Genomic DNA, 62,739 nt, shown 5'->3' with positions numbered 1-62,739 from the left:
TTCCCTTCCTACTATCTTCTTTTTTTTTTTTTTTTAACATATATTGTATTATTTGTTTCAGAGGTACAGGTTTGTGATTCAACAGTCTTGCCCCCTACTTTGAACCTGGGGGTTCAAAGCCCATCTTAGACTTGGACTTGGTGTCCACCACTCTTTCTATAGTAGACAAATTTGGGGCATTTACTCATCAGTTAGTTGTCAATATTACACTTATGTCTCAGAATTGCACCTAGCCACAGAGGATGGCTCTGGGAAGCCATGCTTATTCTCTTTGAATTTGTCTCCTGGACCACATTTGACTGGACCAGGGTAGACACCAAACCCAAACTGCTACCTCCTGGGAACAGAATTTGGGCCTTAGGCTGGGGCCAGAGGGAAGGTATAAACTCGAAATATCTAGGTGGTTCTCAGGGTCAATGGAGGTGAAATTGAGGGGAAGCCAGTGGAAATAAATGGAACCGATGGTCTGGACAGGGCCTGAGGCCTGAATGCAAATCCAGGGTAAAGAGTTTTAGCTGGGGGAGGGGAGCAAGTACTTTCACCTTGATGCATACTTGGTGGGTCTGTGGTTACCTGTACGGGTGGGTGAGAGCCAGTGTGAGGGATGGGGGGTTGGGGGTAAGTGAAGTACTGGAAAAGTGAGGGATGGGTGTGGAGAATTGAGAAAGAGCATAAAGAGGCAGAGATAAGGGAGGGACAGAAAAATGGTCCAATTTGGTAGTTTCCAATGAGATACCTAGGTCTCTCTCTGATAAGTTTCCTTTTTGATTAAGTAGGTTTTGGTCATTTTCAGGTAAAAAGACATGTCTATAAATTTTATAACCTCCACAGTGATTACATTTTTAAATAATAGAAAATTTAGAGGAATATCTAAATAGAAAGCAAGATCCAAAATTATGTTAACAAACTGAAATTATGTTAACAGACTGTAGGTAATAAAACATACACGGAATTTAATAAAACTAAATATAAACATTAACCTTTACATTAAAAAATTATATAATACAGAATTGGGGTGACCTGGTTTAGCAGCATTTTATTAAAAAGAAACCTGGAGTTTTGGTTAACCACATGCTTAATAAGAGGTAATAGTAAAGAGTAGGGGCTAAAAGACACAAACATAGTTTCAAAGACCTGATACTAAATTAAAATTAAGAATCTTCTAGGGTAGGGGCGCCTGGGTGGCTCAGTCGTTAAATGTTTGCCTTCGGCTCAGGTCATGATCCCAGGGTCCCGGGATGGAGCCCCGCATTGGGCTCCCTGCTCAGCGGGAAGCCTGCTCCTCCCTCTCCCACTCTCCCTGCTTGTGTTCCCTCTCTCACTGTGTCTCTTTCTGTCAAATAAATAAATAAATAAATAAAATTAAAAAAAAAAAAAGAACCTTCTAGGGTACCCAGAAGCCAATCAGGGTCACCTGGATTTAATCTCAAGGAATCCTGGCTGGATTAGGTTTTTTTTAAGAGGGCCCAAACTTAGTCAATTAGAGTATATTGTATTATGTTTAATGAATAAGCCTGAAACACAGAACTAAATAAGCTAATGTAACGAAACACACCCAGAGAAAAACAATTCTTAAGAAATAATTTTTACCTGTTGCAAATATTTTTGAAGTAATAAGAATAATACATGCTTATTTTAACACATTCAAAAATTATAGATGGGTATACAGAAAAAGTGAAATCTACTTCCCCTATTCTAGCCTCACTTCCTAAAAGCAATCATTGTTTACAGATTGGTGGTGCATTTCCAGATTTGTTTATGCTTATTTATATATATCAGCATATATATAAATATATATATATAAATAATTTAAAAAATAGAAGTGGAGTCCTACTACACCTATACATGTGCATGCATGCACTCATTCATGTGTGAACATTTATAGTTCCCATTTTTAAAATAAATGTGCAGAAGACTACTGCACTGTAAGAATTTGTCCACTCCTTTTTAAAAAAAGATTTTATTTATTTGAGAAAGAGAGTGTGCATGGCGAGGGGGAGGGGCAGAGGGAGACACAGACTCCCGCTGAGCAGGGGCTAAACTTGCCTTGGGGCTTGATCCCAGGAGCCTGGGATCATGACCTGAGCCCAAGGCAGACACTTAGTGGACTGAACCACCCAGGTGCCCCTGTCTACTTTCTTGATAGACCTATAGCTTATTTCCATTTTTAAAAATTAAAAACAATGCTGTGAAGAACGTCCTTATATATGTATCCTTATACATGTCTTCTAACTTTTTTGTAGGCTACGTTTCTAGTTGTGAGAGTGGGTCATAGCATAAGGGTGTTTAAAATTTTGAGGGATTTTTCCAGATTGCCTTCCAAAAATTCTGCATCCGTTGACACTCTCACTAATAGGATATGAGGGGCTTATTCCCCACACCCTAGGCAATATTGATTATTAATTTTTTTGCCAAAATTATACTGCTTGGCTTTTGGGCTCTGAGCCAAGAATCTTGATCATATTAGATATTACGGAGCTCCTTGCCCAGAAACCTTACAATCCATGAAGGGGAGGACAGCTGAGACCTCGTTTTGGAATATAAACTCTATAATCTGTACGCAACAGTTGAATACACACCACACCTGTGAGTCCTAGAGGCCGCCCCTGCCAGGGCAAGCCGAAGCCTAAGTCAGGCAGTCTGTCCTGGTCTGGGTTCCTCTTCTCTCAGGTTCTGGGAAGTCACGGATGAGGACTCTACACTGTTGGCATGTAGATGCCCACTTACTTTCAATTTTAAAATTCTGTTTCTGCCCTGTCTCAAAGGGCAGGCAATTAATGTCAATGGAAGACTTTATTTATTGCATGCTTGGCTACCCATCTGCCTGGCTAATAGGGAGGGCTGAGTGGTGCTGCCTTTGTTTCTCCAACCTCAGAGTTCTGGAGATCTACCCTCACAAAGATGCTAGCAAGTTTCATTTCTGTTGAATCCTAAGCAATGCTTCTCAGTCTTTAATGTGATAGGAATTAGGGCCTTGTTAAAATGCAGATTCTGATTGCATGGCTCTGAGGTGGGGCCTGAGAGACTGAGTTTCTAGGGGGCCCCCTTGAAACCCCGGTTGTTGGCGCCAGGGCACACTTCGGAATTAGAGCAAAAAGTTCATTTTAGGAGAGCAGATGTTCCTGACCCAGAGGCACTAGCATTATGAGGAGCTCAGGTCTCTCACCAGACTGTTTAAATATGATTCTCCAGGGCCAAGGCATAGGTATTTAAAAACACCCCTGATGATGATAATATGTGGCTGGGGCTTGGAAGGAGTGAGGTGGTTCTCAGATTGTCTTCAGACAGCAGCAGCATGGGGCGGGCAGGGGGGACGGGGAATGTATTAGACATGCAAATTCTCAGGCCCACCCTGCTTCCTAAATCAGAACCTTTCAGAGAGAGCGCAGCAATCCTTGTTTTAACAAGCTCTCCAGGGCCTCTGACCTTCGCTAAAGTTTGAGAACGAGTCTTGACAGAGCCATCCTCCAAGATTTGGACTCATGGTTCTTTTTTTTTAAGTTTTTTTTTTAATTTATTTTTTTATTATGTTCTGTTAATCACCATACATTACATCATTAGTTTTTGATGTAGTGTTCCATGATTCATTGTTTGCGTATAACACCCAGTGCTCCATGCAAATGTGCCCTCTTTAATACCCATCACCAGATAACCCATCCCCCACCCCTCTCCCCTCTAGAACCCTCAGTTTGTTTCTCAGAGTCCATCGTCTCTCATGGCTCGTCTCCCCCTCCGATTTCCCCCCCTTCATTTTTTCCTTCCTGCTATCTTCTTTTTTTTTTTAACATATAATGTATTATTTGTTTCAGAGGTATAGACCTGTGATTCAACAGTCTTACACAATTCACAGCACTCACCATAGCACATACCCTCCCCAATGTCTATCACCCAGGCACCCCATCCCTCCCAACCCCACCACTCCAGCAACCCTCAATTTGTCATGGTTCTAAACCCTGATTGCACATCAGACCTGCTAAGTAAGCAGCCTGATAAAGCCTGGGCTGCACCCCCATTTTTTTCTGATTCCAAAGATCTGGAGTGGTTCCTAGGAGTGCGTGGCTTTGAAAGCATCCGGGGGATGTGGATTTAGTGGCTGAGCAGAGCGGTGGTAGCCCTTCAACATAGAATGGTGGTCTATGGCCCCTGGCTTGGGCAGTATAGTGTTCTCCCGTTCATCCCACATTAATCGAACGCCATCATGTGCCAACACTATGTCAAAGATATCACTGTGGAACACCTATTAGGTACCAGGCATTTTTTTTTTAAAGATTTTATTTATTTGACAGAGAGATACATAGCGAGAGGGGAACACAAGCAGTGGGAGTGGGAGAGGGAGAAGCAGGCTTCCCGCCGAGCAGGGAGCCCAATGTGGGACTCGATCCCAGGACCCTGGGATCATGACTGAGCCGAAGACAGACGCTTAACGACTGAGCCACCCAGGTGCCCCAGGTACCAGGCATTTTATACATTAGTCCTACAACAGTCTGGCAAGGTGGACGTACCACCACTTTACAGAAGAGAGACTCTAAGCCAGGTCAGTTATGACTCCAAAACCTGGACTCCTTGCCACCCCCCAAATCTAATCTGTGCAGACGTGGGGGGCCTCTGTGTTCAATCTTCAGTGGTTTATTTTGTGAAATTGGAGATACATTCCCAATTTTAGCAGATGTAACATTCACCTTTCAGTTCCTCTGAGGGGGCGAGAGATGGTTTCAATCTTTAACTTAGGCAAATTGATGTTCTCTGTGTGTGAAAAAGACTCTCCTCGTCAGGGGGCAGGTGCTTGGAGGGTAGGGTGATCAGATGAAATACAGGTTACCCAGTTACATTTTAATTTAAGATAAATAACAAATAGTTTTTCTAGTCTAGTCTAAGTATTGGTTTTCTAGCATAAGGTATGTGCCCCATTCATCACACAGGGTATACTTACATGAAAAATGATTTATTGTTTACTGGAATTCAAATCTAACTGGGCATCCTATATTTTTATTTGCTGAATCAGGCAAGCCTATTGCAGTGGGTTTTCTGGCCCAGGTGATGAACATGCTCCATCTCCTTGTGATCAGCGATGCTCCTGTTTTAAAAGCTCACAGCTAAGACTGGAGGAGGGGCAGAAGACAAATTCACCTGGTCTTACTAGGTTCTGCAGTAATCGAGATAATCAGACACAGGCTTAGTCTAATAATACTTTAAAAAAATAGCACTTACGGGCGCCTGGGTGGCTCAGTCGGTTAAGCCACTGCCTTCGGCTCAGGTCATGATCCTGGAGTCCCGGGATCGAGTCCCGCATCGGGCTCCCCGCTCGACGGGGAGCCTGCTTCTCCCTCTGACCCTCCCCCCTCTCATGCTCTCTGTCTCTCATTCTCTCTCTCGCAAATAAATAAAATCTTTAAAAAAAAAATTAAAAAAATAGCACTTACGGGCGCCTGGGTGGCTCAGTCGGTTAAGCGACTGCCTTCAGCTCAGGTCATGATCCTGGAGTCCCTGGATCGAGTCCCGCATGGGGCTCCCCGCTCGGCAGGGAGCCTGCTTCTGCCTCTGACCCTCCCCCCTCTCATGTGCTCTCTCTGTCTCATTCTCTCTCTCACAAATAAATAAATAAAATCTTAAAAAAAAATTTAAAAAATAGCACTTACTATGCCAAGCACTACGCCGTGAGCCTTTTGCTCACTTTTTATCTATTATCACAAACCCTGTAAGTAGGCCCAGTGCCAGTATCACCATTTAACAGATGAGAAAACTGAGGCCCAAAGCAACACGGTGACTGGTCTAAGACAGGGCTTCTCAACAGTGCCATTGTCAAAATCTGGGACCAGATAGTTTTTTGTTGTGGGGACCGTCTGTCCTGTGCATTGAGGAATGTTTACTGGCATCCCCGGCCTTTACTCATTAGCTGCCAGGAGTATTCCCACAGTTGTAACAATCAAACTTGTCTCCACACGTTACCAAATGTCCCCTGGGGGGCAAATTCACCTCTGGTTGGGAACCAGTGATCTAGGACTTGATAGCTGTTAAGATGTTGAGCCAGCATCAGGACCCAGGCAGCCTGCCCCAAAGCTTATGCTCTTAGACAAGGCAACAGTTTCATCCAGAAAAAAAGTTCAGAAATCAAGAGGAATCTATCGTATCACATTTATTTGGAAGAAAATCATTTGAAAAATGACATGCAGAGCTTTTGCATGACCTATTATTATTGCATCTGGATTTCCGCTTTGGGTGTTATCACAGAGCTCTGTAAGGTTCAGAGTGGATCATGCCCGGACCTTGTGGGCATTTAATATGGTTGTTGAAATATGGCATGAATGAGAAGATCCTGCTTGTTACGGGGAAGGTTCTCCCTGCCTTGAAAAGAGAATGGGCTTGGGGCGCCTGGGTGGCTCAGTTGTTAAGCGTCTGCCTTCGGCTCAGGTCATGATCCCGGGGTCCTGGGATCGAGCCCCTCATCGGGCTCCCTGCTCGGCGGGAAGCCTGCTTCTTTCTCTCCCACTCTCCCTGCTTGTGTTCCCTCTCTCGCTGTGTCTCTGTCAAAAAAATAAATAAAATCTTTAAAAGAAAAAAAAAAAGAGAATGGGCTTTACCATGGTTCTCAGGCCATCCTCCTATAGCCTGAGGAATGCATAACACCCCTCACTCCCCTCTCCGTACTGAGGGCAACAAAACCCTGACCCTGCCAGACCTCACCATTCCATCACTGTCCATTCATTCATATTTGGGTTTTTTTGCTCTTTTTTTTATTGAAGTAAAATTCACATAACATGAAATTAACCATTTTAAGGCATACATTTCCGTGCCACTTGGTGTATTCACAGTGGTTGTGCTACCATCGCTCCTATGAGCACTACCTAGTTGCCAAATATTTCCTCACCCCAGAAGGAAACCTTGTACCCATCAATCATTCCCCATTCCCCCTTCTGCCAGCCTCCAGCAATGACTGGTCTGCATTCTATCTCTACAGATTGATGTATTCTGATATTTCATATAAATGAAATCATACAATTGTGAACTTTTGTGTCTGGCTTCTTTCATTTAGCCTAATATTTTTGAAGTCCATCCATATTTCATTCATTTAGTTTTCCGACAGCTACTTAGTGAACACCTACTATGCACCAAGCACCGGGGATGATGAAGTGTAAACTCACAGAGCTTACATCCTATTGAAAGAGACAGATGATAACCAGATGCTACAGTCTGAATGTTTGTACCACCAAAATTCATATCTTAAAATCCTAGTGCCCAATGTGGTGGTATAAGGAGGTGGGGTCTTTGGGAGGTGCTTAAGTCACAAAGGTGTAGTCCTCAAGAGTGGGATGAATGTTCTTATAAAAGAGACCCCACAGAGCTCCTTAACCCCTTCCAGCACATAAAGACACAGTGAGAAGGAGGCACCAGCTATGGACCAGGAAGATTCGCCAGAACGCAGACAGCTGGTGCCTTGATCTTGGCTTTTCCAGTCTCCAGAACTGTGAGAAATAAATTTCTGTTGTTCATTATTTTTATTTTTAATTTTTTTTATGAGAGACTCTTTACAAAAGATTTTATTTATTTATTTGAGAGAGAGACAGTGCCCGTGCATGTGTGTGCGCGCAGGAGTGGGGGGGAGGGGCAGAGGGAAAAGAAGAGAATCTCAAACAGGCTCTAGGCCCAGTGCAGGGCTCAATCTCACAACCCTGAGATCATGACATGAGCCAAAACCAACAGTCGGATGCTTAGCCAACTGAGCCACCCAGGCTCCCCTCTCTTGTTTATAAGCCACCCAGTTTGTGACATCTCATTATAGCAACCCGAATGGACTAAGATACCAGAATAAATCAGTAAAATATTTGCAGTTTTAAAAGGGGTGGCCAGGGAAGACCTTCACCCCCCAAAAATGGTCTTGAATAGCCAGAGGGGCATGAGGAAGTTAGCCTGCAAATAACTGAGGGAAGAACATCTTAGGCAAGGGAACAGCAAGTGCAAATATCCTGAGACAGAAGTTTGTCTACTTGTTTGCAGAATATTCTGGAGTCACTGGAATAGAGTGGACAAGGAGAGGGTAGGAGATGAGGCCCAAGAGGCAGCAGGAAGTTACATGAAGGGCCTTATAGGTAGGGTGACTATGTAACTTATAATCCAAACTAGACTGCTTTTGAGGGGGAAAGCAATTGCTACTAAATTATTCTGGGCAATCAGGTATAAACTGGGATTGTTCTAGGCATGCTGGATCATAGCAAGGATTTAGCTTTTACTCTGAGTGAGATGGGAAGTCACTGGTGGGCTTTGAGCAGCGCTGGGCCATGATCTGGCTTGAGACCTTCACTCTGGTTACTGTGTTGAGAGGGTGAGAAAGTGTGGCAAGGGCAGCAGCAGGGCGAGGCAGTGAGAGACCCTTGTAGGACCACAGGTGAGAGGTGATGGGGGCTTGGATCAGGGTGACAGTGGAAGGGGAGGTGAGAACTGGTCACATTCTGGATGTAATTTAAGGTAAAACCAATAGGATTGCTGACCAACAGGCTGTGGGTGTGAGAGAAAGAGAGGAGTTAAAGATGGCCCCAGGAGAAGGCTGGAAAAGGAAGCGATTTGGGGGGCATATCATGTTGCAGGTTCAGTTCCCAAGAAGCTGACTCTGAGATGAAATCTGCAGGGAGCAAGTTTGCTGGCCACTGCTTGTAAGATCAGCACCTGGGGGCGAAGTGAAGGAAGTGGGATCAGGCAGAGGAAGTTGCTGGGATGCCATGTAGTCCCAACGAGGAACTCAGCCAACCCCAGGAAGGAACTTGGAGGCTGGGCAGTCTTCAGATTTACCCAAACTGAGTCAAGGTAGTCAGTCTGGTCTCCTACTTGACGTCCTACTTGAGTGGCCCCAGCTGGAGGCCACCTTGGGAAGGGTGTGATCTTGGGCGGGTTGGTTCTCCCCAGTGGAGCAAGCTCTAGTGCGAAGTCAGCGCTGAGCTGCCAGCCAGCAACACTCAGCCGCGGGGGAGGAGAATCTGGGCAGGAGCTCAACTTCAGACCTGAAGTTTGAGATGTGAGGGAGACAGTGAATGACTCCTGTTCCTTTTCTGATACCAGGGGACTGTACAGTCTCTCAGTTCCTTCAAGGTGGCTCTCGACCCATACTGTTCCCATGCTTACCCTGAACCACTGGAGCGGCACTGTCCCATAGAGATATAATTCTAGCCACATATCTAGTTTAAAATATTGTAGTAGCCACACTCAAAAAGTTCAAAGAAATAAGTGACATTAACTTTAATAGTATCTGCTATTTAGGGGCGCCTGGATGGCTCAGTTGTTAAGCGTCTGCCTTTGGCTCAGGTCGTGATCTCAGGGTCCTGGGATTGAGTCCCACATCGGGCTCCCTGCTCGGCGGGAAGCCTGCTTCCCCTCTCCCACTCCCCCTTCTTGTGTTCCCTCTCTCGCTGTGTCTCTCTCTGTCAAAAAAAAAAAAAAAAGAATATCTGCTATTTAACCTAAAAGATCCAAAATATTATCACTTTAATAGATAAGCAATATAAAAATCCTAATGAGATATTTGACTTATTTATGCTAAGTCTTCAAAATCTGGTATGTACTTTACATTTACATTACAGCCCATTTCAATTTGGACTGGTCCCATTTCAAGGGCTTCATAGCCATGTGTGGCTAGTGGTCACCATAACGGACAGCACAGTTCTAGGGGTTCTCCAACCTGCCAAATCTCCATTGGCTCTTGGCCTTTGCACTTGACATTCTCACTTTCAGCATCACTTCTACTGGCAGATTCCCAAGGCAGGTCAGGGGGGTCATATTCCACTGTAGCACCACACTGAGGAGTGATTGTTTGTTTATTTGTCTGCCTGCTCAACAAAAGCCATGTGCCCTATTCATTGTGGTAACCCCAGTGCCCAGCACCGTGTTGGGCACAGAGTACATACTCAGTGATTTTACCGTGAGTAAATTATAGCAACACTCTATTTGTATATAATTTGGGAGTCAGGAGGCTAATAGAGGCACAGGTTTTTCTCCCTTTTTCCTCTTCCGGCCTTGCAACAATACCAGGATTGATGGGGACATACCTAGACCTTCCTCTGGGAATCCAGCTGAACTTGAGACAGTGTGCTCTGAGTGGCATTAAGAGGCTTTATCTAACAGAAATGGATTGAACAGTCCTTTGAACAGGGCACTATCCCTTTCCTTTTGTTGTTTTCCTTTCCCTTTGTTCTTTCATTTTCCATTTCTTTGACAACAGCCCCCAAATTAAAGCACCCAGGACTGAACATCCATGAAAAGAAGCCACAAAATGCAGAAGTGATGGTGACAAGAGGTAACTCACTGCAGTGGAAAATCAGAAGTGTGAGGAGTGGGGAGACTGTTGAGACTTCCCAAACACCATAATCTCCTGGCATTAGGGCTTGGGCGGCAAGTGATGTGGGTTCCTGAAAACCCACAGTGCGTGTTGCTTGATCTCCCTCTGGAATGTGTTGCTTTCCTCTTTGGTGACGATGGCTTACTTGCCTTGTTACATGCTTGAACTGTTGTGTGAGCATAGCTTCTTTCTTTTTCTTTAAGAGAGAATTTGGCAAAAAATGTTCATGCTAAACAATGGAAACTCCCATTTTCCAGTTATCTTCAAATTAAAAAACTTTTTCATTATGAATAATTTTAAACATACAAAAGATAGTATAAGGAACTCTCAAGTTCCCATCACCAAGCTTTAACAATGATCAACTCATGGCCAATCTTTTTTCATCTATATCTCTGCCCACTCCCCCCACCCATTGTATTTTAAAACCAATTCCAGATAGCACAGATCTGAGATATCATCTACAAAATTTAAGCATGCTTCTGAAAGAGGTGTGTTTTGTTGTTGTTGTTGTTGTTGTTATTTTTAGCTTAGAAAAATGACTTTGGCTTCCCTTGCTACCTCTGGTTTTTTGGTGAGATGAGAATTGCAAATCAGGTCTCTATGCTCAACGTTATGGTACATTCTTCGGTATTTAAGCGGCTGGCGAGTTAATGACATGAGCAACCAGAGTTGCTATTAGCTCTTGATTTATGAAGCCACATGTTCAGCTTGTATGACGGATGTCATTAAGATCAGGCATGGCGGGCGCATTCATCCGTCTCTGCCCAGCGCTCTTCAGTCATGAACGCACTCAACAGATGGAAAATTTCATGGCCACAAATGGAATTGTTTATCCTCTCATTGTTCCCGTGTCAGCAATCAAACTAAATCCATTACCCACCAATAAAAAGATCAGCCTGCTGCCAATTCAGCCATGGAAGGAACCGAAGCTATGTTGAAGGGATTTAGAGTTTTAGAGGGGATAAAAAAGTAATAAGCCACATAAAAGTTAAGACTCGAGAGAAGAGTTTGAGTCTCTCATTTTAAAGCTGAAGGTTTTAAGGGATTTAAAAGGGAAGGCCTAGAAATTCAATCTTTTCTGTAACATAAAATACACTCTAGAGACCTTTAATTATAAATATTGCATAGCTTTTATTGTGTGTTGATGGCTTTATTTCATTTAAAAAATCAAAAGCACTCAAATTGGGCTTTGAAGAAAAAGGAAATGTCAGATTCATAATGGAAAAGCTGCTAAGATGTTAATGTTGTTACTAATGGTAGGAAGATTTTCTTTTGTGTAGATAAATAGTTGTCTCTTCTTTACAAAGTTATCCCTCATTGGCCTAGATAGGGGGTTCTCTGTGCATTGATCTGTAAGAGGGGGCTCCTAAATTCTGTGGACCCCCCAGGTTGCCCTCCCAACGTTCTTAGTGGACCAGGACTTTAAAAGGCATATCTTAGAATACTTTTTGCTTTTTGCCAGGTTGTTTTTATATCAGGATATAATGGGCAAGAGATATTTGTTCTCCTGCTCTTTAGTTGTAGCTGAGGATCTGGGGCATGTAGGCTTTGCATTTATTAAGTTGAAAAGTTTGAGACTTTGGCCAATGAAAAATCAGATTGTCTGAGTAGGAAAAAATCAGACCAGTTGTTTCATTCTCTCCTTCCCATTCTTTGTTGCCAAGTTATTGATAACTTACTGCTGTATGTGCGAGCTGTCATACTAGGTGATAAGGATCTAGAGATGATTAAGACAAAGTCTTTTACCCTTGGTTAACAGATTAGAGGGGGAGCTTGACAAGGCAATAAATGATTGCACAAAGAATAAGACGTATTTACACCACAAGGGTGATCTGCATTCTCTGCATGTAGAGAATGTCATGGGCAGAGGAGACCTCAACAAGGGTTCCTTGATGCCCCTAGGGAGGACGGTGAGGCTGCAGTGAAGGGTCCATGTGGGGACAGGAGGATGGTCAGGGAGGCAGGGGCAAGATCCTGACAGCCTTGCCTTCTGCTATGGGCTGTGTGCCTTCTCTTGAAGGATTTTAAAGGAAAGACATGGTCAGACAATTTGGGTTTTATAAAAACCATCCTGGGGCCAGCGTGGAGAATGGATTGCTGCGGGTTAAGAAATGGAGGCAGGGAAGCCATTAAGAAGGTGACTGCAGTGATCCAGGTGGGGGGTGGTGGGCCTGAACCAAGGAGGCTGTGTATGTGTTTGGGAAAGAGGAAGGTGTAATAATGACTCATAAGGTTGTTGAAATGACAACACTGAAAAATATGTAAAATGTTTAGAATAGAACTTGTAAAATCCACACTTGGTTAATGTTAACTCGTATTTCTTGTTCTTCTTTGGGAATGAGTACTTCCCAGTGGTCATAACATGGCACAGAGGAAGAACAGGGAGAGGGATAGGAGGAGAAGGGAGAATTGGAAGAGAGAAAGGACACTGTAGCAAGAAGAGAGTGTTTTGCTCAGTATCTCCTGGAGTCTCCCCTACAGGACACTTTACCTGCGGATGAGACTCTATGAAGGAGAGGTGAGCTTGGTGTTGGAGGTGTTGGAGGTCTTGTGAGGTGGTGGGAGTTTGGGGAACGCTGAGGTCAAAGTTACTCAGACAGGGGGGCGCCTGGGTGGCTCAGTCGTTACGCGTCTGCCTTCGGCTCAGGTCATGATCTCAGGGTCCTGGGATCGAGCCCCGCATCGGGCTCTTTGCTCAGCGGGAAGCCTGCTTCCCCTCTCCCACTCCCCCTGCTTGTGTTCCCTCTCTCGCTGTGTCTCTCTCTGTCAAATAAATAAAATCTTAAAAAAAAAAAAAAAGTTACTCAGACAGGAAAGCCTACCCTCCTTGGGAAGCCGTTGTGGCTGAACCGGTCTATTCCATAAAGCTGTGTGTGAAGGATTTGCTCTTTTTTCTGGATGACCAGCTCCTGCCATTTTTTTCTGTTCTGATATTCCATGATATTTATATTTGATAGTTTTTAGTCACTGTTACCAGTACAATTGTGCAAAGACTAGGCTGGCTGAAGCATGTAGATGATTTGGTTTAAGGAACTCTTTCTACTTCTGGAAAGTAGAAAGTACTTTCTACTAGAAGCTTCTGTATAAGATACAAACAATGTTAGATTTGTCCAAGAAACCAGAATGATGACTACCTTCCTCCTTCCCTCCCTCCTTTCTTCCTTTTCTTTCCTTCCTTTCTTCCTTCTTTCCTTCCATTTAGCCATTCAATCAACAAATATTATTGAGCTGCTCTAACACTATTAAGATAATTTACCAACTGGGGCTGTGGCTTCTTCAGGAACCAAGCTGCAAATATGCTGATCTGTTTCCCCTGCTGGATTATGGGCTCCTTTGGAGGCAGAGGGCTCTCTTCTATCCATCTTTGTGTCCCCAGGACCTGACACAGGATTTCGTACTAAGTGGTTGTTAAGAGGGAGATCTGTGTCTATGTTCAAATTACCTGCTACCACTTGCTAGCAGTGTGAACTTGGTCAATTATACAACTCTCTGAGGCTTGATATTATCATCTGTAAAATGGGGATAATAGCAATATCCACCTCATTAGGCTGTTTGGAGCAATTAAATGACATAACACACCTAAAGCACTTATATGCCTGGCTCATAAGGGTTCAACCATGCTATCAGTATTAGGTTTACAGTAAATGTTATTGAACTGATTCCCTAGGACTTAGTGTAAGTCTATCACTTTGCATGTAACTTTAGGCAAGACAATTTACCTCTTGCAGTCTCTATTTTTAAAAGGTTTATCTGAAAACTGGAAATTATAATACCTGCACAGTTACCTTAACAGGATTATAATGAAAATGGAAAAGATTGCTTTGTCATTAATTATAAAAATAACTGAACTCCAGTAAATTATCTAAGCATAAACATCAGAGAAAAATAAAAGCTACTATGTTATTGTATTATTTTTAAAAGATGACACAGATTCTTTTAGTTCATAAAGAGCACCTATAAAACTCTACAGCTAACCTTATAGTTATAGTCTGGATGCTCTTCCCCTAGGATCAGGAACAAGGCAAGGATATCTGCTCTCAATGCTCTTATTCAACATAGTACTGGAAGTTCTAGCCAGTGTGATAAATCAAGAAAAGCAAATAAAAGGTGTACATATTAGAAATGAGGAAATCAAACTATCCCTATTTGCAGATGACATAATTGCCTATGTAGAAAATCTCAAGGAATCAGCAATGTTGCAGGATATAAGATACACATGCAACAATCAATCACAGTTCTGTATACTAACAATGAACATGTGGAAACAGAAATTTTAAAAAATACCATTTATAATTGCTGTAAAGCAAATGAAATACTTAGGTATAAAAGTAACAAAATATGCCTATGAACTGTGTCCTAAAAATTACAAATGCTGATGAAATGAAATGCTGATCTAAATAAGTGGAGGGGCACCTGGATGGCTCAATTGGTTAAGTGTCCGACTTTTTTTTTTTAAAGATTTATTTATTTGACAGAGAGACACACAGCGAGAGAGGGAACACAAGCAGGGGGAGTGGGAGAGGGAGAAGCAGGCTTCCTGCAGAGCAGGGAGCCCGATGCAGGACTCGATCCCAGGACCCTGGGATCACGACCTGAGCCAAAGGCAGAAGCTTAACCGACTGAGCCACCCAGGCGCCCCTGAGTGTCCGACTCTTGATTTCAGCTTAGGTCATGATTTCAGGGTCGTGAGATCAACTGCATTAGGCTCTGTGCTGGGCTTGGAGCCTGATTAAGATTCTCTCTCTCCCTCTCCCTCTGCCCCCAACCCCGCTCATGTGCACTCTCTCTCTCAAAAAAAAATTAACTCAAAATGGATCATGGACTTAAATGTAAAACTAAAACTTTTAGGAAAAAAATTTAGGATAGAATCATAGAGCTCTATGGCTAATCAGAGTTCTTAGATTTGACACCAAAAGCATGATGCATAAAAGGAAAAAAATGATACATTGGACCTCATCAAATTAAAACTTTTTGCTCTGTGAAAAAGCACCCTGAAAGAAGATGAAAAGACAAGGAGTGGACTGGGAGAAAGTATTTGCAAGCCCCATATTTGTCAAAGGACTTATATAAAGAATTTTCAAAACTCGACAGTAAAAAAATAATCCAGTTAGAAAATAGGCAAGGACATGAACAGACATTTAGCAAAGAGGATACACAGATGGCAAATCAGCACTAGAAAAGATGTTCAACATCATTAGCCATTAGAGAAATGCAAATGAAAACGGCAACAAGAGCTCACTACATGCCTCCCAGGGTGGCTAAAATAAAAAACAGTGGTAACAGCGAATGCTGGTGGGATGTGGAGAAACTCACACGTTCCTGGTGGGAATGTAAAATTGTGCAGCCCCCTGAAACAGTTTGGCAGTTTCTTACATAACTAAACAAGTGCTTACCATATGGCATTCTTAGACATTTAACCCAGAGAAACGAAAACTTATGTTCATCCAGAAACCTGTACACAATCTTTCATAGCAGCCTTATTTGTAATAGCCCCAAGCTGGAATCAGTCAAAATGTCCTTCGGTGGCTGAATGGTTTAACTGCGGCACATTCACACCATGGAATACGACTTAGTAATAAAGAAGGAACTATTGGTACACAGAATAGCCTAGATGAATCTCCGGAGAATTATGCTGAGTGGAAAAAAAGCCAATCTCAAAAGGTTTCATGCTTAAAATGTACAAAGTTATAGAAATAGGAAATAGATTAGCAGTCGCCAGGGACTGGGGAGGGAGAGAAGGGGTTATGGCGCTAAAAGGGTAGCATCCTTGTGACGGAACTGTTCTGTATTTGGGCCGTGGTGGTGGTCACATGAATCTGTGCATGTGACAAAATGTGATAGAACTGAGTACACACACAAATGAGCTCACGTGAAACTGGTGAAACTGAATGAGGTGGAAGCAGCGTATCAGTGTCAGTTTCCTGGTTGTGATATTACAGTTGTGCAAGGTGTTACCATGGGGGAAACTGCGTGAAGGTATACGGGATCTCTCTCTCTGTTCTTTCGTTCAATTGCATTTGAATCTACAGTTATTTCCAAATAAAAATTTTAAAAAATACAGAGAAAGATGAAAGAAATATTAGCTTATTTATAATGACCTTTTTTTGTTATTCTATAATTGTTACCAGGACACTTCTTGTCCAAGTGACCCATCTATACTACACTTCTGTCTCTGGCACCTCGGCTCATCCCTGATGGTTTCAGCACCTTTCTGGGTACATTCCAAGTTCCAAAAAGGCACCAGGATTGGGCCACATTTACTTCTCTAGCCTCAACTTGCCACCTCTTGACACTCATCTGACACCCCTGCAACACTGAACTGTGGAAAATTCTCTGCACTCTCCGTTTTTACTCTGTGTTACCGTTCCTGCTGTTCATGGTCCCTGGAATGTCCTACCTCCCATCTAACTCCGTCTTTCCTTCTCGGTTCAACACAGGAGTCACCTCCTTCATGAAGCCTTTCCGATTTGGTTTTTTATCACTGCACTTGCTATACTGATTTAAAATTATAACATTAACTCCCCATAGTTTGAATCAGGCTTGGTTTGGTGTTGCATTTTTCAAAAGCATCACAGCTAAAGTCTGACCTGCAGAAATAATTTTGAAACAATCTATGTCATTATTGCCATTTCCTAAGAAACTCCAGAGGGGATTCCATTCATAATACAGAGTCAAGCTTTAAAGTTTTTATTCATTTGAGACAGAGAGATAGAGAGAGAGAGAGCATGAGCAGGGGGAGAGACAGAGAGAGAGGGAGAAGCAGATTCCCTGCTGAGCTGGGAGCCCGAAGACAATGATGCAGGGCTCAATCCCAGGACCCAGAGATCATGACCTGAGCCAATGACAGACGCTTAACCATCTGAGCCACCCAGGCGCCCCGCAGAGCCAAACTTTAAGAACTAAACCAAACCACTCTCTCACTATTTATCTTCCATTGCCCTGCTTGTTGGCTGCTTCTAACCTCTCCCTCTCTGCTCACCTCCCCTAAGACTCTACACTCAGCTTGCTGCTTCAAGCCTTTCCTTCTTTCTTGCCTCTGGATTTACTACTTTCTTTTCTGCTAGTGGCTCTTAGCCCTTTCTGATGTAAATCCTTCAAGATTGTCATTTGCCAGCAAATCCTAGGTTACTAGGGTTACCATAACAAAATCCACAGACTGGGCAGCTTAAACAACAGAATTTTATTTCCTCACAGTTCTGGAGGCTAGGAGTCCAAGATCAGGTGTCGCAGGTTTGGTTTCTCCTGAGGCCTCTCTCCTTGGCCCACCTTCTCACTGTGTCCTCACGTGGTCTTTCTTCTGTGTGCATGCATCTTTGTGTTTCTTTTGTGTCCAAATTTCCTCTTCTTAGAAGGACCCCAGTCAGATTGGATTAAGGTCCACACATATGACCCCTTTTAACCTGATACCTTTTTATAGGCCCTACCTTCAAATACAGACATGTGGAGGGAGTTAGGGACCTAATATATGAATTTTGGGGAAACAATTCAGTCCATCATACTGGGTAACTCTGGTCCACCCAAGAAAGGTGGGGGAATCCAAGCTAACAAAGATAATATTCCTCCTATTGGCCAGACTGGGGCATAGGGGACAACCAATGAAAGTTTGGGAGGTGCTCCATCTCTCTCCCTTCACAAAATTAGGGAATATCTTTTTCTACTCAATGTTAAGTCAAACTTTTAAATCTATAGATTTTGGTGTTTCAGTAGCATGACAGGGGACCAGCCCTCCCAGCCTGTGCTCATTTCTGGTGAGATCATCCAAAACCCTTTATCAAGGGTGTGAAAATTAATGAAAGGACAGCTCATTTTAGAATAGAGTTGGAGGCCAGCTGGGGGCGCTCTTAGGCCCCACCACTTGTCAACTGCAGACCCAACAGGAAGAGCCAGACCTTGCAGTGAACACTACTTCACTATCCCTGGAGGAGGAGAGGCTTTCCTCCTCCCTCGGCAACAGCCCAGCCAATGAGAGAGAGTAGAGTCACAGCTCAGCCAATGAAAAGTCACTATCCTTTAAATATTTTATTTATTTATTTAATTGACAGAGAGAGAGAGAGAGAGAGAGAGAGAGAGAGAGAGAGACAGCGTGAGGGGGAACACAAGTAGGGGGAGTGGGAGAGGGAGAAGCAGGCTTCCGGCCGAGCAGGGAGCCTGATGCGGGGCTCGATCCCAGGACCCCAGGACCCCAGGACCCCAGGATCATGACCTGAGCCGAAGGCAGCCGCCTAACCAACTGAGCCACCCAGGCGCCCCGAAAAGTCACTATCATTTAAACTCCCAGTTTAGTCCAATGGGCTTTTTGTTTATAACAGCCCTCCCAACTGCCCTCCTCTCTTTCGGTCTGTGTGCTTGCCTATGGTTTTGCGGTAGTGTGCTTGTCCTTGATCGCGGTTCCCTGCCATTCAAAATAAAACCGCGGTTTGCTGGTAAAATAACTGGCAGTTTTATTTTTTTAAGGTTAGCAAGGGCATATGGTAGGGAGCTAATGCTGCATGTCAACAAGAACAGCCCGAACAGGGAGCCCTGTGGCCTTTGAGTGAGCAGCAGGACCGCTGTGTTCTCTTTTTCTAACTGGATGTAAGTAGCTGTCCTTTTCTTCACCTTGGCGCTTTTGCCCTTGAAGCATAGTTTGTTTGATTTGTATCCAAGGAGCTACTTTACCAGTAATTACAGGCATTGCTATATATATATTCACTCTTTTTTACATCCCTTTCCACGTTAGAATGGAAACTTTTCACAACATAGCTTTTAAAATAGGAATATAACAAGGAGGATTTTCATTTTCTTTTTTATTTTAGGTAGGCTCCCAATGTGGGGCTTGAACTCACGACCCAGAGATCAAGACCTGAGCTGAGATCAAGAGTTGGACACTGACTGAGCCATCCAGGCGCCGCTCGTTTCTTTTTTAAACAGATTAGCCAGAACAGTTTTATTAGTCTGGTAACCTCCTAGCTGGGCGTCTTACATTCTTTATACCCATTATACTGAAATGAAACTTGGTGTTCTGGTACTTGATATACTTTTTAATAGTATCCTCATGGTTGAAGCAAATACCATCAAGGCTGGAGTCCTAAGCGAGCATCTCCTTTCTGCTCAGGCTTTGTTGGGCACATCCTGAAAGGTCTCAGCCTGAAAATCAGGTGGAAACGCGAGGAGGAGCTGCAGGGCCAGCCGGTCATGGTGGGGAAGGGGCAGGACAGTGCTCAGGCGTGGGTTCCCAGTCTGGTGGAGGAGTCCTGAGGTAAGTTTCAGGTGTTGTCCTGACCCTCCCCAGGGGCTCACGGTCTTGCCACACACTATGTAGAACTAATTCCAGCTGAAATCTGAGCCAGCTAAGTTTGAAATGTGAGAAAATTGCAATCCTCTCAAGAGTGTGGTTCCTGAGAAGCCGTTAGAAACGCAGATTCTCACTTCCCACCTGGACTTACTGAATCAGAAACTCTGGGGACCTGGCCCAGCAACCCATGTTTTACTAAGCCCTCCAGAAGCTTCTGATGCACAGTGAAGGTTGAGACCCCTGCTCTGTTTCTGTCACCATCTATGCCAAGAGGCTGCCAAACAGGCCCAAGTGCTGTTTTAACTTTCCTAGACCAAACTGACGTTAACAGCTGTCTCCTGGGTTCCAACCCAGGTTGACAAGATTTGAATTTCTCGGGGGTAGGAGGAAAGGACTGATCTATATCTTTAACTAGCGTCCCAGGTACTTCTTGTTCTGAGGGAAGTTTGGAAGTCCTTAGTATACAACTGGCGTCACTGTAGTGATCTGCTAGTCAGCTGTTGGGGTGAAAGTCTTCCTGCAAGCTTTCCATTCAGGAAAGGGAAGAGAAGTAACATTTACTGAGCAAGGACATTTCGCATACATTACTTCCTACTGATGTTTCTAACAACCCTGTGAGGTCAGGTTTGTGCTCAGAAAATCTAAGTCTTTACCCTAGGCTACTCAGTAAGAGGCAGGGCTGGGATTCATCCCCAAGGTGGCTCTGTTACCTTCCTCTAATACCCTTCTGTGTGGTCACCAGCACGGCCAGCTCAACTTTTCTCTGACATGTCAAAGGCTTGCAGGACCTTCTTTTTTCTCTTCTCCTTTTTTCCCTTTTAATGAAATAGAATCCTCTGTTCCACAAATACTTAGGGGTCCCCTACTATGTTCAACGTATTGTGTTGTACACAAGTGTATACAGTGTTTAGATGCAATTCAAGAAGCTCTCAGACAACAGAAGGTACTTGAAAGGCAGTGAATTTGGTGGCTGGGAATGCAGCAGGGTCAGGATGACTTTCGGATTGAGTGCTAGTCCTACCCCTTACTAGCTGTGTGAAGTTGGCAGTTTTTTTTTTTTTAACTTAGTTTCCTCATTTGTGCAAAAAGGACATAGCAATGCCTCTCTCATAGTGGGCAAACCCTTGATAAAGGGCCTGGCACGGGTGGAGGGCCCAGCAAACGATTGTTATTTGAAACTTATAAGGGTCACCTGGGTGGCTAAGTCAGTTAAGCACCAGACTCTTGGTATCGACTCAGGTCTTGATCTCAGGGTTGTGAGTTCAAGCCCCGTACTGGGTTTGGAGCCTACTTAAAAAAAAAAAGTGTCTGAAACTGTTAGAATGAAACTGTTATTGTCTTTAGTTTATTATTGTTGCCAGCTATGCCCTAGTAAATTGGCCTCCACATTTCATAAGTTGATATTTATAAAGTGCAATAGTTTGGTTAAATATTACTAAAAAAATACTACTAAATGTCATGTTTCTGTAATCATTCCCTAGCCTCCCCCCCCAATCACCCCTGCCTGCAGAACCCCAATCCTCCTCTCCTCAAATCCATGGTCTTCTTCCTCCTTTGGGAAAATACTTTGTTAAGGTACTGAGCTATGTACTGAGTATATAGTGGTTAAAGGAGATGTGAAAAATGAATGAAAATTAGCCTGTCCTTACTCAGGTGGCCACTCCAGCCTGGTGGTACTCTTTGGACATCTTTCCATTTGTATGTTGCCTTACAAACATTCTTTTCTCCTATGCAATGCTTGGTATATGGTTCACAGTGTTCTCCAGTAAATGTTGCCAAAGCCACATGGGACCAATGTGCATAACTGGCAAAGATTTGAGAGGTTTTTGATTAAAGGGGCAACTTAGACCCTTGGGAGGGATCTTGGTGGAGATGGTTGTTGGTTACCTCCTCCCAGTGCAGCAATCCTTACACTCACAGGCCTGGATGGTTCTAGAACAGCCTTATAGAAAAGGATATTTATATGTCCCTGTGGGTCTGTTTTTTTTGGCCAGGAAAACGGGGGGACTGTGAATAACCCAAGCCCATAGGTTTAGGGTCCCATGGAAGGTTCTAGAAGGAAAAAAAATGTGACAAAAGTAGTCTTGGTGATCTACAGTTCCACTTAAGTAACACTAAAATAAATTTCATAATTTTATTTGAAAATTTTAATCTGTTTCTGTTCATGTGAACTGTTAAGATATACTAATATAAAAAAAAAAATCACAGGTGACTCTTGCAGGTCTGCACAAATAGCCTAGCCCTGGTCATCCATGTGAGCTCTGTTTCATTTCTTGCTGGCTTACACTATTTATTTTAAAGAGAAGATTGAAGGAGAGGGGACACAAAGTTAAGACAATAGTGGCATATAAACAATTTGACAGCATGAATCAAAAGTCATAAAAATGTCCATACTCTTAATATAAAAATTCAATTTGGAGTTAACCTAAGAAGTTAATTTAGAATATGAAAAAAAAAAAGCCACATACCCAGTATTCATTGCTATGTCATTGGTAGGGGTCAAAATTTGGAAGCAATCTTGATGCCCTGTAATAAGGATAAATGTTTAAATTTCTATTCAACAAAACATTGTGTACCTTTAAAAAGAATGATTATAAAGATTATGTGGCAATGTAGAAAATACTTAAACTGTCATGCCTTGAGGGAAATGAGCTGGAAATTACACCACCCAAATGAAAAAGATGGAAAGGAAGTATATCAAATAATAGCAGCTGTGTTTGGGTAATGGCATGATGGTAGTTATTTTCTCTTTTTCGCTCATGATTATTTTAATCAGTTTCCAATTTTATAAATTGGAAAGCCAATTAAAAATACCCAAATTAAAAAGCCAATAGTTAAAGCCAGAAAGAATGAAGTAGGGTTACTTTAAAGTTGGCTGTTCTTCACGGAGCTTCATGAGGGATTTCACATGGGATAAAATTGCCAACAGTTATTGCAGTTTACCGGGGCGGGGGGGGGGGGCACGGGGGGATGCACTTATTCGGAGAGTTGTTGGGGGTGGTTGGAAAGACAGTGTAGTGGGATAATAGCAACAGAAACTAGACCCTCCCACTCCCAGCTGCCAGTAATTCAACCTAGGTCTTCAAGAAGCAATTTCTGCCCATTCAAAGTGCAGCTCATCCCTGGAGACTACCTTGGGCAGACCATTGTGATGGTGATGGCGGGGATGTGGGCCGGCCTCTGCAACAGCTCCCAGAGGGTCAGGCGTTTGATGGAGGGCCTGGGCAGCTGTCTCAGCTTGGGGTTGCTGGTCATCAGAGACGAGGCAGCATGTGCAATGTTGACCCGGAGGTGAACAGTCCCCTTTCCCAGACCCACTCCCCGGAGGCAACAGTCCCTCATTAGGGTACAGTTTCTAATCCAAACAATCATTAATCTTTCTCAGGGTTAAAAGGCCAGGAAAGCAAGTTTTGCTCTCTATTTTGATACTGTACTTGTCTGTATTTTACAAGAGCAGACTTCACTGACCACTGGAAAATACCCCACAGCTGTGTCCACAGCGATGCAAAAATGCCAAGCCCAGCACAGCCCTCCTGGTGCATGGGGAAGGGAGAGGACTGCAAAACAAATAGGCTGTTTATTGTGGCACTTGACAAAAACCATAAACATGATGTACTTGAAACAAATTAGTATTCTGTATCATAAAACAAGTTAGGGATGTGCATGTATTTTGAGTGAAGATTCACCAAATATGATAGTCTTGTGAAAGTGATATTAGACAAACTTTTGAATACAATTCTTTTAATTTTTCTTGCCTTAGCAAGTAAATTAATCCATATAAATGGAGCTATAACCCCTGAAAACTTTTTGGTCTTTTAAAGGTAATCAATAAAAAATAGGATTTGACTTAGAAAAATGCACTTGTTGTCTCAGAAATATCGAAGTGTTTGGTTTACAGAAATGGGCTGAATTTCTTATCTCACATTCTTTTAATAGCTGGTAAGTCAAGAAACACATCTTTTCCATATTCTCAAATTGTAAGGACCAACATGATGGGTATTAAGATAAAAAACATGAAGACTTCCTAAATCTGTTTCTTCATGCCTGACCTTTAAATCCTTCTCTACAGAGTCATCATCAGTATGAATACCAAACACTCCTCCGGGTGAGTCACATTTAGACATCTGGCTACTGGTAGTAAAGGCATCGAACATTTAAGAGAGATCGAGAATGCATTTTTATGTCTCAAATTATTTTACATTTCCCAAATTCAAAATCACACATTAAGGACTATGGAGTACACAAAATCTAGGCATAGCATTTTCAAAGTGGAAGAGGCCTTGGTTGAATACAGTAAAGCCCAAGAAAGACTAAGGGACTGGAGTGGAGCCCACGGCCCTTGACCCCTAATCTAATGCCGTTCTAATGATGCTACATCACCTTGTAGAATTTCTAGAACTTACCTGGACTTTTTGGGAGGGTGGGTTGATGGGGAGACACATACGTTTTTGCTGTGCCAAATGTATTTTGAGACATTAACAACTTTTACTAAAGTTTCCTGAAGGATCTCAGATTGGCAGAGAGTTTAGCTGTACGCTCAATCACACAGCTTCTGCTTTCAAAACCCATGATACTCTTGAAACGCTGGAGGGAATTTTAGCTAGGTGTGGTCTGTAAGATATAACTGAAATTCTTTTGGTACTGTCCTAAGCTTGCCTTTTGGGTACTTGGTATAAATAATTTGAATGTTCTGTAGGAATTAAAACTATACCCTAATGATATCATTTCCATGTCAAAAATATATTCATGCATATAATAAAAAAACATAAACCAAATTTTTAATAGTGGCTGTCTTCTGGATGGTGCAATATGATCAGATACTTTCTTTTGTGTTTGTATTACCAGTTTTTGGTACTGACCACATTTTATGTTTATAAAGTTAGAGAAACCTCTATAAACATTATCTCAATGTTATTTAAAAGATCTCAAGGAAATAAAGACCTTGATACAGATAAAGTGGGCCTGGCCAGTTTGAAGGCAAGTAATGCACTTCTCTTCCGTTTTTTTAAAATCCTGATGTAATTATATATACATTACTTATTCGATTAAAACTTTAATTCAGTTTAAAACATGAATAAATCCACAAGTACACTGAGATCCAGACTGCCAAAGCTGGAGCAGGCAAAAAAAAACCACCAGTGTGGTAACGTTTATGAGGAGAAATGAGCTGTAGAAATTTTTGCAGGCTGGGGATAACAGAGATTATGCTACTTAGATTCTACTTGCAAGGCTGAAGTCTATAAACTACAACACTGCTTGCTTTTGAGTTAATTTATTTTGAGCACCGAACACATCTTTCCAAAGAGGGAATTACCATGTAGGATGTTAGTGTTTTTCTCAAAAGAACTATTTACTTGAGGATCAGTCCCTAATATTTTACCTCTTTGGGTCTGTTTTAATCTTTAAATATTAGTTATTAGTATTTTTATAAATTAAGATGAATCTGACCTAAAACAATAAAGTGGTATTTTTCTCTGTTCTCTGGCCCCTTTATTTTTTTTGGCCCTTTTAAAATCAGAAAATATGGGCTTGTAACAAATCCAAACAATACAGATGTTTATGAAATAAAAATGGGAAGTATAAAATATAAAGTGAAATATTTTCTCTTAATTCTCTATACCCCAAAGTCCATTTCTCCAGTGATAACTTTTATTTTTTTTCCAAAGATTATTTATTTATTTGACACAGAACGAGAGAGAGAGAGAGAAAGAGAGAGCAAGCACAAGCAGGGGGAACAGCAGGCAGGGGAGAAGCAGGCTCCCTGCTGAGCAAGGAGTCTGATGTGGGGCTCGATCCCAGGACCCTGGAATCACGACCTGAGCCAAAGGCAGACGCTTAACTGACTGAGCCACCCAGGCGCCCCTCCAGTGATAACTTTTAATATTTTAATGTGTATCCTTTCTCTCTACAGACATATATTTATATATAATTTAATAAGTAAAAATCAGACCATACAAATATATAATTGTTCTGCTTTTTTCCAATTTAGCAGTATATCATGGGCATATTTCCAATAGATTTACCTCATTCTTATTGATAGCACTATAGCATTCCATTATTTAATATACTATGATTTATTTATCTCTATACTATTAATGAATATTTAGGTTCTTTCAGATTTTTTATTAGGAAATGTGCTGCCAGAAACATCCTTGCCATATTTCTTTTTTTTTTTAACTTTGTTAGTCAGCATACATTACATCATTAGTTTTTGATGTAGTGTTCCATGATTCATTGTTTGCGTATAATACGCAGTGCTCCATTCAATACGTGCCCTCTTTAATACCCACCACCAGGCTAACCCATCCTCCCACCCCTCTCCCCTCTAGAACCCTCAGTTTGTTTCTCAGAGTCCATAGGCTCTCATGGCTCGTCTCCCCCTCCGATTTCCCCCCCCTTCATTTTCCCCTTCCTACTATCTTCTTCTTCTCTTTTTTTTTTAACATAATGTATTATTTGTTTATCCTTGCCATATTTCTTAACATACTTGTGCTAGTATTTCTATAGGATAAATTTCTAGACTGGGGATTACTGGGCATAGGATATGTGCATTTATGTTTTTGATAGATACTGAGTTTTTGCCCATTTGATAAATAGAGCAGTGGCAATCTGTGGGGTTTGGGACAGGAACACGGATCCCTAAAGTCTCGCTCAAGGTCCGACATAGTGGGTATTTTCCCACTATTTTATGGAAGTAGCTTGACTTTGAGCATCAGGGAATCTTTTGCAGGATAAATTTATAACACATTCAGACTGGTAACAGGTATGTTATATGTGGAGATGAAAAGACAAAGTTCTGGCTAGCTTGGCTTCTCTTGTCAGGACTATGATGGCCAGTGGTAATTCTTTCAGTGAGAATGAATATTAATACAATTTCATTGAAGCTTCAAACAGAGCAGACAGATCCTCTTCTGACTGAGGGCGTGGTGCAAGCTTGGTGACCCTTTCCTGAAACAGTAAACAAAAGGATTTACCCAGGGCTTTGAAAAGATAGTTTGTAAAAGCGACTAGGTTATGTAAGTTAACTTGGCCATAAGAACCAATGACTGGTTAATAGTCCTATCTTTAAAAATCCCATTTTTTTAAAAGATTTTATTTATTTATTTGTGAGAGAGAGAATGAGAGAGAGCACATGAGGGGGGGAGGGTCAGAGGGAGAAGCAGACTCCCTGCCGAGCAGGGAGCCCGATGCGGGACTCGATCCAGGGACTCGATCCAGGGACTCCGGGATCATGACCTGAGCCGAAGGCAGTCGCTTAACCAACTGAGCCACCCAGGCGCCCTAAAAATCCCATTTCTTGTTTGCTTCATACTAGCTGATCCCCCACTCAGAAGTTCATCAAATGATGCCTCTTTTCCACAAAGCTTTCAAAAGCCATTGCCTTTGCCTTATGTTCCGGCAATAGCTTTCTGCCCAAAGTACAGAACCAAACGAACCTCGGGCAAAACACCTGCTATAATGACCAAACAGCATTGGGCGGAGCCTCAGCCAGGTAGGCTCTCTGTGCAGAGAGCGTTGTCCCAGGTACAGCAGGTGCTGCTGAGGAAAATAGAAGCAGCTTGTCCTTCACTTCAAAGACTGTATATTTTGCAACTTGGACTGAAAATATATTCAAAAAGACTTCATTAGGACATCAGCTTTCATGCTAAGGACAACAAGTGACTCCTTTTTAATATTAACTAAGGTTTTACTTCTACCTTCCTAAATGAATTCAGTGACTTGCTCAATTTCTCCAGTGTTGTTGGGTGGAGTCAGCAAAGATGGCACACCCTATTGCTATTTATACCCCCATCAGCGTCTCCTTAATCCCAGTGGGACAGGAGATTAAAAGATACTACAATGACTACCCTGTGTCCAAATTTCTGGGCCTAAATGAAATTAAGATATATGCCAGTTTTGGTTCCATTCTCACGGGTCTCTTGGTTTGTTTTCTTACGCTAAGTACTTGTGTGGGAGCATTCCTGGTAGATGAGGCAGCTCCATGAGGGCAGGGCTGTGCGCGTTCTTCATGCCCAGTGTCTGCTCGGGTGCTCGACACACAGTACATAGGTGCTTAACAGTTATTTGTTGCATTAATGAAAATGGTGGGAGGGGGATATTGGCATCTCAAAATTCACATATTCAAGACAGAACTCTGACTCCACCTGCCTCCCATTTTTCTCATCTCAGCAGTGACACCCAGTCACTCAGGGAAAAGCCTAGGAGTCCTCTTGATTCCTCTTTCCCTTCTCTGCAAGTTTAATCCACCAGCAAATTTGTCAGATCTACCTCCAGAGCAAATCCCTAATCTGACCACTTATCACCTCCTGTTCGGCCACAACCCAAGTCTAAGTCATCCTGACTACCCCCCTCCAAGTCTGTTTCCACTTTTGCTCTACTCTCTCCCCCTAGAGGCCATTCTTCACACAGCAGCCAGAGTGATAACTTTTTCCCAGTGTAAATTTGTTCCTATCATTACTTGCTTAATGCTCTCTGCTGACTTCCCATTGCAATGACAAGACCATGGCCTCCAATGCCACACTGTTCCGGCCCTGCTGCTCACCTCAGCTCTGACTCTTCTCCCATCAGTTCATCTCACTTAGCCCCACCATCCCCTCTCAGTCCCACGAAAATGCTCATCTTCACCCTGTCTCAGGGCCTTTCCCCTCTGCCTGCAGTGCTGTTCCCAGATCTTAATGTGGCTGCCTTCACCTGTAGTCAGAAGCCTCTCTGACCACCCTTGCTGGAGTTCCTGCCACACTGTCCCATGTGAAATCACTATCTCATTATCCAGGTTTCCCTTCATACCACTAATCATTATCTGGAATGATTTCACTTGTATCTTATTTACATATTTGATTAGATGCCTATCATCTGTCTTCTCTCACTAAAATGTAAGCTCCATAAGGGCGTGAAGAGACTTTATTTTCCTCTTCCTTGTGTCCTTGTATACTATATGGTATATAGTAGGACCTCAATAAGTATTTGTAAGGTAAAAGGAAGAATGAAAATAGGAAGAATTATTAAAAAAATTAACTCAAAATAGGCCTAAATGTAAAGACTTAAATCTGAGAGCTAAAACCAAAACTCTTAGAACAGAAGAGAGGAAAATTTCATGATGTTAGATTTGGCAATAATTTCTTGGATATGACATCAAAAGCACAGGCAATACAAAAATTAGGTAAATTGGACTACATCAAAATTTAAAAGTTTTATGCATCAAAGGACACTCTCAAGAGAGTTGAAAAGACAACTCAGAATGAGAAAAGTGCAAATTATAGATCTGATGAGGGGTTAATAACTAGAATATATAAATAACTACTGCAACTCAACAGCAGAAAACCCCAAACAAACCACCTCAAAAATAGGCAAAAGACTTGAATAGATATTTCTTTAACGAAGATATATAAATAGCCAGTAAGCACATGAAAAAACGCTCAACATCTTTAGTCATTAGCAAAGTGCACTTCAAAACCACAGTGAGTTCTCACTTCCCATCCATCAGGATAGCTATCCAAAAAATGGAAAATAAGAAATCTTGGTGAAGATATGGAGAAATTGGAACCCTCATGCATTATTGGTGGGAATGTAAAATGATGCAGCCTCTATGGAAAACAGTTTGGCAGTCCCTCAAAAAGTTAAACAGAGAATCACCCTATGATCCTATAGTTTTATTTCTAGGTATATAACCAATTGAACTGAAAGCAGAGACTAAAACATATTTTTGTACACCAATGTTCATAGCCAGAAGGCTATCCATTACAATAGCCAGAAGATGGAAACAACCCAAGTGTCCATCTGCAGATGAATGGATAAGCAACAGGTGGTAATCCATGCAATGGAATATTATTCAGCCATAAAAAGGAATGAAATTCAGACACATTAAAGATTTATGCTAAGTGAAGACATTACGCTGACACAAAAGGACAAATATTGTATCTCTTATATGAGGTACCTGCAATAGGCAAATTCATAGAGCCAGAAAGTGGAATAGAGGTTCTCAGGGACTGGAAAAGGGGAGTTACTATTTCACTATTAAGCAATAGAGCAGAGCTTCTATTTGAAATGGTTTAGAAGTTCTGGAAATGGATAGTTGGGACGGTTGCTCAATACTAAATGTACTCAATGGCACTGAATTGTACACTTAAAAAAAATGGTTAAAATAGTAAATTTTATGTTAAGTATATTTTACCATGATTAAAAAAATAATTAGGAAGGATGGATGGACAGATGGGAGAAGGATGGGGGGACATGCTGAAGAGCATGGGTAAAACCAAAAATTTTACACTGCAGCAGATCTTCAGAGACTAAAGAATTTTGAAAATCCATAGCAAGGCAGAGACTTACATCTGTGTTGGCGGCAGGGTCAAGAACCAAAGTCTAGCATTTGCTATGGCCGCCAATTCCTGCCACATTGTTCTGTTTATAACAGGAGAGAATCTTCTCTGATGAGCTCAGAGGCCCTGAAAACGATCCTGTTCATCTTTGGTGAAGTAGTTCAGGAGTCTCAGAAGTACGTCAGGCCAAGCTGATCTGAGTTTCTCTTTCACATTTCTAATACCCCAGGATAGGTTAAACGAGGACAGGGACATAAAGTTTGTGATCTATCCCTACTCATATCATCTATGCCATGTAAAAGCTAAACTCCCTGAATTAAGATGTGTTCAGCAATGCGCTATCATTTATAGACGTGTAAGACCGAGGGACAACTGATTAACATGGGCACTGAAATAAATCCTGACTACTACTTTTAGCACATTCATAAAATAACATTTCGGCTGGCCTGTCTGCCAGGGAGTGGAAGTGCTCATTTTGGTAGACAGCTCTCCTCAGAAATGAAATGTTTTGATTTGAAATGTAAATGTTTTTTTCCAGAGGTTTCAGGAACCCCGCTTGGAAGATTAATTTATTCGTGCCTGCTTGCCTTGCAGCCTGGCGTTGGCGGTTGGAAGCCTCCGTACACAGGGCTGCTGTTGCCACCATCAGTATGGGATGTGGTGTTTGGTCAAGAATACTGGCCCGGTTGTTCCTTCCAGAGAAAACTGATCCCTCTTGCTGAACATAAAAGAAGCTTTATCAAATGTCGACTACATAAATAATCTTCCTGGCAATATTCTTTGCAGCAACCAACCTATCCCTCTCACTACCTTAAATCCTGTAGATACTAATAAGTGAAGATTAGCCTGCTGCATTTGTAAAATTCTGAAGTTGCCATAGCATTCCTGTAAAATGTTCACTGCTGCCAAAAAAAAACCAAACAAAAAACCGATAGTAGTTCTTCATCTGCAAAACAGACAGGCTTATTGCTAAGATTCCTCCCAAAGTCCTGTGAATCTCTCCTGCCTTCTCCATATATAGAACACATTGACTCAATTACATGGACTCCAAAATGGAACTAGTGCTAGTTTATTAAAATTAACTATGCTTCTCCCAATCACAGGCACATGATTAAAAAAGCAGCATTCATGTTGGGGCTGCCTTTTGAATACAGCTTGAGGAGATCCTGGCCTCCTCCTCTACAGAGATGACTTGTATTCAAAAGATCCAATTTACCTTGCATCTTTTGTGAAACTAAGAAATTAGTTTTGTCTAATTAAGGCTTTGCTATCTGTGATTTCCCCGGGATGGTATGTGCACTGAAGCATTTAATATGATACCTAATTAACTTGCCATTTTAGCGGATGGTCTCAAAGGTTAGTCTGGATCTGTTGCTATCTGGAACAGTTTCTGAAAGTAAAAGACTGAGCACAGTAGAATTTGAACAGTAAACACTTTGCAGTGTGTGCTGGTGGCTGGAAGATGCGTTGCCACTAGCAATGAAATGGCCAAGAATATCACACAGTTTTGTCTGAAAATCATGGATACCATCCCTGCAGGTTGACAAACACACATACCTGAGTAAGCAGAACTTTTCAGAACCCCTCCTGCAGAATGGACACTATCACTGTCTAGGAGCCAAATGCCATGTCAAAAACCATGGCGACCGTTTGGTCTCTGGTCTCTGAATCCCTGGACAGGCTTTCATGGCTTCTTGTCATTAGGTGAGTCCTATCCAGTGTAAGGAAACTTCTGAAAAAGTTACCGCCATTCAGCCATTATGCACACCTGCACAGAAGGCTTTGGAAGAGAGAGGGCTGCAGGGCTGCAGGTATGTGTCCATTTAACACATTTACTAGCCTGTGCTCGGTGCAGTCGAGGACCGGTGAGGAAAACATGACCCTGTACTCATGGAATTAATAACCTAGTAGGTTTGGATAAGATAACTGTGTTGGTCATATTTTTTGGCTATTTAGTCCCTTGGACTTGTTGCTTAGAACTAAGAGTTTGTGAGTTAGCCTAAGAGCTCAACTACACTTTGAGATGTTTCTTTTTCTCCTTCATTTATATTTTTAGATGCCGCTGAGGCTACCGGGTCTGAGTCTAAATCAGGGAACCTGCCGGCCCATGGGCCATGTTTGGTTTGTACAGTGGGTAATCAGGGAATACAATACAAACATCCAGATTGTTGATTTTTGTTGGAAATTGGAAACTCTACCAGTGGATTTTTTTTTTTTTGAAATTGGAAGCTCAGCGCTGGGGCCTGAATTTCTGCTGGGGGATAATACATTGTAGCTGAAAAGACACCCAGTGAGATGGATTATGAGCTTTCTAGTTCACCAAAGTCCCCACCACTCCCTGCTGCTTTAAATTACTTTGTTCATTGCTATTACCTACCTACCTACCTCCTGAGGACACATGAGTCTATTAACCCAATCCGTTCAAGTATCATCTTATGTGAGTGGTGAGGTCTTCAACATTCTAAGCAGTTGCCAAGTGGGGAAGAAGCTAGTGTGAGGCCTTTATTTAACCAGAGTGGGGTGAGGGAAAAGCACTGCTACTTAGGGTAAGCAGGAATCTGTGTGGGGTGGATAGGATAGTCGTTAACTCTGTTTCAGAGTCAGCGATAGATCCATGCTTGCCTTAACTTTGGGTAGCAGTGCCTTGCGCTCATAGCCTTACAGTGTTTAAGTGATCCACATCTTTCCCATTTTAGACAGAAGTACTAAGTGAATACTCTGGGCACGGTGAGCATGGTGTGGTCCAAAACCTGAGACCTCGTGGCTCTGGCGCGATTTTATGGTGAGTTGCAGTGAATGGGGTTGTAGCCTTTTAAGGTCTGATGCTACAGCACAAGGGTATCTGATCCAAAAGGTAAGAGAGGTGCAACGGGAGGGTAAATTCTCTTCATAAGAAACTTGGAGGGGAAACTCTACATCTATTATGATTCTACCCAATAAAGTTGGCAGCTCAGTTTGAATTCTTTAGTGACATTTAAATAAGTAAGACCCAAAGTGACACAGATACGTATGTATATGTATAAAATATACTCTCCCAGATACATTAAAAAGTGATTTTGTAATAGTATTGATTTAAAGGCCATGCCTATTTTTCCACAAAACAGTAGGAATTTATAACGCTTATAATATAAAATAATATTAGTGGTCCTTTTGGAACGGCTTCAGGTAGTTTTATAGTGGACTCTTAAAAGAGCAGAAATGGTAAAAAGGGAAATTCTGCCATACCTCAAGACAAATGTGGTTGTTTTTGCCTTGAGTTTTTATAAAAGATCCTTTCAGTTACATCATGAAAGCTCCAAAAAAGCCACAGTTTTATGGAAGAATATAAAGGTGAGGGAGCCTGGCCCCCTCCCACAGGGGAAGAGAAGAGCTGCTCTCTGGTGTGGAGGAGACCTGAAAGCTGCTGGAGGACCCCTTGGTTTTCCTCTCCCCTAAAACATCCCCAGTGGACCACGGTTTCCCAGCAGCTTTGTGCTTCTCAGAAGGGAGTGAAGACACCCTGCATCTCTTACCTGGGGCAGCGTTCCTTTCACTAATGCAGGGATATCGGCGCTGGAGTAACCAATGGCAGCGAGGCCATCATCAACATCCAGATCGAATAAGAATTTCCGGAGTGTGTCTGCCAAAATAGGCCCAGCATCTGGGATCCTGGCAGTGCAGGTGTTAGCTCCTAGAAGACACAAAGTGCTGACTGTAGAGACAGAGGGTATCATTCAGTCACAAGATAGCTGAATATATAACCTACTGCTGCCTCCCTACCACCAAGGACAAGGGCACCGCTCTGCCTCCACACGGAGGCCAGCCCAGTGATCAGCCCTGCAGAACAAAGATGGGCCAGGCCAGCCTGCAGAACCCCGAGATCCTTTGCAGAGAAGTTGGCTGAGGCTAACCTGGCTTTCACATATCCGATGGGCTGCTCGCCCCTGGTGTGGTGGGAAGAGGAGGAACTGAGCCAAGAAAAGAAGCACAGGGAGGAGACCAAAAAAGAAGGCTGGTGTTTGGATGAGGAGGAAGGAGCATTTGTAGGAGAAAAGCTTATGTAACTTTCAAGGCTTGGAATTTGCTGACATCTAGAGGTATATGTGTTCAATATCTTTTCTCATTGCAACATCTTAGGAAAAGAAGACCAACACTTTGCAAACACCTTGTGTGGCAAGGACATATAGAGGTACAAAAGTCTAACACTGACTGCCCCAAAGGAGGAAAATGACAAAAATGGATTATATGTAGCCAGGCAAGGAAATATTTCTTCTCTATAGCTATAAAACTTCTTATTTTGGGCTCTGTTGCCAAAGGGCAGGGCGGGTTCCTCTAAATAAATATTACAGAACCAGTCAGACAGAACCAAGAACATAAAGACTCTCAGGAAACAGTATTTAGGGGTGCCTGGGTGGCTCAGTTGTTAAGCTTCTGCCTTCAGCTCAGGTCATGGTCCCAGCTGGGGTCCTGGGATTGAGCCCCGCATCAGGCTCCCTGCTCTGCAGGAAGGCTGCTTCTCCCTCTCCCACTCCCCCTGTTTCTGTTCCCTCTCTTGCTGTGTCTCTCTCTGTCAAAAAAATAAAATCTTTAAAAAAAAAAAAGAAAACAGTATTTACTCTGTAGATAATAATGATGTTGGTGAAGGGGGGAGAAGGTTGCCAAGGGGTAGAAATTTGGACATGATTAATAATTAGTACATGAGGGCGCCTGGGTGGCTCAGATGGTTAAGCATCTGCCTTCAGCTCGGGTCAAGATCCCGAGGTCCTGGGATTGAGTTCCGTATCACGTTCCCTGCTCAGCAGGGAGCCTGCTTCTCCCTCTGCCTCTGCCAATCTCTCTCTCCCTGTCTCTCATGAATAAATAAATAAAATCTTAAAAAGAAAAAATCAGTACATGAAATCGTAGAGACATCAGTGTGGAAGAGCTAGGGGTTCTGCCCTCAGGCAGGGTAGCAGTGAGAGTCCCCAGACCCTTAGCACTCCAGCCCCTCACCGGTTCTAGTCGAACACATTCACTGCCAGGAAGTGAAGCACTTGACAAACAGATGTGGCATAAGTCATTATCCAAAATGCTTCATGTTGAGTCAAGGCCACTTTCTCTGTATTGTTCAAAAGGAGACTAGAATATATAGTTTATGTCCCTACTGAAGCACACTATTCAATTAGTTTTAACCTTTTTCTTCTATGACAGCAAGAACTGTTTTAGTAATCCAGGAAAAGGTCTAAATAGAACCCGATACGGGGCTAGTTGGGAGCGTGGCTGGATGGAAGGTAAACCTTGCCTGACAAGACCAGTCTGTATTACACAGTGGCAGCTGAAATATGGATTAGGTGGAAAGGTGACACACGATATAAAGTTTATGAGGTTTTTATGTTCCTGGGATCGCTGCCATAAAACACAGCATCAAAGCCTCTGGGTTTTCCTGTGAAGTGTTTGAGAAAAAAAAGAGAGGGTAGGAAAGAGAATAAATTGTTATAAAGCTAGGAAAATCTAAGACTACATAGTAAAATATTTAATGGCTAAGTATGGAATCACATTAAACAAAACTTCCTATGCACGGAGAAAGAATTGGTGCGTTCTACCCTGAGTTTTGTCTACTGGAGGAATTGCTTTCTCAGTAACGTTGTTGGTTGCCTGGAATTTTAGCTTTGAGTTCTCTCAGACTTTCCCATTTACCATACATCTAGCCTACTATTTGGGCTCCTTCCTACTTACACTGTGTATTTACCGGGCATCTATCTGAGTCCCCAGAATGGCTAAAAAAACAGCCCCAACCCGAAAGGGAAAAGGGACACAAGATCCTTGCTAAGGTAGGCACCGTATTTCCAGCAGCCCATGCCGGGAAATCAGGTCCCTGCACTGCTTCTCTACCCTGGACTTCTCTCATTAGCATTCCCAGCACAGCCCAGCACCTGGAACTCGACGAAAGCACACACGTCAGTGTGAGAGAGATGTGGAGGGGAAGCAGGACACGTGGAGTCTGTGGTCATGCCTACCTTCTCGGAAATAACCTCTCCCAACGGCTGGAGCTAGAAGAGCATAATGAAGTTTTCTTTTTAGCTTTTCCCTTCCTACCCTAAACACAAGTAGGGGAATAAAATGTTTGGAAAGTTAATCAAATTCTGAAAGTCTACTTGAAAGAGTTCTCATCTTAGAAAAATACCAAAAATTTTTACTTAACACTAAAGCTAGCCTGAATATAATTTTTTTGCTTGTGAGATTCAAAAAGCACTGTGGGTGTCTTGTTATAGACATTATTTATTCTACAGAGCAGCAAAACAAGTTCTTCTTTTGGGATCTTTTTATAAAGTTTCTAGCTGTTTAGATTTTCTATAATTGGGAAGGTACTGTTACTTCCTGAATTAGATTCATTTTATTACCCACTGAACATAGCAAAAACCATTCACAACATTAATACTATGTAAAGAGTCTCATGTTCCTTGGGAATGAAAACGAGAAGTATCATTACTACAAATTTAACATAAGCAATATTTGGTTCCATTTCATTGCTAATAGATTATTAGAAGCAAAATTACAGAATTTTAGTGCTAGATAGGACTGTAGGCAGGTCACTCACATTTTATTATTAAACTATTCCAAAGCAACTTTATGGGTATTATTATCCTTTATGTTTTATCCTCAGAAGCAACCCTACAAAATGCTCCACATACGTGGGTCACAGATTTATGAGTAATGGTTCGTACCCAGTATTTCTGCTGTTTCCAGGTGCCGTTCAGGAGACATCTGTGCTGTGAAAGTGAATACCGCTGGGGAGGTGAGTACCACAGAAAGGCCATGAGGCTGAAGAGAAACAAAATGTGGTGACCAATGGGGCAAAGTTGGGTCTTTAACCTGCATATTCTAGATATTAAATTACTTTAGCCTGTACTCCAAGCAATCAAGAATTGACAAATACATTTAACAGATACATTTATGGCAACTGCAAAGAACATGAAATTTAATTAAAGAATTTATTATGATTTTACCACCAGTGGGTGATCCACATTATAATCCTTTGCTTTGTATGTCTTCACTAAGCCTGAAATTGGGTAAGACATTCCATGGCTAGAAAAGAAAGAAAGTCCTTAGGTTTACATACAGCTATCAGAAATTCAAATTAACAAAACAAACATACTTTTATGGGAGAGCCCTTCACAGTCTCTTGACAATACAGTCATCTCACAAAGTGATACATTCTGTTTTCTTTGATACAACAATATATTATTGCTTTGGACATTTTGTATATTCGTTAACAAAACCTCTGAAATGTTCAACTTCAAAAGCTCATAGAATTGTATGTCAAATGCAGAAATTGCTTCCCAAACACGTAGATTAACCTGACGATCTTGAAGAAATCAAGAATTTACTTTGAAGTTTCTTTAATAAGCTTGAGGGCACGCGTTTTCTGTTTCGGCTGGCACCGCCTTGGCAGCGTGCTCCTGCACAGCTGACGATGTGGGAGGGAGCTCTGTGAGCCAAGATGTGCTGTGTTAGACATGCAAGCTTGACCCTCCAGTGATCTGCCCCATCGATAACTGATACATCCTTTCAAATGTTACATACTAATAGAGTTGACTCGTAAATGATTATTGTGGTTTGAAAGGCTATCAAGAAAAGGCAAAATGGTTTTTATTTGTGGGGTTTGATTTGTTCTAATGAAAAAACACTTTTTATATACTCTCAAATTTTTGGTGAACAAACAGGACAATATTATAGTTTACTAGATGACTCAAGATATATACTGTGAGAAGCTTATATATTTATAATTAATATATTGTAAATGAAATGCTTTACAATAGTAAAATGGTCTGTAAGTCTTTTTATATGGGTTATTGGATGACTTTGGGCTTATTCAGCAAAAAATTTACATTTCATAAGAAGACAGAGTATTTTGGTGAACTATATGATTACTTATCCAAAAAAGGTATCCCTTGCCTATCACTTTCGTGAGATGGATCAGAAGCTATTGGTTCTCTGAATTGCTGTTTACTTAGGAATGTGCTTGATCTTTCTTGGGCTTCACAGTATTTGGAAAATTATTGCTTAGTGTGCTTTCATGATGTGAAAGGGTTCATGTAGCTTTCAAAAGTAACTTTCTAACAATACCCAACATCTTAGTTTGATTTCTTTTAAGAGTTGTATATGTTTTTCGTAAAACTTAGAATGGTCCATAATCTTATTTCTTCAAGATAACCATTATAGGATGTTTCTTCTAGTCTTTTTATGCATATCTTTAATTTATGATCATATGTGCATACAGTTTCAAACATTGCTTTGGTTACTTAATATTTTTTATAAACATTTTCCCGTATCATTTTCTATTCTTCTAAAACATTATTTTTAATAGCCTTATTTTATTTTTTGAGTACTGCATTTCAGTTAACCATTCCTAAACTGTTGGAAATTAGGTTGTTTCCAAAATTTTCCATTATACATATCACTTAGGAAATTCTTTGATCATATGATGATTTCTTTAGGCTACATTCATAGAACTAAAATCAGTGGGCCCAAGGATATAAACATTTTTCAAGCTCTTGGGAGATTTTGCTCACTTGCTTTTTATTTTATTATTTATTTATTTATTTTTTAAGATTTAACTTGAGAGAGACAGAGAGAACAAGCAGAAGGGACAGAGGGAGAGGGGGAGAGAATCCTAAGCAGACTCTGCACTGAGTGTGGAGCCCGACACAGGGCTTGATCCCATGACCCTGAGATCACAACCAGAGCCGAAACCAAGAGTTGGACGCTTAACGGACTGCGCCACACAGGAACCCCACCTGCTTTTTAGAAAGGTGGTATCAATATGTGCTCTCAGCAGCCGAGTTTGGGGGTGACTTCACTGCACCGTCCATAGCAAAGGCCTATTCTTAATTCTCAGTGATCACAGGTATTCAGTGTTAAGGCATCATACCAATAACGTTCTGATCAAACAAATAAATTCTGGGCCACTGACAAGGATTCTGATCCCTTTCTTTTTGTGAGAGATTAAGAGAAAAAAAATCTTGCATTTGAGGTTTTAAAAATCCACAACACATGGTGAGGATGTGGAGAAATCAGAACCCTTATCCACTGCTTATGGGAGTGTAAAATGGTGTAGCTGCTGTGGATAACAACACTAGTTCCTCAAAACTTAAACAGAGAGCTACCATATGACCTAACAACTCCACTCCTAGGTATATACTCAGTAGAAATGAAAACATATATCCACACAAAAAACTTATACACAAATGTTCATAGCAGCATTATTCATAATAGCCCAAAAGTGGAAACAGTCCAATGTCCATCTTCTGATGAATGGAGAAATAAAATGTGGCATATCCATCCAGTGGAATATTATTTGGCAATAAAAAGGAACGACATACTGATGCATGTATGGATGAACCATGAAAACATGCTAAGCTAAAGGCACAAATGACCACATATTATATAATTCCATTTATATAAAATATTCAGAGTAGGCAAATCTATAAAGACAGAAAGTAGATTAGTAGTTGCTTACGACTGGGGGGTGTAGGAGGATTGATGGGTGACAGCCAAGGGGAATGGAATTTCTTCTCAGGGCAATAAGATGTTCTAAAATCGATTGTGGTAATGGCTGTACAACTCCATGAATATGCTAAATCCCACTGAATTATACATTTTGAATGGGTAAATTTTATAGTGTGTGAATTGTATCTCAATAAGGTTGTTATAAAAGAAAAATCTATGAGGGCGCCTGGCTGGCTCAGTCGGTGGAGCATGTGATTCTTGATCTCAGGGTTGTGAGTTTAAGCCCCACATTAGGGGTAGAATATATTTTAAAAAAATAATAAAACTTAAAAAAAAAAAACTATGACCCAACAAATTACATTTGAATTAAGAAAACATTCCAAGGACCCTAAGTTAAATTTCTTCTTTCTATAGCATGTTTAGATCTTACCACTTGTCCTAAATTATAAACATTTTTTAAAAATAAAAGCAATAACTTAGGTGAAGAAATAAAATCTCAAGTTCGCTCACCACAGATGAACACCAGCATTTCCAAAGCCAATGCCAGCAAAAGCACTTGCCAAGTGCATATTAGACCTCGCTTCAAGATCGTCAGGATTTCTGACAGCCCTGTGGATGATATAAATACCTACATCAACACCGGCATTTCCTACTGAATAAAAAGCTGCCTTAGGGAAAGATCTGTGAAAAAAGAAATTCTACTTGGTAGGAAGAAAAATTAGGCAACTTATTCAAACGACATCTTGTCTTCTCAACGAAAACCAAAGGGAAACATATTTTCTCATCAGTGGTTTTGGGCAAAGGCATAATAAATATGCTGTCAGGCTGCTCATGTGATAAAAGTGCCAGGGGAAGCAAAGCACTGACCCTTGGACTGTGAGCTGCTCTAGAAATGTGCCCTGAGACTCATTCTTCTTCTTCATTTGTCAGTGTTCTTGACTGTGGCCAAGTAAACATACACTCAGAATGCACAGGGCCCAGACTACTTCTCTGAAATGAGTCCCTGTTGCCCAGGGCTACCTGCAGGCTAAACGCAGCCTGCCCAGCCATCTTTCTTTCTGTGACACTGCCCCAAATAGAACCCTCTGGAGGCCTCTTTTAGTATCTGTGGAAACTACACATGTTATTTTAATATTTATCCTTATGGAAGTGGGATGTTACTGTAGGATGAGCCTTTGCTCACTCTAGATGTCCTGACGCCACTTTGTAAAAGCAAATTCTCAAAGGCCCCTTGCAGATGCAGCTCAACCATCCTGCACACACTTGCTTAGAAACCCTGCCCCAGGGAAGAAGCCTAAGACTGCCAAGAATGACAAACCACCCCTTGCTTGCTTTTCACGATTTTGCCTGGAGTAAGGGTTCCTGTTATGCAGTAAGAGTGCTACAGCCTTTTATCTCCTTTCATTTGGAATGGTTAGGCATCTGTGGCTCCTTTCCAAACCCAGGGTTAGTTTCTTATTCCCTGAATACCAAGATGAAAGAGCAGATGATGGTGCTTTAGCTTTTCCTCTGTCCTTTACACCCCCTCACCTTCCACTGTGCTCTGCCAAGCCTTCTGCCCCTCTCTCACGCACTGGCTGACCATTATCTGTATCTGCATCTACCCAGTCAAATGCTACCCTGCTCCCTGATGGTCTCCTGAAATAGTTCTGTGTCCTTTCCCTTTGCTTTACTACAAAATGTAGACTGAGCTCCCTCTCTAGTGCAGCTTCCAGCTCGGGGCCAGAGGAAGCACCATGTTCACATCTAGGTCCAACCTGCTGTGCTCTTTCCCTCTGTTATGTGTACAAATTGAGTCTGGCTTTGCATAGGTCTTACTGTCTCAGGGATCAGCTTTCATCTCTAAGTATATCTTTGCTCACTTGGGAGCCAATCATGGCTACATCATTCATAAATCCTTTGAAATCTTTTAGAAAGCTTTTTATATCTCCTGGGACAGACAACTCTACACATTCATTTCTTAAATTCAGTTCATGTTAGTTTGCTTAATGGGTTGACTCTGTGTGCCTCTGGACAGGGCCTGCATGGGCACAGCCAACATCTGCCTCTCTGGGTCTCATTTCAGCTCTTGGTGTAGCCAAATCTCAAAGGACATCTGCCCTCACCTGAGCTCTGGTTTCGAGGCTTTGATGAATAAGCCTTCTAGATGCATCCTTCAGAAATCAGGGGCTCCTATTTTGTTCCTTTGCCTTTGCCTTTTCAGACTGAAGGACTCAGGTTTCATCTGACCTCAGGTGCGTCCCTCCCCATCCTTTTCATCCTTCCAGAACCTGCTGGTCTCTGGTGCTCCTCTGTGTCCACTGACTGATCTTTTGATCAACAGGCGTGCTCAGGATATTTCAGGATCTGGCACGCTATATTTTATGTGAGGGTGGAATGTGGTTTTCCTGTTCTATTTCTTCCCTCCCTTCCTTCCTTCCTTTTTCTTTCTTTCGATTTTATTTTTAAGTAATTTCGACATCCATTGTGGGGCTCAAACTTACAACCCCAAGATCAAGATTTGCATGCTTTATTGACTGAGCCAGCCAGGCACCCCTTCCGTTCCATTTCTATCTCCTTTGGGCCACATACCTCTTTAGATACTTAGCGACGATCCGAAGTGCATGGACTGCCCAAATGTCGCTAATTGGGTTGCTGCCCTGGTATGCTGGCCGGGTGATAGGATTTGAAGGGCAGGGGCTCCGCATGTGGTAGGGGAGGGCAGTGTAGGACTCCAGGGCATGGCTAATGAGAAATATTTAAAACACACAGATTGAAAGCACCTTCTTCTTTTTTCCCTCCATTCAGATCACAGACTCTCTTGGACATGTTCAGTATTCACTCCACTGCAGATATGCTCTGTAGCAGTGATAATCACAGTGCATCCCAGCAGGTCAGACTCTTGCCCACAATAGTCGTTGCTTATTATAGAAATTAACAGTGAAGTTTATATTAACAGCATTACAGTGTTTTTTGACCAGTATGTATTACTGGATTACATGTGGCCCCTTTCTAATGTGAATAAATCTTTATGATGTTGAATTTTTACATATTTGTGTCATGAAGAAAAGCACTGAATCTAAAAAATGATTTCCTTGTAAAAAATATTTATCATTTTATACCTTGCACTGATCAAATACCATATCACCCAAGGAGGGTCATAGTTACATGAACCTCCTATTAAGAGTGCGGTGCAGTGGGTGAGAACACAGACGCTGGGGTCAGCTGTAAATCCTGGCACCAGACCTTCCTGTTGCAGGCCTGGGGTAAGTCACTAGCTAACCTGTGACTCTAAGACAAGGACAAATACTACTATGCCTTCTGGGTGCTGCTGTGAAAATTAAATGAGGTGGTACATGTAAAGTACTTAGAATAATTAGCAGCACATTGTAAAACTTACCATTCACTGTTATTATTAAATTTTGTCCTGAAAAAAAATTCAGTTCTTTTTTCTGACATGCCCTAAACTAAAGGTTGGCTATTTCAAGAACCAAGCTTCAGAATTTCCTCCACCTGCTAGGGTGCTATCAATTCTAATGAATCAATTGCAGAAGAGAAAAAAAAAGCATAGCCATCTAGATCAATGATGCATTGGGAACACAATGTAACATGAACTGTTTCGGGCATGAATTACGGTTTTCAGTCTTAGAATGGAGAAATTCTTCTACACCTGAGAAGCAGATAAAATCTTTTGAACAAACCATTGGAATTTTTTTTTTAAATAGTTGGTAGATGCTTTTATGGCTTTATGGTTCTTAATCTGTTCAGTCTGTGGGCAATGCAAGAATGAGGTGTCCATGTCGGGAGATATTAACCAAATACCTAGGATGTGACAGTCACTGTGCTAAGGGACAGGGATGGAGAAGTGAGAAAGATGGTCCTGTCCTCATCAAGCTCACAGTGCAGTGAAGGAGATGGGCATGTGAAATGGAAGTGTCTTAGAATGTATAGCCCATCCAATGGGGAAAAGCAAAGAACGGAGTGGTCAGTTGTACCTGAGGAGAGGAAAGGGGGTGGGGGTCAGCAAAGGCTCCATAAAGGGGAGAATGCTCCATTGGAACTGGAAGATGAATGTTCCAAACAGATAAAGAGCTGAGCACTGGGGACATTCCAGGGCCAAAGAAATTTGGCCTTCTGGCAGTAGGCGTGGAAAGCCACTAAAAGACTTGTCAGGCAGAGGTATGTGTGTGTGCACGCATGTATATGTGTTTGCTGAGGCTGTTATGGAGGACAGACAGAAGGACTATGGGATGGAAGAAGGGAGACTGACAAGGAGACTACTGCAACTGTCCAAGCAAGACTTGGGCAGGTCTGAACCAAGGTGGGAACAATGAGGCTCGAGAGGAGGGAGCAGATAGGAGAGATTCAAGCAGGACAAGTGGTAGGAAATACTGGGCTATGTGTGGGCACGAGAAAGAAGTTCATAGTAAGTCTTGCTGCTCACTAACTTAAGGGATTCAGGAGAAGCTGTGAGGTGGTGGGGGAAGTTAGAGAAGAATCAGATTTCATCGAATTTAAGATGCCATGCATTGTAAGATGCACCAGTTAAAAAAAATGTACCACTGAGGAAGAAAACCATACAGTCGTGCCACAGATTGTAAGATGTATTCTGAGTTTGGAGATGTAGAATGTGAAAAAATGTGCACGTGCAAGTGGATGAAACAGGTAGTTTGGGACATGCTGAACGTGGATGGTGTCCTGATCAGGGATCCAGTAGCACATCGCAGCTAAGGCCCAGGGAACATGCAGTATGACTCTGGCAAGTCACTACATCTCCAAGCCAGGTTTCTTTCTCGTGTGGCTCAGAGCTGTAGTGAAGTGGTGATGTGTGCAAAGTGCTGACGTGGTGAAATGTCCGCTCCCTTTCCTGCCCTCTTCCGTGCCATGGCAGCCCTGGCTGTTTCCTGCTTCCTGTAGCCATAGAGGCAGGTGCTGTGGGTCTGAGATGCTGCACACCAGCTCCGCCTGCTCCTTTTGCTGTGTCCCTGTGGCAGCCGCCGTGGCTGGCCTGGTTGATCCTGGACAGCGGTCTATGGCTTACCCAGGAGCCCACCTAGTCACCAACCTTTACAGGTTCTGCGTTTTCATCTGGGAAAGGGGATAAGGACAGTCAAAGCTGGCGTGGTTGTGGAACACTAATCGATGTCTGCTTAGCAAGTGCTTTCAGCAAGAAAATACTGTCCATAGACTCAGGGACTGGAAAAGCCCCTCCAGTTGGCACCGGTACCTACCAAAGCACATCGAAGCCACTGTTGGCAACCACCCGGTCAGGCATGTGCAGGGTGTGCAGAGGATCGATCAGTCCCAGTGTGGGTTTGATGGCTCGGGAAGCAATGCCTAAGACAGGGATTTTCAATAGAGGGGAAAGGTATGGACACCATTTTAAAAAATTAAGTTACTTTAGGATAGCAATTCTTAAAAAATTAAAAATACGAGATGAGATTCATTCTCATGAAGGGAGGCAGCAAGAACAGTGGAAAGAGGTCTGGAGTCAGAAACCTGGGTTTTTCAGTGGATCTGAACCTCCTTCTGGTTTGAAGGAGCCAAGTGTGTACATCTCTTCCCAACGCTGGTTTGAATGGTGTCACTGGCTATGGTGGGAGTATCTACACCAAAGAAATTGACCAATACTACAAGTTGGCCATTAAATTTCTGATTACATTCCAGAGAGCTGGTTTACTAGCTCACCACTGGTTTGGGTCCTGGGTCTGCAACTTGCTATGTATCTTTGGGCGAGTCACTTAGTCTCTCTGAATTCTCTATTAGATCATAACAATATAGGGCTTCTATCCCTCATAGCTGATGTAAGGCTCGTATTAGAAAATATTATGTAAAAGTCTTGGAAAAACTGTAAGGTAGAATTCAAGTATTGGCTACTATTATCTTTAATAATGTCAAAGGTTAATGTAATTTAATTTGAAAAAGAGAAGTTACTATAAATGTGCAGTCAAATACCAATTTATTCTGCCTGGGACTTTTGGATCTCTCTGGAGTGATGGGAATGTTTTATACTTTGATTGGGGTAGTGGTTACATGGGTGTATCTGTCAAAATTCATCAAACTGACTCTTAAAAATGTATGCATTTTATTATATAAAAATTGTGTCTCAATGAAACTGATTTAAAATGGTGAAAGGAAAAATAAATATTGAAAAGATGTCCAAGGAAGGGACTAATCATTCACCACTGACATACAGTTACTAACTTGGGCAGAGAAAAGTCCAATCAAGATTACGGCATTGCAAGAGGCTTTTGTAGGTAATTCTCAAAAGAAAGTTTATTAGACTGTTTCGTATTTTGATATGTAGTTGGAAAAAGAAAGAAAGTGTGTGTGTGTGTGTGTGTGTGTGTGTACTTAACTCTAAACTCCTTGATTTTTAAATATTAGGATTAAAGAAAAGGAGGTGGGGTTGAAAGGTGAGAGAGAATTAAACACAATTTTTATGGGCACGGTTCTTACCAGTTTTTACTTTCAAGTGTTCATAGTCAAAGATGGCAACTCCCGTAGTTTCACTCCCAGTTCCTGAGGTAGTTGGGACTTGAACAAAATAATATTAATTTACATAATGCATCTAAATAAAGGTCAGTGGAGATACTTAATTCAGCCTTAGGAAGCAAGGAACAAAGTTAGAGAAGGAAGCTCTGATGCCCCTGTTGCTCACCTGAGGTCTGTATCTATATTAATCCGCACATAGGCTTCACATGTGTGTCCACGTCTGCATTAACATGCATGCGCAATAGTATGCCTATCAGCATTAACATGCATGTTTAATATGCACATGTGATGGCAGTGTCTGCATTAATATGCACACGTTTCACATGCATGGTGTCCATGTCTGCATAACGTGTAGGCATGTCTAACATATATGTGCACTTCGATGAGAATGTGGGATACCTATATCGGTATTAACACATATGTAGGATGTCAGTGCCTGTGCCAACATGTATCCAGGCCTAACATGTATGTAGATATCCATGTCTGTATTAACACGTGTGTATGTTTAACATGTATGTGTAATGTCTGTTTCTGTGTTAACAGCTAGGAACTCTGGGCACTCTAGCACCCGAGCTTATGCAGCTGCAGCTGGACATTCAAACACAGGCTGCTTGGCATCTCGGTTAGAAAATTCATATTTGCCTTCTCTAAAAGACATCTTTATTCCTTCTTGGCAGCAAGCACAGTAACGTTCTGCCTTTGCTGGGCTCTGTGGTTTTGTAGTTCTGTCAAGTTTCTAAACTTTACTAATCACCCCTCTGTGTGATGCTGACACAGTTTCACCAGAGGGTTCCATTTGCCAGACATCAATTATGGTGCTCCCTGCTGATTGCTCATTCATGTCAAAGCAGTTCATCTGCCTTCAGCTTACTCCTATACCATCACAAGGCCCACTCACAGTGGGGGCAGACGAGGGGGAGAAGAGAGAGGACAAAACTTCAGACAGATATTGTCCAGTTACCAGTTAGTGCATTTTCACTATAAAACTTTAAATAGTAATATGCTATAAAATGGGAGGGAGGGAAGACCAAGAGATCCCAAGGGCTGTGCGGGGACAGACAAGCTATTCTGATTTGGATTTGCGTGTCTGTCCCCAAGAGCAGCCACAGAGCAGATGTTGCCCAGAGTGATGCAGCCATGCTGGCCACATGTCCCAGGGAAGAGACAAAGCCCCAGGTCAGCTAAAGAGCCATTGTGTGGAAGAAAGGGTTGAGTCAACACCAGAAAAATAATAGCGAATGTTCCCCTTATACTCCACAGTGGCTTGCAGAATGGGACAAAGCAGAGAGGTTTAGAAGACCAACCTGCCAGCAGAGGGATCTAATAATATGGAAATGATAACCTTCCCTCCTCCTTCACACAGTGACTTCCTAGCATAAATCTGCAAACTGCCCTACCACTGACCCAAATTGTCTCTATCTGTGCAATAAATGAAGATCAGAATTTTCAACATCAATGAACTGCTATCTGTTCTGCTCTCCAAACAATGTACTACACTGAAATGAAGAAATCACAAAGCTTTGGGAACATATACCCTAACATTCCTGGCTTGCATCTTTCCTGAGGCCTTTTGCCAACTGCAAAACAAAACATACAAACACACAGTCTTTACCTGCAATCAGAGGCTTCAGAGGCACAGACACAGGCTTTCCCTTCCCAATGGGGGCATTGACATAATCTAGGAAATCAGAATGAGGGCTGGACGCATACAGATTAGCGGCTTTACAGGTGTCCATGGTGGAGCCGCCACCGACAGCAACGTAGGCATCAAAAGCTCCCCTTTTGACAAACTCAATAGCTTCCATGAAGCTTGGAGAAGGGAAAATAAAAGCCATAGTTAGGTCATATTTTTTTCAGAAATAAATCGCCACGCCATTAAACAAGGCCTGGAGCAAGTTTTAAGCAACAGTGAGATGTGTTGGCTTCTACATAAAGTAAATAGCAACAATAAAATAATACCTTCTATCAGTTGGTTCCACCCTCACATTATCATAAACCTTAAAATTTATGCCATTCTTCACTAGGGAATCCATAACCATTTGTACGGGAGGGAGCTGGGAGAGGTTCTTATCTGTCATCAAACACACATTTTTAGCACCCATGTTTTGTAGGTCCTACAACAACAAAAATAATTTGTAAGTTAGGTTTGATTGCCCGAGCTGTAATAGACTCTCTCTCTCTGGCAAATTTAACACTGTACATTTTTAAAAACAAAGGACTCAATTGTTGTCAATTTGCATTTGCTTTAAAAGACATGTAACATTTATAATGGAAGACTGTAGGAATCTTAAATACTTGCCATTCCCACTTCCTTTGTAACTCCTGCTCCGTATCTAATATTTGAAACGGCCATCTGAGGAAAAAAAAAAAAAAAGATTTAGGTATAGGGTGTGTTTCACTTCTAAAAACCTATAAATGAAATGAATGGTTCCTTACTGTGTAGAGAATAAAGTATATATTCCTTAGCGTGGCCTTCATTTTAATTTATGACTCCTGAACGAGGAGGAGACATAAATTTAATCAAATAATTATGCAATTACGGTGTGATAAAAATTCATCAGAATTCATTGCTCCTTTATTCTTCCTTCAAAAGATTACTTGGACCTCTTTTAGGATTGTTATAATTACAAAACTAAACTGTAACATACAACATATATAAGTTGGAGACGTTTGTAGAACTGGGAATCTGTCCTATTTTGATGGCTGAACAAAAGACAGTATTCTAGACATTACTCATGTTATCAGAAGATTTGTATTCCAGTTCCATTACCTCCACTGCTAAATAGGGTCTCATCAAATAATGAGATTAGGGAACACCAATTAATAGTAGACTTCAAATGAGATAACAATGCATTAGCAAAATACTCTAGTATTTTTTCAAGTCATTCATAAAGAGAAAGAATGGATTGATTATATCTACCTCAAAGGCATAATCTGTTGATTTCCCAGAAGGTGCAAATCCAGGAGCTAGAAATGTAGAAATTAGCATCAGAGTAGGCCTCAAAAACAAAGCAAAAATAATGGTTTTTGTTAGTAAATTGGTATTTCAGCAGTGAACATAAGCATCTCCCTTAAAAAGCCTTACCTATAAAGAAAAGAAAAAGCCTTAGCTAAAATACATTTTCAAGTTTCATTGTTGTCTATCAAATTGAAATTAAAACTTGCATTTTAAGAGAATGTAATATTAACTTGATGCTGATTGTGTGAAAATAGTTATTTAAAATATTTTCTTCATTGAAATTAAAATATACTTTTGAAACAATGTCTAAAAATCCTCTAGGGGAAAAAAAAACCCTCTAGACTCGAGTTGGATTACTGTTAGAGAACAACTATTAGTAAATTCATTAATTAGAGTCTTGCTTATATTTCTTATAACAATTGTGATCAGTTGTTTGAATTAAAATTTTTCCGTGCAGAAAAAATGATCACAGTAAGAAATTTATATTTTTCAAGTTAAAGCATGTAAAAATTTAGTTTTATTTATGAGATTTAATAAAAATTTTTATAAACTGATATCTTTGTAATGTTATCAGGTTTTAGTTATGGCAGAAATGATTTCCTGTCATATTAGAACAAGAAGGCTTCACTTAATGAGTTTTTTTTTTTTAAAGATTTTATTTATTTATTTGACAGAGAGACACAGCGAGAGAGAGAGAACACAAGCAGGGGGAGTGAGAGGGAGAAGCAGGCTTCCCGCAGAGCAGGGAGCCTGATGCGGGGCTCGATCACTTAATGAGTTTTATCTTTGTTTTCATCACTCCTGGTCAGTCATAAGATTGAAAAAGAAGTCTGCAACAATTTCCACTACCTTTTTTTTTTTTTTAAAGAACAAGAGGCCACAACTAGACAACAATTTACCTTTGGATTCCTGAGGGCAAGGGTATCCTTAATCAAAATTCAAATTTCTTGCCTTATCCACTGTAATGAAATAATCTATTACTCTTGCTACTGAAGTTTAGGAAAAGTCATAAATTGAATCCTAGGAAACAGTGAGATTATCTTTCTTTAAATTATTAATTTTATGCTCCCAAACAGGAGACTACTAATTCTTGGTTGAAATAAACTAAGAATTGGAAAGAACCAGCTGAAGACAAAATTCTGCGTATGTCCATGAGGACCTAAAAGGCTGGGCATGCTTTCACCTGGCAGATGGTCATTAATGACTGGGAGGTCCCTTGGCTTGTCCTAAATGGTGAGCCACACCAGTGGCAGGAAAAAGCCCTCAGTCACTCTATCTGTTCTACTCCCCAACAGGCTTCTCTGTGGGTTCTGCTTAGTTTCCTGTATGGGCAGCCCCCCTCATTTCCATTCTCACTGTGCTGTTTAGATTTGACCTTTCCTTCTAAGAGGTGAAATCAGTTTTTGTGTCAGTAATTCATGTGACATTCTGAGGACACGCTGAAGCTACAATGAGCTTCCTGCTGCTCTGTGGACAATGGAGTTGGGAAGGATTAAGATGTTTGTGGGAACTGAAAACTTTTGTCATTTTTAATTACTAAGAAACAGAATGTTACTTTAAAAAAAAATTGATATAAACAAGTTTCTTCCTTCTAGGAACTGCTTTGCTCTTTAGCCTCTTTCTTTCCTGAGACGTATTAAAACCATCCAAAGAGTTCATCTTGGTTAATTGTGTTTGATTAACTCAGACAATCTTAAAATCTCATCTGTGCCCCCATTTTTAGCTTTGGCAAATAATTCTATTTAAAATAGAAAAAACATCATAAATAGCATTAAATATATACTTGAGCCAAACATATAATCAATCAGTAGCATACGTTCAGCTCCCATCATATAATCAGAACTAGATACTGCCAGTTGCAAGTGAAAAGGCAACCATTTCAACTTTCCTCTCACATCCCCTGATTTCCTTGATTTATCCTTTGCCCAAATGTATTATGAGGGCCAATGGAGGGATTGGAAATTTGGGCCACTTTAAAACCAGAAAATGTATTATTACCTTGGGAGTAAGTATGAGAATGAGTTGGGCACTGGCATCTACAGAAAAGAAAAAAAGAAAAGTGAAACTAGAAAACCAAAAGATAGGATGCTTTAATGTGACTCACACTGCATTCTAGTCTTGAGATGCTATCAAAGTAGTCGCTATTGGCAAACGCTACGTAGGAAAACCCGGAAATCATCATGGACAAGAAGTCCACTCAGAGTCTTTCCAGTGTTGCAGGAACATTCTTTCAGGAATTATTCAGTTGGTGCTCAATAAATGTCGGCAGGAAGCTGAGGTAAGCCCTCTGGGACTACAAGGACGTTTGAGATGGGGTCTCAGTGCTCTAGGAGGTTCCAGCTCTTTTACCAGGTTAGGAGCTTTGACCAAATTGACCCAGGATTAACTACTCAATGCACCTCCCCTCCCATTGCCCCCACCTGGGGAACTTGTATTTTCCCATTGTCTTCAAGGTGTTTAATTTTCTTGAAACAGACTGTGGGCCTGGGCCTCTGAGAAGCCCTCACTGGGCCTGCAGGCCTCGCTGGTCACCACCTCATGCCTCCATCCTTTCTGGGCCCAGCCCCAGGGACCTGCCAGCCCCTTGGGTGCCTCCCTGTGCTGGTCCCCGCCCCAGGGCCAGTGGCCGTGTCCCCCGCTCCCCAGTGGCCTGAAGTGCACTCATGCCCATCACCCTCTCCTCCCCAAATCCCTCACCTCTTCTCAGTTCCCAGTCCACTTCTCTACCCTTGGCTCCATTTCCCTTCCTAGTCTCTGTCGCCTCCCATTTCCTGCACAGTCCCTTTCTCCTGTTCGCTATGCATTTGAGCGTCACCAAAGGGTTTTATGTTTCTATTTCTCGCCAGAGGACCTTGTCCTAGTGGGGTCCCAGTAGATCCGGGGCATACCCCCCCCCACCGTTCAAATTTGGAGCGAGAACATCTGAGGGGGAAGGTGGGGAAGGAAGGGAAAGTGTTCAACTCAATGGTGATCAAGATCTCAAAAACAGACTTAAGTCAAAGCAGACGTGGGAAGCGGGTGTGAGCGCCACCATGAGTCAAGGCTGCCACCTCCTGGACACGGCTGAAAATGCCGAGTGTTGAGAGTCCCGGGAGCATCCCAGCGGCGTGAGCCATTCTCAGGCTGCAGCAGGGAAAACACAGCACGCAAGGCCAAGGCGTTGTCCTTCACAGGTGGGCTCTCTTTGGAGAACTTTCCCTGCTTTACACCCTCCAAGGACAAGAAAGTGGAGGCAAAGGGAAGAACATCTCCAGACTCAAAACTTTCCACTGCCCAGGGCCTTGGGAGCACATGCTTTCCTACACCCCTCCCCCTTCTTTTTATTTTATATTTTTAAGGTTTGAGGCCGCCTTGATTAATCATTTCTATTTCTTGTGGTTTGAATTCCATCCTCTCTTGCCTTCTTGGGGCCTCCATCTATCCTGTGTTTCCTAGTCTTCCCCCTCACTAGATCTTTGTCATTGTATTTAAGAGTTAGTTTCAGGCTTCAAAGTCTCTCAACCTCTTTTCCCCTCTGGCTTGCTCACCCTCTCTGGGCCTCCCCTCCTGGCCTAGGTCTGCTGGCTCCATTTTCTTGCCTCCCACACATTGCTTGGCTCCCTGAAATCTGGCTGCTGTCTCAACAAGTCTCAGCTTTCCTGCTGTAGTCTTACTTCTCAGACCCCCGACCCCCCAGGACCTTGGTCTCCTAGCAATGAACACTGGGCCACCCCTCCTTGGGTGGGTGGAATGCTTTCCTTGGCTTCCAGGACTCCCCACTCACCTGGGTTTCCTCTAATTATTCTTTTTCCAGCTCCTTTCCCACTCTGCTCATTCCTTAAATATTGAGTTCTATCCTGGGCTCACCTCTCACCCTTTATAGCAAACCACTCATCAAGGCCCCCCAATATTTCCCTACCCAAATCCATCCACCTCTCTTGGGTCCTCTGCCAGTCTCTGGTTTCAGTGTCATCTCTCATCTGGATAACTACAGAGAGTCCCTAACAGGCTTCTCTTGGCTCCCCCTGTGCCACACGGTGGTCAGGGGCTTATTTCCAATGATGCCCCCAACTCCCCCTCCCATGGCTTTTTGGATAAAGTTCAGACCTGGCCCTGCTTCACAGGCCCAGCTAATCTCTCTAGCCTGGTCCCTTATCTCCGTCCATCCTCTGGAGCTCCTGGAAAATTTGTTCTTTTCCTTGAATGGGCCACACATTCTCTTTCTTGCCTCCAGAACTTTGTCCTTGTTATTTCCTCTGCCTGGAACATGTTTCCCCCTCTTCTTCCAGGTAATTAGTGTCCTTTCTAGTGTCTGTTGAATTGTCACTTCCCCTGGGCAGTCTTCCTTAAGGCTGGAGGCCCCAGGTAGGCCCTCTCCCCCTGTGGTCTATACCACGCCTCCCTCCCCATTAGAACCATTATCACACTGTATTGTTGGTACCATTCTCCTGTTTGCATCTGCCTCTAGATTGTAAATTTTGTGGTGGCAAGACAAGATCTACCCTTTATCACAACTTTATCCGTAATGGTTAGCATTGTAACAGGCACAAACTAATACCAATTAAAGGAATACTGATTGAAGAAATAAGTAAATGAATAAATAAATAAATAAATGTAGATGTTTAAAATCCTCTGAACTTTTTCTCTCTTTTCCTGGTGTGCCAAGACATAGAACCTGAGCTGGGGTAGGGAGAACAGACTGTGGGTTCCCCCACCTTCTTAAGATAGCCTGAAACCACTGATGGGCTTCTCTACTGTTGAGAAGCTGAGGAAACCATGGGTAGAGCAAGGCTCTCATTCACCCACCCTCTGGCTCTGGCCTGATTATTCTGGCCTTCCTCCCAGTATCACTGGCCAGGATAAACTGGCCAAGCTTTCAGCAAAAGTCAGCCCCTCTCCTGTGCACTAAATCTCACCGGTCGCCCCCCCACCCCTTTACTCAAGGACATCACTGTATCATCTTCTCTGTCCTGCATCATCAAGATTTCCCTCCCAGTAGATCTTATCCACCAACATAAAATATTGTTTTTCCCTTTTTAATCTTTAAATCTTTTAATTTTTAAATATATTTTTTAAAGATTTTATTTGTCAGAGAGAGAGAAAGAGAGAGAGCACAAGCAGGAGGAATGGCAGGCAGAGGGAGAAACAGGCTCCCCGCCAAGCAAGGAGCCTGATGCAGGACTCGATCCCAGGACTCTCGGATCATGACCTGAGCTGAAGACAGACGCTTAACCGACTGAGCCACCCAGGCATCCTGTGTTTTTCCCTTTTTATATTAACAACCTTCTCTTGTCCTTCTTCCCTCTCCTGATGCTGTCCCCACTGCTCTCCTTGCCTTTAGATGACTATACCTGTTCTCTCCAATTTCTCTTCTCCCATTTTCTCTGGGACCCTCTCCAACTGACCTTTGCCCTATGACTCCACTAACAGTTTACCAGGTCACTAATGCCCTTCACCTTGCTAATATACCACTCAGTTCTGAGTGCAGTCCTCATCTTGCCCAAACTGGCAGCAGCATCCTTCTATCCACTCCCTTCTCCCTGGAAACACTTTCTTCCCTTGGCTTCCAGGCTGCTCCTGGCCTAGGTTCTTTTCATGCTATTGACTCTGAATGCTGGAGGGTCCCAGGGATCGGCCTATGGATCCTTCTCTTTTCTTTCCACTCTCACTCCCTAAGTGACCACACCTTGTCTCATGGTCTTAAGTGCCTTCCATGCTGACAATTTCTCCCTTTATCCTTCTGGTTTAGATGGCTTGCTTGAACTCCAGATTCAGCTGCCTGACATCTCCACTTGAATGTGTCTTAGGCATTTCAGCTCCCACCTAAGATTCAGTTCCTGGTCTTCCCTTAAAGCCTCTTCCCCACCTCAGTTTAATGGCAACTTCATTCTTCCAGTTGTTTAGGCCAAAACACCTTGGGCTCATCCTTGGCTGTTCCCCTGCTGGCCCCCAACATCTCTGACCTCATCTCCCCCTCACTCACTCTGCTCCAGTCACCATGTTCTGAAACCATGCTGGTATTCCCCACCTCTAAGTACTTTCCCAGAGAGCCACATGGCTCGCTCCTTCCTTCCATGGGTCTTCCTTCTCAGTTACCTTCTTAGTGAGTGTGGTTGGCTGAGACCCTGAAGATATTCAGGTTCTAATACCTGGAACCTGTGAACATTATAAAGCAAAAGGGACTCTACAGATGTGATTAAATTAAAGATTTTGAGATGGAAAGATTATCCTGGATTATCTGGGTTGGCCCTAAATGTAATCGGAAGCATCCTTCTACGAAAGGGGCAGAAGGAGATCTGACATAAAAGTAATGTGACCACTGAAGCAAGTGGCTACCTTTGCTGGCTGTGAAGATGGGGGAAGGAGCTACAATCTACTGTTGCAAAAAGTGCAGCTCCAGAAGCTGGAAAGAGCAAGATAATGGATTCTCCTCTAGAACCTCTGAAGGGAGCGTGGCCCTCTTACACCTTGATTTTGGCCCAGTAAGACTGATTTTGGACTTCAGAACTGTAAGAGAATAAATGTGTGTTGTTTTACGCCACCAAGGTCATGGTAATTTGTTACAGCAGCGATAAAATACTAATACAGTTAGGTCTTCTCTGACCATCTTCTCTAAAATGGCATTCCCTCCTTCAACAACCCATCCTCTACTTTCTCTTTAATACCTAGCAACTTGTAATATACTCTAAATTTTACTAGTTTATTGTCCACCCCACCTGCCCCACCTACACACTTACACAATGGGGATATTAGGTTGTTTTGTTTCTTGATATACCCCACAAATGAGAACACTGCAAATCTACAGTGAATGTGCAGTCCTTCTCTCCTGGGCTTTCGCCTACCTCTCTGGCCATGTTCCTGTCCTTTAATACTGGCTCCTTTTCCTCCATTGAAAGTGCCAATCATTTGCAAATCCAAGTGTGTAAGGAGGCTGGTAGATAATATAAATGAGAGGTCAGAGCTCCTGGCTGGCCATGTAGCTGGTGTGCAGAATGAGTGGTGGGCTATATGCCAGGGTCTCTCAGGAAGCTGGAATGCTTGCCTTGTTCAAGGGAGGTGGCCACCACTTCACCTCAGCCCTGGCAGACCTTCCAGATGAAATGTGGGCCCAATGATGCCATTTCACAATTTTCCAAAAAATTTTATCTGAAATCTCCAACTTTTTAAATGCATACCCTATTTAAAAAATAAGCCCCATTTTGCCACTCCTGCTTCAACACATTGCTGCTCCTGGGGACCTCATTCTCAACCCTTTTAGTTTTACAGTTTGCTAAGGCCTGTGCTTCCACACCCAGAGTTTCAACTGTCTTCTATATGCTTGTGTGAGTTCCAACTCACTTCGGAGCTCCAGAACAATATAATCAATTACCTGCTGAAGGTCTTCTTCACCTGGATGTACCTGAGGCATGTCCAATTTGAAGTTCCTAAGGTAAGTTATAATCTTCCTCCTAAAGCTAATGCTCCTATAGTCCCTATCTTGGTAAATGGCCCCAATATTTACCTGATACCCCAGCCAGAAACTTCAACTTCTTCTATCTCACTAATCCGATACAAAGTCCTGCTGATTTTAATGGACTCCTCAATATTTCTCACATCTACCCCTTGTACCAGCTGCCTCTCCTTGATACCTGAAGCCATCACTTTTAGCTGAAGCATTACAATTACTTCTAGTCTTTCCCCTTCACTGCACACTGCCACCAGAAAGCTCTAACATAATTCTAATCATGCCACCCTCCTTTGTCATACAACCATTCCAAAAACATGTTCTACATGACACTGGTTCCAAGGGATATGAATAGTGTTGCTTGATAAAAAGTTTTATGATAACACAGATTCAGAACAAAGAGTTTAAATACAGTTAACCTTTTTTTTTTTCCCCCAACCCTGTAGGACTTCTCAGAGCCTTCTGTGTGCTAATTATCCTGACTCCAAAAGCACTATGCTGCAGTGAGCAGTTGCCCATTTATTTAGCCATGGAATTCCTCCCCCCCACCCCCTACGGGGCATTTCAAAGTATTAGTGTTTCACAGGAGAACTACTGCTTCCATAACTTTCTATTATCTACAGGACATAATTCAAATTCTTTAGCATAGGACTGAGAACAAGGACTGTGAAGCTAGAATATCTGGGTTCAGATTATGGCTGCGCCATTTGCTTAGCTGTGTGACACTGGACAGATTCCTTTTCTTCATGCTTTTTTTTCTTTTTAACTGTAATATGAGGATAATAATACAATATGGCCTAGGGTTGTCGTAAGGATTACAGTTACTATTAATAGTATATGTAAAGCATGTAGGACAGTGCCTGGCACATAGTAAGTGCCTGATAAGTGCTATATTCTTATTCAGGGCCTGTCTTCTCCATCCTCGCCTCCTTCTATGAAGGTAGGTCCGGATTTTAACTTCCTTTAGATCCTGGAACTACATCTCTTGCCAGTAGTGCTGCTCTTCCCAGTTACTTGAAATTCCTCTCTAGTCCCCCTCCTTTCCCCTTATCTCTACCTGTTTACTCACAATTTTACATGTTTTCCCAGGCTGACTTGTGCATTTGTACATTCCACAAATATTTATCAGGTGGCTACTATATACCTGCCAATTCTGGATGGGGAGTCAAACATGTCATAACATTTAATACCCTGACTCCCTGTACATGCCAGGGAGTGAAGCTCCTGGTAATTTCTCACATCCATCTCTCTTCCCTCTGTTCCTCACAGGCCCGTTTCACAAACCCTGTCCCCTCATCCAATTACCCGCTAAAGTTTAAACTGCTCCAGAGTCTTTCACTTTTGTATCCCCAGCGCCTAGAATAGTTTTTGGCACATAATATACACCCAGTACAAATGTGTTGACTGGATGCATGAATTTGTCTTGGTCACTGTGCCAAGCCCTCCAATGTCTGCCACGACATGGGACCAGGCACTGTCTTCTCTGGGCCTGTTTCCTTAACGGCAGAACAAGCAGGGTGCAACCTGCCTCGCTGCTCTGTGCGTGGTTGCATGGCACCCCGCTACAATGCGGCCCCACCTGACGCACGGCTCTGACGTGGAGAGAGCACGCTAAATGGGATCCCCTTCCCCGAGTTCTTGAAAGTAACCTGAGTAAGACCGCGTGGGGCCCGGCGGGTCGCACCCAGAGGGGCTGCGTAGGCACGGCGGCATCCTCCGGTCCCTCGCCCGCCCGCCCGCCGGCCGGCCCTGCACTCACGCTGCTCGCTGCAGTTGCCTCAGCAAGTGCGCGACACGGGCGCGAGCGGCTGCAGCCATGGCCGTGCGGTCTTCCTTCCAGTAGCCCCTCCTCCGCCCTCTACGCCCCTTCTGCGGACCAATCCCGGCCACCGCCCTCCTGCTCCCGCCCACTCGGCTGAGACTGCCCACCCCCCATGCTAATTCTCCCTGCCCCCGCGTTAGCCTTCTCTGGATCAGGACCATTTTCCCACGAGTCAAAATCTCAAGTGTCCTACCTGCAATTTCACCATCCACCTCCGAAATTGCCGTAATGGTAACTGCTTTGTAGGATCGTGGGTACTTCCTTAAGTCTCTCTACTTAAAACCCTTTATTTCACATATTGGGGATATGGGGAAAGGGAGGGGGAAAAAAGGGCATTCTTTTCCCACTGATTGCTTTAAAATGCTACTTTGCCTTCCTATTTCCCAATAAATTATTAAGACATTGCATTTAAACTGTTTTAATAGTAAATAAGGACCATGCAAAAAGCCCGAGGGTTTTGTTTGTTTTTACAGGGCCAGTGCTGTGTCCAACTGCTAAATCAAAAATCTAAAAAACAAAAACCGCCCCCCAAAATCCCAAAACCAAACAGTAACAACAAAACACCCTGGACAGTTGAGAACTTAAAAGGTGTTAAGTGCTCTAGAATAGCTTTTGAGGAAGTTAAGTTACCATTAAATGGTTTCATCAGTAGTTACAAACTTTCCATGATTACACTATACTCTAGGGCCAAGTGCTCCACTTCCCAGTGGGAGAGTTGACCAATGATGGCAAAGTTCAACTTTAACTTAATCTGAAAGTATCCTAAGACAGTAACAATTGAACATCTGTGTTTTTAGTAACATACCATGAAATTTGAATTAATCTTTTCTTCCATAGTAATTTCTAAAGATAACTTATAAAAATGAGGCAACACTAAAAAAAGACAAAATTAACTCCCAACTTTAATTTTCTATGAACTGTCAGACCAAAAACCTGAGTAGAGTGGCTCATGGGGCTGTAACAGCAGCAAAAATGCTCCCCTGGAATCTAGATCTACTATGAATCCTCAGGTTACCGAGATCAATTAGGGAAGGAGACCCATAAAAGCTATGAACATTTGACCTCCTAATCAAACCAGTTAAGGTCAGTTTGACAAACGAAACAAAGATAACAGTGTTCCAAGTAAAGATTTGGCAGGTTTCTTTATCTCTTCTCGAAATAGACCCTACCAGAAGTTTAACAAAAAAACTGGGGACATAAATGTTGAAAAAGATTTAAGTGTTTTTTGGATTATTGAGGATTATTACTATTTAGTGAAGTCCACATTTATAATTTACAGCCAATAAATGTTTTCACAGTATTAAAAAGCATAAAATCTTTTTTCAAAGAGACACCAGTCATACTACACTTTCAATATTGTATCTGATACTTATTAGAAAAACTCATACTTCTGTTGGTATCACTGAAATCATCATAAATTACCTGCTTTATGTTTTTTAGAAAGTAAACTAAAATAATCTGAACCAGGTATCCCCTGGCTTTACTTAGAATTTCTACCAATAGCCAAAATGTCAAAAGTAACATTAGATACACACTTTTATTAAACAACCTTCATAAGTTACTTATAAGTCCAATTTTGAAAATGTAATCTTTCCGTTCCCCCATATGATACACTCCCTTGTCATAAAAATAACGCAGAAATCAATTTTAAGTCTGAAAGACGACCAACTCTCTCACAATATATCCAAAGTGAAAAAGAAAAAAAGATGTCTGTTTAAAAATAGAACTCATTCTCAGTTTCCACCAAATTCTTTCCCGGATTCTTACGTCCTCAAATACATCCTTTAATCTCCAGCCAAATTCCTGGTTGTGGGAAAAACATTAATTTGTAGAGTCCAACATTTACATACTATCTTGCGGGTCGGGCAGTCTATCCCTCAACCTCAAGCTCAGTGAAGGCAGCGGCCAACTTCTTCAACATCCCCCCCCCCCCCCACGCCGTAACTAGAATTTAATATAGTTCTTGGTTTACAGATGGGTCCGACGGTGAAAATTATTTCCTTCTCTTTCCTCCTTGGTGTTGCCCTCCTTTCCTCTTGCCGCCCAAGGGAAGTGGCCCAGAATTCATCTTGCTTCCCAAGCCTGCTTTCCTCTTCCCTCCCTGGCTGGGCGGGACAGCTTTCCTTTTGCCCCCAGGACCCTGCCGGCCCCCCTTTCTCTTGCCCTTCTGGCTCATTTTCCTCCTCTTGGCAGCCTCCTCCTGGTCCTCCTCCCTCATCTGTTTATTGGTGGCCCTTGTCACGTCCAGCTGAGGCTTTTTGCTCTTCATCACCCGCAGCAGCTCCAACTGGCTCTTTTTCTCCGCTGCAAAGTCCCCGAAAAGGGGTTGAAACTTTCTCTTCTTGCCGGAGCCCCGGGGGGCCTTCTCCTTGGGCAAGCGCTCCTGGAAACGCCCCACTGAGGCGGTGGAGACCTTGGCCACCTGCATGGCGCGGCCCAATTCCTCCTTACTCTGGTGTCCCGTAGGGTGCATGCCAGCCGCGCTGGGCAGCTGCATCTTGTGCGCGCGAGCCAGGTTACGCAGCCGGTTCAACTCATTCTTGGCCACCCGTTCCTTCTTAGCCTGGATCCGCTTGGCGAACTGGTCCTCTGAGGGGTCGGCACCGCCGGGCACCTCGATCAACCATTCCTTGGTGTCGTCGCGGGCGCGCTGGTAGCCCCAGCGGCGTCGCCACTGGCCACTCACCTCGTCCCACACCAGATTGGTCTTCTTCTTGGGACGGATGCCCTTGAGGCGCGCGAACTGCTGCCAGCGAGTAAGCGGCCGCGGCCGGGGCACCGGCTTCTCGCGCGGCAGGCGAGTGGTGGGCTCCGGCAGCCGCGCCACCAGCGCCTCCTCCACGCGCTCCGTGGGCAGCTGCCACAGCTGGTTGATGAGCAGCTGCGTGTTGTCCCGCGCCAGGGCCTGCAGCTCAGCCTCCGGCGTGGGTCCCGCGCGCCGCAGGCCCGTCGGGGGGGTTCCGGTCTGAGGCCAGCAGGTTACCCAAGTCGAACTCCAGCTCCAGCTCCTTGTGCACCGTGATGCGCTGCAGCTTCTCTGCCTCGTCCCGCTCCGCCTTTGCCAGCAATTCCTCCACGCTCTGGCCCTCCATGGCTCCCCCTGAGCTCATTAGCTCCGGGGAGACAGTTCAAATTACTTCTTTGCCAACGCCGGCTCAAGCCCGGGCAACCCAACCACGTGCGGTCGCCGAGAAGCTCGTTCCGGAAGAGAAAGCTTCGCTTCCGGAGCACCCGGAACAGGCTCACAGTCCCGGCAACCCGAGAAAAGGCCGGCAGAGAGCAGTGTTGGAGAGCAGATGGGATTACCGGAGGCTCTTTGGCGGGAGCCCAGAGGTAGGCGGTGCTGGCGCAAGGAGTCTAGACTACGAATTCCAGGGCCCAATTGGGACTGCGTCTCCCAGGATGCAGCGGCGGAGCGGGGTGGTGTGAATTTTGGGCGTCGCGGTTTGAGGGGGTCCTGGAGCGACTGTTACCAATTTCAATGTAAATCAGTTCACAAGATGTTTCGCTTTTCAGCTTTCTGGAACTACATAAATTTTATTTTTACCATAGCCTGAACCTGTTCATGGGGTTCCTGGGTGTTGACCGAGAAAGACATTTTCCACAGATGCACATAAAGCTAGTTTTGGAAGATTTGGTTTGCTTTGTGAGCGAACAGGGGCTGGCAGTTAGACTGCCTTAGGTGGGCACTGGGGTGCGCCCACCCGGGCGAGCTGAGGTCTGGTAGCCCAGAGCCCCGTGATCGCATCCTCTCCACGCTTCTGGCAAAAGTGCGCTGGGCTCTGCAGTGAAACTGCGTGAGTTCCAATCCTGACTTCTGTTGGACCTTCGGGTATTTGGGCCTAATTAAAAACCTGTAAGATGCAGTGGTAATAGTACCACTCATATTAATAAATGAGTTAATATGCCTCTGAGGCAGCTTGGTCTGGAACATAGGAGCACTCAACAAATGTTAGCTAAATACCAATTATTAACCTTTCTAATCGCCCTGGGAGTAAGCTAAAGAGGCAGTCTTATACAGTGATTATGCACCAGGTTCTTGGGTCAAACTACCTAGAATCACATCTAGTTTTACGGTACCTACTTTGGACAGGTTTTTTAACCTAAGTCCAATTCATAAGTTGAAAATATGAAACATTAGTTCCTGGTACATAGTAAGCACTCAATAAGTGTTAGCAGTTGTTAATCATCATATTCCAAAAAAGGAGGCTCAGAGAAATAAAATGACCTGTCTGAGGTTATACAACTAGGAAATGTGGGAGTAGGAATTATCTTAACTCACGCTTTAAGACGATAGGCGTATTCTCTGCAATGTCTTTCAGGCCCTTGAGACACAAAATGTGTGGTCTTTTGACCAGCAGTATAGCATCACCTGAGAAGTTGTTAGAATTGCAGAGTCTCTGGCCTCAACCCAGATGTAATGATTCAGAACCTTCATTTTTAACAAGATCTCTGGGTGATGAGTATGTACATCAAGTTTGGGAGGCACAGGGCTGATTGTGTGGCTTACAGGTTTGGTTTTGTTTTTTAATGGGAAGTTGGGAGTAGTGAAGAGGGGGTTATGCTAGAAAATTACCCATGGAAATGGACATAATAGACCTTAGGAAATAGATTTAGTTGAGTTTCAGCTAGAGAGGTCATTAGGCACAGTCCCATCTATGTACCTGCCTCCCCCACCCCCC

General features: G+C 42.8%; 2 protein-coding genes across 2 annotated transcripts; both read right to left on the bottom strand.

The window, feature by feature from the left end:
* Positions 1-25,891: 25,891 nt before the first annotated feature.
* On the bottom strand, positions 25,892-58,053 carry ADHFE1 (alcohol dehydrogenase iron containing 1). Its single transcript, XM_021688234.2, has 14 exons — positions 57,995-58,053; positions 50,811-50,848; positions 48,774-48,820; positions 48,153-48,206; positions 47,813-47,967; positions 47,466-47,662; positions 45,818-45,895; positions 44,590-44,695; positions 41,951-42,103; positions 39,890-39,988; positions 36,877-36,955; positions 36,595-36,691; positions 33,424-33,581; positions 25,892-26,543 (listed from the first exon to the last, which is right to left on the bottom strand). Exons 1-14 carry the CDS (start codon positions 58,051-58,053, stop codon positions 26,460-26,462), a joined length of 1,404 nt encoding a protein of 467 aa, XP_021543909.1. The 3' UTR covers positions 25,892-26,459.
* A 258-nt stretch (positions 58,054-58,311) lies between these two features.
* Positions 58,312-61,238, bottom strand: RRS1 (ribosome biogenesis regulator 1 homolog). Its single transcript, XM_021688423.2, is given in 2 exon segments — positions 58,312-61,013; positions 61,015-61,238. Coding segments are annotated over 2 exon segments (1,116 nt in total). The 5' UTR covers positions 61,168-61,238; the 3' UTR covers positions 58,312-60,050.
* Positions 61,239-62,739: the final 1,501 nt, after the last annotated feature.

Source organism: Neomonachus schauinslandi, chromosome 4 (assembly GCF_002201575.2).
Source record: "Neomonachus schauinslandi chromosome 4, ASM220157v2, whole genome shotgun sequence".
Classification (NCBI taxonomy): domain Eukaryota; kingdom Metazoa; phylum Chordata; class Mammalia; order Carnivora; family Phocidae; genus Neomonachus; species Neomonachus schauinslandi.
The sequence above is the reverse complement of the archived record's forward strand: the minus strand, read 5'-3'. Positions and strand labels throughout refer to the sequence as shown.

Bases quoted from the DNA above. Each gene is read 5' to 3' on its own strand.
- ADHFE1 (XM_021688234.2), bottom strand. From the start codon at position 58,053: ATGGCTGCAGCCGCTCGCGCCCGTGTCGCGCACTTGCTGAGGCAACTG. The intron at 50,849-57,994 runs GTGAGTGCAGGG...TCTTTTCTGTAG, and splicing joins AGGCAACTGCAGCGAGCAGC to ATGCCAGTGCCCAACTCATT. The intron at 44,696-45,817 runs GTAAGAACCGTG...TCCCTGTCTTAG, and splicing joins ACACTTGAAAGTAAAAACTG to GCATTGCTTCCCGAGCCATC.